A 61,913-nucleotide genomic window follows, 5' to 3' on the forward strand; every position below is an offset into this window, starting at 1 on the left:
CGCAGACAACTGTAGGAACTGCTTATGCATCAGAAGAGGGTAGTCCATTGGAAAGTTTCCGGAATCTCACTTGGCAGAAGTCCTCACCTTCTGAAGGCTATACAGTGCCTCATTCAGGTAACTGTAATTTAGTTAACAATAAATACGATGGATTTAGACTGTTGAAATTAGGGGTGTTGATGGGTCGGGTTAAATAGGTTTCAGGTTATTTGGTTCGGGTTATTCGGGTTTCGAAGAATTATAAATTAACCCGTAACCCAAACCGAATAAGGTTCGGGTTATTCGGGTTTTGAAATTGAAATTATATTCGGGTTGACCCAAGTTATAAAATTTTCACCTACAACCCAAACCAATTAAGCTTTGGGTTATTTGGGTTGACCCAGATGACGACCCACAAACCAAATAACCTAACCCGTTTCATCCAAACCCATTCGGGTTGGGTTTGGTTATTTTCAACACCCCTAGTTGAAATGATGCTTGGAATCTTAATCTCGTTTTTCATTACTCAGTTTCCAGGTGTAGATTTAATAAACCACCAATAGATTTTGTATCAGCTTTGAGAAAATTTACAAGTTGCCTAATTTAATTTGATTCCTTTTCCTTGCACAGTTGCACGAGAAACCATTGATCATTATAGTGTCGGGACTATTGTATTTTTTTATTCAAGATAGTGATAGACTCTAGCTTGTTAAACCTAGAATTTGCTTCACTTCTCTTAGTGGGGTATAGTATCTTGGATTATTATTCACATAATCCAGTTGCTCCATATGAGGTGAAATGGCTTAAGGTTATCCTCCTTATTTATTCTGCATTTTTTGCTGGAAGGTTATAAGCAGTGAAATGGTTTTGTAAGTAGTAGGTACTAGGTCTGTCTGCTAGAGTATTTGGGAAGTAATATGTAGATCCCATCAAGGTAGAAGTAGTAGTAAGGGTGTTGAATATAACACTTATTTTGGTTAACACACGTACTATGTATGGTGGAATTATTTATCGATACTTAAAAAAAGGAAAGTGATATCCTTTTACATTTACCATGTACAAGATGTACTACTTGAGATGTTCAGAATTTGTATAAATATGTAACCAGTCTTTGGTGTGTGTGTGTGTGAGAGAGAGAGAGAGAACAATGCTGCTTGTGTGTTGTATCATATCAGTTGGATGACATGGTTCAACCGTCGAGTCGTCGACTGCCGTAATCAATGTTTCGAGTAGTATCGTTAAAATGTATAAAGTCCTATTATTAAAATCATTAGGACTTCAACAATTTAAAAAATGAAAAGAAGAAAAGAAACCTAACATCAAGCACATGGAAGATGATACTATAAGTCATTCTATTGCTATAAACTTTGCTTTATTACAATTACTATTTATTTATGTCGTTATCAAACATAACAATAACAAACGCTAGAGATATGTTTTGTGACATATTCTGCAAAGACATTTTGATCTTCCACACCAGGCATGTTCACTTGCTCTGATGGTATGCAATCAATGTCAACTATTTATGTTTTCAATTTCTGATATATCATGAATCTGTACAGTGTTTTATTCCTTGTATAAAAGACATCATGTGGCTTTGATGCTTAGTGATTACCTGACTGTATTATGCCCTATCTTATGTTCTTCTATTTGTCCTTGCAGACCAATCCACCTCCCAAGTTACTACCGAGGTCAGTTACTGATCAGGTTAAGTGTTGTCTGAAAATCATAAATTGTTTATCTGTCATTCTGTTAAAATCTTACCTTCTTTATGCACCAAGTAGATAAAGGAATCGAAGGAAACTCAGCTTACTTCAGAACCGTCTCCAAGCATGATGTCATCATCAACACACTCGGTTTCTTCTTTTTCTGCATCCCCTTTAACTTGTTCCCAAGGTCAACTCTTGCCCCCATCAAGATGGCCTGGCTGCTCCCCTGGGATGAAGTCTCCAAACTTCTCGATATCTGAAGAGGGTTCCCCTTTTATGCTCCCTGGGTGGAGTTACGAATCAAACCGTGGGTCTCATGGTGGATCATCAGATGGTTGGTCTGTACCCGCTTTTAATGAGCTCGTAGCAACCTCTCACAGAGAACGATGGTCTTTCAATAGCGAGTCTCTTAACTGCAATCATGATAAACTTAGCAGATGTAGTGGCAGAATTTCTTCTTCACCCTCCATTGATATGCGAACATGTGGCGTTTGCTCCAAGTTATTAACTAAAAAATCATCATGTGGAACCCAAAAAATTATAGCCACTAATGAGCTTGCTGTTGTTGCCATTTTGATGTGTGGGCATGTTTATCATGCCGAATGTTTAGAAAATATGACATCTGAAATTAACAAGTATGACCCAGCATGCCCTGTTTGTACTATTGGGGAGAAGAAGCTTATCAAGTTGTCAGAAAAAGCTCTGAAAGCAGATTTTGAGTTGAAGGCCAAGATGCACAAGAAATCAAGAAGTCGGGTGGTGGATGGTGATATGAATGGTGATGATAGTATGTTTGATCATTATAGGAGTAGCGGGTATGAGGGCAGAAGCCCAAAAATGAGCTCAAGTTCCAGCATGAAGATTTCTTCAGGAAAACCTTTCTTAAAGAGACATTTTTCTTTTGGTTCCAGAGGAAGTCGATCACTGACAGAAAATAATTATTGTCGGAAGAAGGGATTTTTCTGGACGAAGTCAAGGAGGGAGTGACCTTATTCGCTCTAATAAGGTACCATACTACCTTGATATGACATAGACTTTGTACTTATGCAATTAACTATTCTTTAGATGCTTGCTTGTTTACCTTATGCTACTTTGTAGAGGCTTGTGGTGCTAGTTAGCCAAATGGACACTTCCAGATAGAGGTGGCTATTTCACCCATGTATTCATGAATAGGTTGGTTAGGGTATGTCTTATCGCTAACGGACAAATGGGTAAAATTAGCATTCAGATATTTAAGAAGGAAACTCGTCAAAACCTAAACTGTATATTAAATGGATAAAAGTATTAAACCTCCCAAATCATTTTATAGAATAACTCAGATTCATCTTGAGATTATATAATTGTTGTAATTTTTGACACTAATTTTGGACAAGTTTCCATGTCCAATCCACCCTACACATATGTTGTCACTTGCACATTTTAGCAAAGGATATCTTACCAACCCAGAACATGAACCCACAGGCAGAGTGCTAATTGCTATCTTATAACTGTTTAACATGCTATCTTAACACGCCTAAGATTGCTGACATGTTCCAAAAACTTAGGATCTACGTCAGCATGTTATATAATGACAATGTTCCTAACTAATATCCTGTCTTCATATACTATTTGTTTTCCATATCGTTAGCATCAGGTTCTTGTATAATACTCGTAATGACATTGTTTCTTTGCATAGGTGGATTAAATGATTGGTATCTCTGGAATTCTAGTCTTAGTAGATGAAGACAAGATGTCAGTTAGGTGGGGGTGATGTCATCGTCATCAATATGGTAGGGTTAGTTCCTCAAGGCACTGTAAAGCAGGTTTTGAACAAACACATAATCATCATTATCTTGATCAATTTGGTATATATAATTAAAGCAATTTAAGGGCCTGGTAGAAATTCCTTTTAAGTGTGTGTTTTGTAAATTTTATAAACGTATTTGTGCTTGCTTTCTTTCATTAAAAGGGAAGATAATTGAATGGTGGTGGTAACAGAATTTGTGCGGTTACTGACTTGTGTTTGATTTTGTTTTATGCGTCGACCTTAAACAAATATAAGAGCTATTCTTTGTGGAATATATATGGATCTTAAACAAAATGAAATGATATATATAATTGATCACCCCTTGTTATTAGGAGGATTGGTAGGTACTTCTAATAAGTCTAAATTTTTTCATGTAGTTAAAGTTGTTAACCCAACTTAATGCACCGCTCACTACGTTTTCAGATGGTCGGCATTTAGTGGTTAATAACCAAGTTATCACGTTAGACTGCGTGGGATACTAGTTAACAGGAGTGAGCTTTTGGCCCGAAAACCCAACTAAGACCAGTGTAGCGGGTGGACTTTCCACTCCTGTCACCAATAATTCCTTTCATCCAGTCCAAATCAGATGAGACTTGTCAGGCGGTCATATCCAAGGAAACTAAGAATGTGAACTTACGGAAGAGGTTTCCATAAGTATGGTGTATTCCTTTGCTAATATCCCATACACCGTTAAGACATGCCATACAAAATTAATAAAAGCTCACCTTTGTAACGTCTTAGATGCTCACCATTTTTTCCTTGATTTTAATTTTTTGGCCTTTTAGACATCTAAATAGGAGCTATTGCCTATTAGGCTATTAGTATGTTAAGACGTCATCACGTCAATATTGTGGCATCCTCCTTGTGTCCCAAGGTGCTCCTTGCGTTCCAGAATGCCAAACTCCAAAAGCTCAACAGCCAACATGAAGTCCACAAGGACAGAGTGCACCACACACGCAAGTAGATCGGTTTGGGCCCTATACCAATCGGTTCAGTTATAATTTGTCTGCTGTTTCATGTTTGGCTGTATCGGATTTCAGGTATGGTTGGGTCGATTTTGTCAAGTCCAGGTTATGGCCCTTTCTCATCTTATTCTAAAGTTCTAAGTTTTAATAAAAGATAAAAGCGCGAACAAGTTATAAATGTTACGCCTTCTTACCTTTGGATACAATAGTAAAGTAGAGCTCCTTGAAAAAACAAAGCTTGAAGGAACTATAATGAATCATTTTTCCTTTTGTATAATAACGAGAGTAAGTACCCGCGTGTTGCGGCGGTGAGATGATGGGGGTGATAGGTCATAGAGTGTGATAGCCAAATGTCTTAGCCGTACGGGCTTCGCTCCCGAATTTAAAAATTTGTCGAAAGTATATCGAATAACATCTCTTTGCATGAAATTTTAAAAACACCCATATAATTTTTATAATTTATCGATGTACGGTTTGTGAGATAAAAGATATTGAACGAATTGGGGGAATAAATGATTTATAGATGAGAGAGAAAAAAGATGATTGGTTGAGATTTGATGAGAGAGAAATGATGTTTGGTAATATATAATTGATAGAAGGGGCATTTTAGGAAAATAAATGTTGAATTGAAAGTTTAAATTCTGTTTAATTTATAATATAGTATAGATATAGATATTACAAAGAAATTGAGCAAACTAATATGAATCTCTAGATTTAAATTGATTTTAAACAAACTTAGAATTAGAAACTCACAAAAGAAAAAGAAAATTGAAGGAAAGGTTCACAACGTACATAATTATTCTATACAAAATCAATACTTATCCATGTTAGCATTCTACTCGACAAATTTAGTTACTTGAATTAATATATTTTTTTACACCAAACCTTATGTTGGACTTTGACTTCATACTGTAACGTAGGGATGGACATGGGACTAGTACCGTCCCGTATCGGTCCCGGTACCGATGTTACCGATCTCAAAAATGGCCAAATCATAGTACCGATCCCGGTCTCATTTAAATTGGTACCGGTACCGGTACCGTACCGAGATGAGACCGGAATATTGGTACCAAATCCCGACTGATCCCAATTAAAAGTATTGTTTATTTTTTTTTATAAATATTAACTATTGGTGATATAGAGCAACTTTCATAAATTCTTCTAAAAGATTGATAACTTTAAAAATAAAGTACTGAAGTGCAGATACCATATGATTCACATTGCAGCAAATTGATATGTATCCGTACTCATATGAATCAAGTACTCATACATACAAATCCATGTATTAATATATTTTACACAAATGCATCATATAACGTGTTTCCTGTTCTAACTTATATACATGTATCACTTGATATATGTATCTGCATCTATACTCATATTAATGTACTTCTATTGTGTCTCTGTATTCTATATCTATATTGAAACATCCTGGGCAAATCGTAGACAACATATATAAAACACCCTGTGCAAATCATATATACATGTAGGTACTGATATACATATATACAACATCATGTTCAAATCGTATACATATGTAGGTACTGATATACATATAGATATGCATATAACATAAATATAGAATACATATAGATTCAGATATAGAGATAAACGTATATAGTATTCCTTAAAAACATATATAAAATATACTTTTTTTGCATGTCGGGACTAAATGGGACCATCGGGATTTGCTCAGGATTTCCCGGTCCCGGTATCGATTGGTACCGGTCCCGCTAACTATCAAAACTTGGTACCGGTACCGGTCCCACTCGGTATTCGGAACCATTTTTCAGTATCAGGATCAAGACAGGATTGATACGGGATCAAGATTGGGGACTTTTTGCTCATCCCTACTGTAACGATATCTTATCATGTCAATCGATATCAATATGGTGCACCAATCAAAGCAAAACTCAGTAAAATATACAGAGTATATCGACTTTCGATCTATACGGCGTTTGTAGCTCTAATCTTCTTAAAGTGACTCATGCAATGAAATACATACGTGGCGTGTGGTCTATCATACCATTACCATACGTGTCATCCCATAGTTTACATGCAAAACTAGACCGACCTCTACATACATGTGACGACAAACACCGGCAACATAAAAACCCACACTAATTACTCTATTTCGATCAACAGATCTTGCAACATATCTTTAAAGTCAAAATAAACATAAAAATATGGCAGATATACGTGACGAACAAGGCCGTCCGATCCAACTCACCGATGAATACGGCCGCCCGATCCAACTCACCGACGAACATGGAGTTCCAATGCACCTCACCGGGGTTGCGACCACCGTTAAGCCGACGGCCTCTCATGAGGCGGCGGGTCACACAACCATTGGTTCGGAGCTTCATGATCAAACGACGACCCATGATGAGGCAACTATGGGTTCCGAAATGCATGGCGGAACCCATTTTGCACCGACACCAGTGGACTACGTCAAGCACGGGGCTAGTGCAGTCGCTGGTGCCGGTGCAGCAACTGTGGGTGTAGTAGCTGGAGATCATGAAAAAACTACTACTGGTGCTGTTACCGGCAGTGGAGCACCGGTGAGCCATACCCAAGCTCATGGCGATACAAAAGAGCTGGGACGATCAACTAGTTCCAGCTCTAGTTCGGTAAGACCTAAAAATTTTAGCCCACATATCTATTGTAGTTTTGGATTGAAAAGCTAATCTGCCTACAAATATTCTTTAAAAAGCTATCTATTTTTTTCCACTTAATTTGAAAAATGTTTTTGCTCAAACGGTTGAAAATATTCGACCTAGCTATCTATCAAATGAACTATTTCAACTTAATGGTATCAAGAAATTTTCTTTTAAAAAGTTTTCAAGCTGTTTATTACGAGTACTAGCCAAAGGTTCAACTGACCTTTATTTATATATATATAAAAAAAAAATGTATTTGGGTACAACGTATAATGTGATTTTAACAGTTTAAATAAGCAAAACCAAATCACATATATAAATGGTTATTAGTGTGCATATATTGAGTTTTTAAACTTTCTTGATTAAAATTATAAAAATGAACTAACTAATGATCGATATACTGTTGTAGTCGGAAGACGACGGACAAGGAGGGAGAAGGAAGAAAAAAGGTATAATGCAAAAAATTAAAGAAAAGCTTCCGGGACACAACAACAAAGAGAAGGCATCTGCAGCCGCACACAGCGCCAGCACCGACAAAGACAGCACCACCGGTGGAGCACCAGTGGCCGGTATAAGGGTTGAACAAGAACACGAGAAGAAAGGTTTTATGGATAAGATTAAAGACAAGCTTCCCGGCCATCATTAATGATTTTATTTCTTAATTAATTAGTCGTCGTATTGTCTTCTTAGAATATGGTTTTTGTTTAATATCATCTTTTTCTAATATGGATCTCTATGTTTTGTATGGATTTATATAGTACGTACTGTGTTTGTAGGTGGATTTCGGGTTCACAATATTATTTGGAACTTAATTTATTTGTTGTTTTATGTGCAAGCTACTACATATAGACATAGTGCATATATTTTTGATAACACAAACTTTCGGGTCCAGCTAGTTTTCTAATATAAAAGGCTAAATTTATGATGTAACTAAAAAAGGTGCCAACGGCAGTGGGACTCAGTTTGGTACAAAATATCAAGACCAACAACTAATTAGCTTGTTCGTGAACATTAGATTTAGAATAATGACTTAAAAAAGTGACCATTCTTGTTTAACGTGATGTTCGGAATTTGGAGGCGCACAAAAACTATTGAGTTCATTATACGAATGGTTCTACACAATTTGAATGGATTCCAATAATCGTAAGTAACTCGTTGGTCTTATACTTGTTTTGTTTCGTCTATTGATGGTGTAATTTTTAACTGCGGTCTGATTGGGTCATTACTCATTTGTTTTGAAGAACAATGAAGATTTATGTTATTTCATTTCAGCGAAGGTGGCGTGACACTTCACCACGGAATAAGTTGCACTTGTTTAAGGAACTGTTAATCCGTCCTTCACAAAATGCCTCTTTAAAAAAAATATTGTGACAAATGAAACAGCTTGTGATGTGACGTACAGCGAGTTGTGATCTCAACCAGTTAAGCCCAACCCTTCTTCTCTGAATGTGTGAAATAGGAATGGCAATAGGGCGGGCAGTGTCATACCCGAATCTCATAAGATGATATGCGAATCCGACCTGATACCCATTGGGATCTTATCGGGGCACCCTATTTGGCAAAAAAGTTACCCAAAACTGACCCGATACCTGATATTAACCCGAAACCCGACACGAATTATGTGTGGGTAAAGCTCTGTGTAGATAGACATATCGTATGAGTATGTAACTATGTAAGTATATAAAACACAACTAGTTACTAGTGTTCATTAAGGTTGACAAATTTATTGGGTGTGAGTTTATGACACTACCAAAGTTACTTTCATGTAGAATTGTAGAAATATCCCTGTGAGTTTGATACATGTTTGACGATGAGAACAGAAAATGTCAATCAAAACCTAACAACTCTATATTGCTCATATATATAGATAGAGTAACAGTATATTTTAACAGAAACTATAATATAGATATACTCGTATATATATATATATATATATATATATATATTGGATAGATATGGAAGTATATGTTAATACAACGTTTATAATTTATATATATCGGGTCGGGGTAAACATGCCCCAGTTCCTGCCCCGAACAAGTTCGGGTATCGGGCTTCCCCATTGGATCGGCTTTTTTTCCAGGGTATCGGGCTTTCCCATTGGATCGGCTTTTTTTCCATCTCTAGTGCGAAATGAACCAGAAAACGACTTGTAAGCGGGCATAATAAGGTAAACGCATGACTAAACTGAAAAATAAATGAAAGAGAACAATTATATCTTTTACAGAACAAGCAAAAAATAATCTTTTTATAGTGTACATTACAACTGCCCATTTGATAAGCTAACTAAACCCAACCCCTTGTTTACTCTTTACCAAAATCGGCACTGTAATGAGCACTGGATTCAAGCTTCTTGGCCTCATTCAGTTTACGGACAGCCTGAAACATTTTCCAAACACAACAATATCAGAAATATTGACTTGGCATGCTCCAACTAATGTTACAAATGAAACTAAAATGTGAGAAAAAAAAGGGGGTTTTCGGTTTAACATTCAAGTCCATATGTTGTAATGACCAAAGTAAAAAGTGCACGGTCACAATTACCTTCATAAAATCTTCATGGATAACATAATCACGTTCTGCACGGATTGCAGACATACCAGCTTCAGTGCACACATTCCGAAGATCGGCTCCATTAAACCCCTGAAGAGAATGTCATTGGTCAGAAGTTCTGAACAAACACAATCAGATGTAACTACATATATTAGCTTAATGACATATCATACCTCGGCAAGTTTGACAACAGCCTCGTAATCAATTTCACCATGTTTAGCAATCCCAGCAGCATGAATTTTAAGAATTTCCATTCTTGATTGCTCATTTGGAAGTGGGATCTCTATTTTCCTGTCTAAACGACCAGGACGAAGAAGAGCAGGATCCAGAACATCAGGTCTGTTTGTTGCCATAATCATTTTTACCTAAAGAAAACCAAATTAAATCCTCTCCAAGTAAAGCAAGTCTAGTTAATTTCTCATCAGGATCTAGATGGTCCAAGATACACATAATTCCATCAATTGGGATGACAAAATATGAGCATGAATATGGTTTTCTTCACAAACCTTGCCAAGCTGATCAAACCCATCTAGCTGATTAAGCAACTCCATGAGTGTTCTTTGAATTTCACGGTCAGCACTAGTTCCCTCACTAAAACGACGTCCTCCAATGGCATCAATTTCATCCATAAATATGATGCAGGGCTGGATAAAGAAATGTTATAAATCTAGCTAAACTTTGACTTGAAGAAAGTAAAGCTTCAATCATTACTACATTGTTTAACAAAAACCACTAACCACCAAATACAACAGAGTCAGAAAACATGGATCGTTGGGTGATGGGTCAAAACAAGTCCAGATAAATTCTTGTAAGAGTCAAATCAGGCGGTGCAGGTTCCAGATAATTGTCCAAAAACTTGTAGTGTTGATAAACAACTAGTGAAGTATCAAGTCAATACTAACTAGTGTTATATTATCATTTCAAAAACAAAAGCTAAAAAAACTACTTACATTATCTCAATAGCAAAAAGTTAAGATTGAATTAATTTAGGAAATTAATGTATTAAGCATGCACCATGGGTGACTTTCAACGCCTTTGACCCAATCTGTTACTCTTAAAGCATTTTTTTTTTTAATTGGTATTGATGGACATAACACGAATTAACTAATTCATAAATAAATGGGTTGAAATTCATGCTCCACAGCAAGGGAGCTAAAAATAGTTGCAATGCTGAATATGTCATATGTCAACTGTCAAGTAATAGAGAGACTGAAGGGTGGAAGCAGTACTTGGTGCTCACGTGCATAATTAAACATTTCCCTGATCAATCTTGCACTCTCCCCTATGTACTTATCAATAATGGCACTTGATACGACCTATAAACAATTTCCAAAATGGAAACATAAAACATAGGTCAGCAGTCTTATCTTGTGAAAATACGAATGCATTATAGAGAACAAAGAAGTACCTTCAAGAAATTAGCATCAATGTTGCTAGCAATTGCTCTAGCTAGTAACGTCTTCCCAGTACCAGGAGGTCCATAGAGAAGAACCCCCTAACAAAAAAAAGAACATCTCTGTAGTCATCCTAAGAAGAAGCAGTATACTTCAATAATCTTTTAAATATTGGGGAAGGTGTCAATAGGTACCTTGGGGGGTTTGATGCCAACCCTTAGGAAAAGCTCAGGATTCATCAGAGGCAATTCTATAGATTCCCTTAGTTCCCGAATCTGATCTGATAGCCCTCCAACTGCAGAATAGCTAACATTTCCAGGATCTTCGTGAAGCATGTTATAAACAACTGGATCAACCTGTAAAATTTTGTGAGCATGTAAGTAAAAAAACAATTATTAACCAAAAGAACAGTTTGAAGTTATTTTTAGCACATATACTAACTTCACGGGGGAGTGCACGCATAATGGTTAGAGTTGTCATATCAAGAACCACTCTAGTCCCAGCTGTTAGTTTTTCCTTGTCAACTTTACTGCGACATCCAACTACATACCTTGGACCGCTACTGGCTTTGACTATCACTGTAATATCAGAAGCAGATTTTATTAGTTAGAAGAAACCTCCATGTCCCTCAAAAAGAAAGTGTGATATACTTGTTGATGGGCACATTACAAAGTAATGCAGTCTAATAGTTTATAGGGTTGCTAAGCTGAGCATGAGAAAGTCAGAAAGCTAGAAAGTTCGGATGAAAATAAAGAGAATAATGGAAGTATTAGATACATCGTTCACTATCCAGAGGCCTCAGAACTTCGCCTATGATCTGTCCAACACTTTGAAGAGACTTCAAATCTTCTTCTGTTTTGGCATACTCTTTCTTTGTACTTCTCAAAGCCTCTCGCACTGCAAACATCAAGTTCTGTTGTTAATCTAGCATAGAACACTCATATTAAACAAAACAAAATTTCTATTGCAAAATAGATCATCGTGCAAATGATCATGAAACAGATACCAATACAATTCCAGTAAAAGTTACGCATAAAACTAATTAAGCATAAATTACCAATGAACTATCATAAGACCCTGTACATTTGCCAAAACTACAACAACATAACATGATAAAAAGTTATACCTAAGAAAGTAAGACAACGTTTGAAATACTAATCCATGATTCCATGTACAAATATATATGATACACTGATTTGTTAATTGAATCCAAGCACCTTGGAAGAAGATTAAGCACCGATGACAACCATACATATCTAAATCTTTAGAGTGACAGGAACTAATACTAGCAACAGGTACAAATCTAAGTATTGTGAACATAAGCATAATTCAAAGACGAGTAGTATCTCCAATTTTGCAAAATGAAACCCTTCATTTCAACATTAGTTAGCCTGGGTGACTAAAAACATTATAAGTATTTGAAAAAGCTATCGATAAATGACTGGTAATGGTGAAAACCACTAAAGAAGTATATAAACCACAAAACAACAAAATACTATATCAGATCCTTAGAAAGTTAGCAATAAGTTCATCAATGAATGTCGAAGATATACATGTAAGCACCACAATTCACTAACACGACTAGTGATCCTTAACAACCCCATTAAAAGTTTGGACCTTGTTCAAAATAATACCGCAGTTTTATTCAGCTAAAAGAAATCAACAAGTCCCATGAATAGTTAAAGAACCTACTATAACACAGATGCGACTACACGATACAATTAAGCTGAATACACTCAATGATGTCACATAAATTTTTACAATAAATAATATAATATAATATCCTATTAAAATCATGAGCATAGCAAACCCTAAAATTTTACAGATTAACTATACCAACAACAAACACTTAGATACTTAAAAAATATGTAACACCTAAAGCCTAAAACTTACTGAGCTGAATATACAAATATATAAATACATTATCTGTATATAAGATTAGGTTTTTAGATAGGTAAACTAGAGAAAAAAAATGACCTGCGCGAACACGTGATTCGAGTTCTTTATGTTGAAGCATCTTTTTCCGATACTCAGTGGCGGCGGTACGGCGGCGTACCGCATCTTCGCCTTCATTACTCGCCATCGGAACGTTAATTGATTGACTGATCAATTGATATATATATATAAAGAGAGAATAAGGATTGTTGTTCAAGAAAAGAACTGATTTTTATGTTAAAATTGGGAATCCTGTATCTATATTTACTCCAGGCTTCTGTATTTTTTTAATTGGGCTTGTATTTATGTGGGCTTATATCTGATCTAATAAAATTCCTTATGTTAGTATAACTGGGCTTCTTCTCATGACACGCCACTTCACTTCAGCTCGAATTCGAGTATCATAGTTTTTGATTTGCTCAAACACAAACTTAAACGATCCGAGGTTTTTTCTATAAAAAAAAAAAACAAAAACAAATTGATTTGGCTCACCAAGTGAATCTCATTTACAACTTCTCCTTACAAGATACTTTCACGAGCTTTTATACTCTAAATGATAATTTTATACTGTCAATAAAATTATTCAACTTCAGAAAGTCAAGATGTTAAAAGTTAGGATATTAAATGAGTCTATTGGATTCGAGCTCGTAAACAAGTAATTAAATCTTGAAATAAATTATTGGAGCAATTGATAAATTTAAATGAGTTGACGATTATCGAAAAACATAAAGGGATGGTTTCACAACCTATCACATCAATATCGCTAGATTTTTACCAACCCACATTGTACTTCCAATGAAAAATTAGAAAACGGGTTCATAACTATAAAATATTATTTTTATTTTACATATTAAAAAACATGTTATATTTGTTTGTTGGAATGGGATAAGAGGTTATGTTTTATTGAAAGTTTTTCTTTTAAATAACTATGATTTGATGACGTCTTTTATTTGATTTTTTTTAATAATAAAAATAAAAAACAACGTATGTTACCCAACACTCTTAAAGATTTTGTTTTCTTAAAGGATTTTTTAAAGGCCGTAAAATTTTCATCCCCGAAAAATAAATTAACATTGATAACATATATGTCTGACAATCTAAACCCGCTGAACTTAGTCTGGGTTCATTTGGGTAAAACTTTATCTTTACGGGTTTCATTAGGTACTATGTAAATATGAGAAAACAGGTCATGATGGGTAATGTTAACAAATTTAGAAGTATGGCAGCGGATCGAGCGAGTATGATAAGCAGAGCGTGATGGGTACCAACAGATTTTGGAATATATGCCAAGTAAGAAAAACATATAGCTGAGAAGTTATTTTTCTTTTTCAACAAAAGTTACATTGTTGAAGGGAAGATAGTTATGGAGGCGATGCAGATGCTTTTTTCTATTTTCAGATAATTGTTTTTAGTTTTTACCTTGAAATACGTTTCTAATGCATTTCATCAAGTCTATAAATTATAGAGAAAATGTCACAAATGGTCCCTATGGTTTGTTACATTCGCATTTTGCCCCTTGTGTTTTTTTTTCGTTGCAAGTGGTCCATGTCTTTTTCGTTTTCGTTGCTAGAAGCCCATGACACTAACTTCTGTTAAATTTCGCCGTTAAAACCCTTCACATGCGAACCACGGGAGGGTATAATCGTCCATTTAGTAACTACAGGGACTATATGTGATAAAAAAAAATTAATTAACAATACATTTATTTATACATGTATCTCTTTATCTGTATATTACTTACCTTAGTATCTATATCTATTACATATCAAAAATCTATATCATCATAAGAATGAAATCATTTCTTTTATATTCTCCACTTCAATCCACACATGTCACACAGAAAAAAGAAAGAAAAAAAAACATATTTCAATTCCAAAACTCCATATCAAAGCTTAATTCTTTTGGAATGAAGTAATCCTTAGTTCCTACCAAGTTAAAATATGTTTCTCATCAATCTAAGCAAACAAACACACTGGATAATCTACGATCTTAAACTCATCCCAATGACCCTGTTGATGATTTTCCTCCATTGTTATCGATTTTAGATGTGCAACCCAGATATGGGCTTGTTATCGATCATGAGGGGTTGGGATTAAGTGCGTCTAGGGTGGATGGAGGCAGTCTTAGATCCATGGGATATAGAAAAGACGATATTGAGGTTGTGGAGCTCGAAAAGCCAACTGAAAACCCTAGAAAAAGCATATCACCGAGCAGCCACATCTGACTACCACTGCAACAGCGGCAATGGATGTATGAGTTTTCAATCTAACTCCATTTACGTAATCGTTTTTCCATGAGTGACTTAAAAGAATTATGACTTTGAATATCCTCATCCAAATTGAGAGATATCTAAAAAGGATTGGTTTAAAAATGATTTTTTTTTTCCCAAGCAGTAATGCTATTTTGAGCAGCAAATGCTCTTTTCAAATGTAAGTTTCTAATAAATCATAAATCTCATAAATGCCAGATGATAAGTTTTACCTTGTACACCATGAAAATTATATTGGCAAGTTTAAATTTGTAAGTCAGTGGACTATTGATTTGGTAGCTGACTTGACAACTAGATGGATATTAATTTTGGAGAATCTTTAAGTTTAAGATTTGTGGAAGTAGAAATAAATAAAATATAGAGATCAAAAGATTTGGAAAACTAATGTTTGGCCGGATTTTGGTGGTGGTGGTGGTGCTTAGAACAAGGAAGAAGAAGAAGAAGGAAGAAGAAGGGTATATTTTATATAAACTGACGATTATACCTCACTAACAGCCTTCATTTAACAGAAGTTAGTGCCAGGGACTTTTGGCAACGAAAACGAAAAAGACAGGGACCAATTACAACGAAAAAAAAACACAGAGAGCAAAATGCGAATGTGACAAACCACAGGGACCAGTTGTGACAGTTTCTCTAAATTATATTATTTAAATATATAATGAGTTAAATTATAATAAATAAAAAAATTGAATTACTGTATGTTTTACAAATACAAGCATGACGGTTTACTGTTAGCAATTCTATTATATTTTAAATTAAATATATATTTATTCATAGGTTAAAAAATCAACATTTCTTATATTTTTTTTTATAAAGCTATATTTATTGTTTTTCTTTTAAAGTTTGTATTGTTATTTATTTTCTTGTTTAGATTTAATAAAAGTGAAAAAATAAATATATTAACAAAACTGTTCGTTATATTCTTACTTTTAGATTTAAATTTCTTTATTTTAACTTTAGAATATGAATCTAGTTATATATAATTTGATACGGTATACAAATCAATTCAAAATTATTTGGCTTTTAGTAGATTGATTAATATATTTGAAACGATAATGTAATTATAAAAAAGTTTGAACGATATTTACTAATTTTATAGCTAGACCAAAAAGTGATAGAAAATGCGGGTTCGCACCCGACCAGCACTTAACCCGCTTTGACCGGCAACCGTTGGACCTGCTTTTTAAGAATGACTCATATTTACCCGCACCAGTTTTGTGATCCGTCCATTTTGCGGGTCTAGTAACATACAAGTCCACTATTCACAATTCAGGGCTCAAATGTGTTTACTCCAATCCAAACTTCTTAAATACGGATCCCAACGATATGATTACAGCTGCGCACGAAACTCACTTGACCCCACACCTCATCCACTCTCGTCTCGCCACGTGTACCACCTTCCTTTCCACATAAAGCCAAAAATAAGCTCACTACTCTGCATATAGCTATACATAGACCAACATCTCACCTAAATCAACACCACTCTGCATTCACAACGACGACGTCGTTTCGAGAATCAAAAAATGTAATGCTTTCTTTTGACGATCACTTCTTTTTTTAATTTCTTTGTATTTTTGCTTAAAGTTGATGAATAAATAGTTGAGTACATTTTATTTCATGAGTTTTTAAAAATTTTGTGCTTTTTTTTTAAATATATTTTTATATATGCAGATTAAAAGATTGGCGATGAAGGTGGGCCGTACGACGGAAATGCATTCCGGTAAAGTTTCTAGATGTTCCGGTACGCGCAATCATCGTATCTTATGTTGCGGGTGGGTGTGTGTGTGTGTGTGTCTATATAATATTATATAATAATATAATGTTTGTATGTTCATGTTTGTAAAGAAATCATAGGAGATTGTTTTTTGTATATAAGTATATAACCATTAATAATAGTAAGTAACACCCACCAACGTTTTCCAAGGTTTATGGGTCTCAATACTGTTTAGGACGGTGTATTGGGAAGACTGAAATGTTGACAGTTTTACCCCTACCTACCGTAAAGAGATTGTTTCCATGTTCCACTTAGGATAGAAAAGACCTTTGTCATTGCAAGGCGCAAGGATCAAACCCTTGACCGCTGTTTCGAGAGGCAAAGGTGACCTAAGCGGGCAAGCCTTGCTTTGTATATAACCATTAGTCACTATAAATATTATTTATAGAGTCGTGCTTACAATGTCATGCTTCAAAGTTGACTCGATTATAAAGTTACAGCTTGAAGCACAATTGAAACTTCATTTTAAAGCTCAATATGGCTTGAAAGTCTATTCGAGTGTCTTGAATCAACGTAGATTGAAGTTTTTTCTCAGAGTAGTTCATGAGTTAGATTAACTTGATTACTCATAAATCACAGTATTTGTAACTACATGAACAAAGAAATCACAAATGATGTGACACCGCTAAAATGAAGAGAGCAAAAGGAAGGGTAAGAAGAAAAATAAAGTAACCGATACATCTCATCTGCAAAGGAACCCGTCACAACTTTTGATTCATAGACCACACATATATATGCATCAATAACTTCTACAACAAAGTGTAGAAATTGTGCATTTCGGTGAGTGAAGCAAAGTATATGACTATACACTGAATTAATCACCTCCTTGTAAGTGTAACATTTGCCATGTTAGTTTAAGATAGTAACTAGTGAGCTTCTTTTATGAACTCTAAATCAAAGTTATTGGCAAAGAAGCTTCTTTCGGCTAGTTGGTTCAGATGGTCTATAGTTATTACTCACAAAACATTACTGATTTGGTTGGTGTAGCTTATTTTTTGTTCTTATACTTACTGAGTTACATTTATGGATACTATGAATGACGACAATTTTTTATACATTTTTATGTGAGTTGGATTCATTTACATTCATCTTCTTGACCATACCCATACATGTTTTGGTAACTTTTAATGAGTATTTTGTGGAAACATGGAATAATTGGTTTATGTTAATGCTGTAATTGGAAGTTTTTTTTAAAGTTTTTACTGTGGTAAACGGTCTCATTTGTAAACTTGGAGGCTCTTGTCTAAACTTTATAGTTAGACACTGTATATGCTTTAGCATAATTTGGCTATGACATAGATCTGCAACACCATTTCTGCTTGTATTTTAGCTCATTAAAAATTACTCTGTGGTTTAACACATCCAATTTTAGTGGTTTAACTTTTTGCATTATTCTTAGGTCTTTGTTGTAAACTTTGTATATTACATAGGGGATTTCTTCCTAAAGTTTATTGAGATACAGGATTTCTACTATCTTTTGTTAACTTGGATATGCATGTTTGTTAATGAAGCAGTTAAACGTAAACTGATTCTTGAAAGTAGTGAAGAAAGTGCAACCCGGAGCCCTAAATATACTGCATACTCATCCGATAAAAACAACCGCAAGAAATTTGATTATACAGATCCAGTTGCTCTTAGAAACATGGTAATTGATCTTGATTATCCCAAGTATGGCTCTGTCACAAAAGACATAGAAGATCTTTTTGCAAGAAGGAAGATTCCGATTTTAAATAAATTGTCTTCACCTAGCGTTAATTCAGCAGAGCTTAAATCTGGGAAGGACTCTTCCAACGTGATTGACGATACAAAGCATGAAAACGTTATGTCACACCTGATAATTAACATTGACTCGGATGATGATGATGATGTTAAACCAGCAGTTCAGACTCCTTCCCCACCATTCCAGGATGTAGTATTGAATCAACCTAGCAAGAACCTTTCAATGGTGCAGTATTTGGTTGGTTCACCTGTCTTAAAGATTTGGTCTAATTCATCATATCATTCGATGTACACATCTCTATATACTTTTCAATGCCAAATGTTATAAGCTAAAAGACTATGTTGTAGTATAGTTATATTACTATATGTTGAACATCTTGAGATACTGTATACTATCCATTGATGATAGTAACTTGACCAATTTCTTTATGCTTCTAATAAATATAGATTTTTGCATGAAATGTTCCCTTTAATATTTACATTCCAGCTTTCCATTAGTATATTAATGGTCCTGTGCATTTCTCAAGTGTCTTTTTGGGATATACCCTTTATAATGCTTGTTTTCTGTGGTTTGTAAATCTGTCTAATGTATGTCAGATGCAGATAACCGAGGACGCAAGGAAGAATATATTTGACCTGAAATCAATTTCCCCGGCAGAAGTTACTGGGGCCCAGAACAGAGCTGAGATTGATGGTCAAGTTTCCTTGCAAAAGCTTCAGGTATGTATTCATCTTTTGTCACTAATTATGAATTATGATATACTTGAAATATCATGTTAGTTGTCTTCTTTTTTGGCTTTATAATTCGATGTAATTATCATGTCTCTTGTTGGCCACTGAATAGTACTGCTAAAATGTACATGACTGGTGTCATGGCTTATACAATAAGATAGATGCATTATAACTGTTTCCAGCATTCTCTGGCTATAATACTTTCTCATAATGTCCTCATGACTATAATTCCCTAGCAAGACACTCACATGTAGAATCAATTGTCAAATATGTTGCCATTTGCCGTTCAAAAAAAAATAAAATATGTTGCCATTTGTGTACTGCATACAATCGATTTCTTAGTATGATTTTGTCATGAAGGACACATAATTTCTCTATAGTTTGATTCCAGTTGTTGGCACAGTGATATTTTGCAGCAGAACTTCTATGTTGTATGTGATGTTCCAATACTCCGATATTGAGATCAGGAGTTGTACTTCCTTTAAAGAGAATTAAATTGCTGCTAATTATATTGAACATCCAAGCAAAAGAATTAAAAAAGTAATCATTTTCTGCAAAGATGCACAACTCTACTCCAAGTATATTAATTTACTTATATGTATGCATGTGCTCCAACACTGCAACTAAGTCAGTTGATGCAGAGTAACTGGCAACATTAATATTAGTGATATCTTTCCTGCTTGTGATTATAAATGTCTGATGTGCAATATCTCCTTCTAGTCATAATGGAAAGAAAATACACACCCTATAGATATTATTTACAACATGTTCCTTTATTGAGAGGAGATGTAGGATGGAAGCAAGCAGTTCATCTGGTAATATTGACTTCGATTTGGTGTATATGGAAGAACAGGAATAATCTCGGTTTTAATTCAACAGGACGTTCTATGAGTATAATTATTCAGGAAATTCGGGCTTTATCTTACATATGGATTAAAAGCCGACCAAGATATAAAACTTTGACATGGGAAGCTTGGAGTAATTTTAATGTTTTCGAGTTTGGTTAGATAATATTTTGGTTGGCTTTGTTAATGGTGTATTAATTTACTCTTGGTGTATGCACCTGGTGTATGTATTGTAAACTTGTTTGTGGCTTAACGTTTTGTTGGGTCACCTAATAATAGTAATTGATTTTGTTGGTCGTTCAAAAAAAAAACCTGTTCCTTTATTCTACATTATTTTGATTTCATTAACATGCAGAAGGGAGTTTCTGCTCCAGGCCAAATTTCAATGGAAGGGGAAGATGTAACTGCTGTAGAGCACAATGTTGAGAAAGACAATGATGAGAAGAATGAAAATGACAAGAGGGTAAAAGATGATGACGTGGAAGTTAAAAGTGACAAAGAAGATGGTGTTGTGGATAGTCGAAATGACAAAATCATAGTAGATGACAAGGAGAGTAAAAACAATCATAATAAGGGCATGTATGTCGGTGTTGAGGATGATGATACTGACATGCAAGAAAATGATCCAAGATCCGATTTCAACTTTGATGGCCTGGCTGATATATGGAAAGAAATGGCTATTGGATTAGAATCTTCAAGGGTAAGTAATTATAAGTTAATTATTTCTTATCATCATGCTCATAAATCAAAGGAGTTGCTAATATACAGTCATGATATTGGATAGGTTTTTCATGAGTAAATAGAAAGCTACATTTTTTTGTGTGAAAAGAAATAATCAATTAAAATCTAATCTTTTAACATTGCCTGTTATAGCAATTATCTTAATTAAGTGGTAATCTAGGTAACTGAAGCACCCACTTAGGTCTTTCATTCTAAGTTTGTATTCTATTCTGTACATTGTGCATTGTTTTGGGTCGAAGTATTTTCCAAAAAAACTTATTAATGGATTGTCAGTGGTTAAGCTTTTGTTGTGAGCTGATCAGTCTCATCTTTCAAATGAACTTTTGAAGTAATTTAGGTTGTCAATAACACCTTTATTTCATCATTGATCATTAGTTTGGAATTGAACTTAATGTTATCTAAGCTGATGAATTATATATTCTGTTTATTTCCATCAGGATATAGACCCTTTATCTACGGAACATGCAAGTGAAGATGAAAAAGATTGTGATCATTCTTTTATTTTGAAAGAAGATATTGGTTCCGTTTGCCGTGTTTGTGGAATAATTCAAAGGAGTATAGAATCCATAATTGAATACCAGCGTCCCAAGGTTTATTTTCTCAGTACTACCTTTTATTTTCTGTTATATTAACCAAAAAATGTTACAATTTGTATGCTTTGAGTTGACTATCTTGGTTAAGAACCTAAGATACCTATATCCTAGTATCCTACTTCCTTCTTAATGACAACATATAGTATAGCTATCATGCAGCTGCTACTTATAATAGTTGATGTGATAATTATTGTTTTTCATTGTGTAAATGAAGACCTCAAAGAAATTAATGATACGCTTACATATTATGTGATTATCTCTTCTTTTATATCACTAACATCAGACATTACTTTATTTTCAGGGCTCAAATAGTATAAGAACTCGTTATTATGAAGTTGGCCAAAAGAAATCAGGAGCTTCTGTGGCTCCTATTGCTGATGTGGTGAAGTTACCTGGAACTGATTTCGCTGTTTGTGGCCTATCTGCTCATCCGAGGCACATAAGTCAAATGAAACCACATCAAGTTGAGGGCTTTAATTTTCTTCTTAGAAACTTGGTGTCCGAAAACCCTGGTGGTTGCATCCTTGCGCATGCTCCTGGATCTGGAAAGACATTTATGCTCATTAGTTTCATTCAAAGTTTCATGGCCAAGTATCCAGATGCTAAACCAATGGTGATTCTCCCTAGGGGTATTTTAGGAACATGGAAAAAAGAGTTTGAGAGGTGGAAAGTTGAGGAACTTCGGTTGTTTGATTTGTATTCGGTGAAAGCTGATGGTAGCAGAGGTCAACAGCTTGAAGTGCTAAAACGATGGACTAATCAGAGAAGCATACTATTTCTTGGGTACCAGCAGTTTGCCTCTATTGTGTGTGACATAGACACAAGAGCTGAAACAGTCAGTTGCCAGAATATACTATTGACATACCCTTCAATTCTCATATTAGATGAAGGTCATACTCCGAGAAATGAAGACACTAATATTCTAACTGCTCTTGAGAAAGTCCAGACCCCTAGAAAGGTGGTTCTTTCCGGAACCCTTTATCAAAATCATGTTAGAGAAGTTTTCAATATTCTGAACCTCGTCCGCCCAAAGTTCCTGAAGATGGAGACTCCCAAGTTGATTAAAAGGCGTATTTTGAGCAGAGTACCATATGAAAGCAAGAAAAACCTCATCAAGAATAGCACAAACAATGAGTTTTATGAGGTGGTGGAGCATGCCTTGTTCAAAGATGATAACTTTAAGAGAAAAGTGACTGTCATCAAAGATCTTCGTGAGATGACTAGTAAAGTTCTTCACTATTACAAAGGAGATTTCTTGGATGAACTACCTGGACTTATGGACTTCTCGATCTTTCTCAACCTCACCTCGAAACAAAAACGTGAGATTCCAGGATTGAAAAAGCTACCAATTTTCAAAAGGAATTCCAATGGGAGTGCTATTTATGTTCATCCGGGTCTTAAGTCACTTTTGAAGACTACGGATACAAAAAAAGACACAAGCGGTGACATTGATAGCAAGATTGATCACCTGCTAGAGAAAGTGGATGAGATGGAAGGAGTGAAAGCCAAGTTTTTCCTCAACATGCTCCGCCTTTGTGTATCTGGAGGGGAGAAGCTCTTAGTGTTCAGTCAATATCGATTGCCCCTAAAGTTTTTGGTTCGGCTGACCATGAAGACTAGAAAGTGGAGTCTAGGGAAAGAAATCTTTATGATAACGGGAGATGATAACAATGATGATCGCGAGGCATCAATGGACAAATTCAACAACTCACCTGACTCTCGAGTCTTTTTTGGATCAATTAAAGCATGCGGGGAAGGAATCTCTCTTGTTGGGGCCTCACGAGTCATCATTTTAGATGTTCATTTGAACCCCTCTATTACTCGCCAAGCACTAGGACGTGCCTTTAGACCAGGACAAGTCAGGAAGGTATACACCTACCGGTTAGTTGCTGCAACTTCACCTGAAGAGGAAGACCACGCCACCTGCTTCAGAAAAGAGTCTGTTGCCAAAATGTGGTTCGAATGGAACGAGTATTGTGGTCATCACGACTTTGAGATGGAGACAGTCAGTGTCAAAGATTGTGGTGATGAGTTTCTGGAAACGCCATGTTTGAATGAAGACATTGCCGTCATCTATAAAAGGTTAGTAATTTCTAGCCGCATTACCATCTATACATATATAGTTTCTAATATTGTATTCTGTTTTTCTGTTGTGTTCAACCTTGTAGATGATCACAAATGAGGAAGGCGATTGGTGGTGTTGTTGGTAGCTATATACTTCTTCACGGTTACATGTTGATTATGGTGATCATGATAACCATAGCAAACATAGATCTAATGCTTAGTAATATGAACCACAGTTGATGCTTTTTTTGTTAAGTTATCTTGGTATAAAGGTGCAACTTTTTTTTAGCCTGTTGTATGCTTTACTCTGAATCAGCTGGTTTAAGAAGTGTTTGTTACTTTCATGAATGCATACCTCCTATTGGTTTCCATGAGTAATGTGTATGCCCATTTTGGGATAGGAATGTAGGTTCCAATTTAATTTAAGCAGCTCTAGAAAGACTTATGTATGGTAAAACATTCTTAGTTGTTATTTTATGATCTCTATGACTCTATCAACAAATTTCAAATACTGGTACTTGCTTTCTATAACGATACGATATAGATGTACATGTTTTCGTTAGTGACATGTTTTTCACTAGAGTATCTTCACAATATCTGAACCACATCTCATTTTTGCCATTTTTTTAAAACTTGTTTTTAAAGTATTAAGCTATGGCCTTATAGGACCTAATAATCCACCAAAACAGCTTTGTTTGGACATTTTTTACCCATCCGAAGTAAAGAATTGACAAATTCAACTTCTGCGTGCTTGTTATGTGCTTCGCCTTCACTCAGGTTTATAAAGATATATGTTGCTTTCATGGCTTCCACCTGTAGTCCGGTATCATGATACATTGACACATGCCAAAAATCAAAATTCTTGATCAATTAGGAACAATAACACCATTTTTTGTTAGAATTTCCAAGCATTGGCGATACATCTCAACGATATCTTATTAAAACTAATCATTTAACATATGTAGATCATCTTATTGCTTGTATGCAATACTTTGTCCTTCCATAAAATAACAAAGTGCAGTTAGGACCAAGTTGAACTCATCCCACCCAAAACCAGGAACAATCCAGGTTTTGGGACACTACAGGCTAAGACTATTACCGGGGTCAAAGTTACAATCTGAGTCCATCTAGATTAGTTACAACATATATCAATGATATTACTAAGACATAATTTTTGAAGTAACTTCTGAAGAGCCTAAAAGTTCTACAAGCCTTCTCTGATTGATTTCTAATATTGAAGGAAATTCCCATGACTATCAACACTCACTTGGAAGAGCATTGTAGAAATGGTAGACCTCGTCTTCATCAATAACCCCAACCTCGGTCTCACAAACCATACAACAAACGGGACTAGACAACTCATTATCGACTGAACCACCTTTTTTAACTCGTTTCCTTTTCAAGCTTCCTTCTTCTGATACTTGCTCTTTCTTGATCTTGCAATTAACTACAAAAATTGCTCGGTATTGGGTCACATATTTCTCATGCCTGACAACAAGAGCCAACATTACATGATTAGATATAAAGAAAGAGCAAGAGCAATTTAAACAAGCAACATACTTGTAAACATACGGAAGTATCAGACAATAAGGGGGGTCTATTTTTGCAGTGATAGTAACTAGAACACAATATAACTCCCATGGACAAGGCTTAAAATACCTCAAATACCTAAAGAACCACATTTTCCTGACAATGATCATGCAAAATATTCATGAATTTAGTTGATCCAAATACCTTTGACACTCTAGGCACAGAGTTGTAAAGCAGGCAGGACAGCTAAGCACTGCATCCGAATATTGACCTTTTCTTTTCTTTTGAATCCACAATTGATCTTTATCATCAAGATTTGGATCATAGAACTCGGGTTTGACTGAGTAGTCTATAACATCATCATCTGAAACTGATTGTACATACAATGTCAGCAAAATAAGTCTGAACTATATGATATCTTCATCACAATACAACATAGATAAGATGTACCTCCAATCAACGATAATGCATATAAAAGTTCAATTCATCAAGCAAATTACCTTCAACATTCAAAATAAAAACATTATATAATATAGGCACGGTCATGGAAACTTTCAAAAGACCAAACATAGATCTAGAAAACTAGAACTATGAGTTCCAGAAATAAAAGCTTGACGGAGTAGTTAATACATCTTTGTAAATCTAGACCTAGCAATGCCATATACAATCATCGATGTTTTTACCATCGATAATTAATAATGACACATTTCCCAATAAATGATACACTTATTTACATGTATAACATATTCCAATTAAGTTGCTGCAGAAATTCTATATATACAAGTATAACACTCTCAATTTTACCAGTTCAATAAAGAGGCCAATAACTGTCACCCTTCCACATATGTCCATTATTTTCATACTGCACATATCATTACCAAATCCATATAGATAATTGTAAAATTGCCAATATCAATTTAATGGGGGGCCGTCAGATATAAGCTGCCCCTTCAAAGGTAGCAGAATTTACACAATAGATCAAGTTGGCAAATGTATGCTTTTATCGTCAAATATATAGAATAAATAATTGTCTAAATCAGAACATATGACCTCCTTTATAGGTAAAAGATTAGTTTTCAGCCGTATTTCCGAGATAAATATTTTGGAGCAGTTTGCATTCGAAGTATATAAACGATACTCATACTTTTTTCTCATGAAGCAGACACACTCTTTCTTCAAATTCGCTATGTTGGCTAGTTTCTGGTGACTATAGTTGCATATCATTGGTGAAAATTTGCCAAATACAGGAGATAATGCATTTAAGTTTGGAGCAACTTAAAAGGAAAATATTAGTGTATTAAGGATAGGCGCATTAATTTCATAATCCGTAAAAAACTTATAGCATTATAAAAGGAGTGAAACATGAAAAGCTATCGTATCAAGTTGGGAGTACTTCTAGCAAGTCAAAATAGCTAAATAATTATGTGACCCAATGACATTACCCACGGGTTTTGGGTCCGAATACCACGATGGTGTAGACAGTCTTACCTACTCTCAGGCTCTATCTATAAACTATCAATCTAAATTGTTAATTTGTTTTGTAGTAACTATTATCATAATAATTAAAAAGTAAATAGTACCTTCACATATATCAAAGAAAAAAAAAACCTAAAAACGGAATTCAAGTCTTAAATTATTATATCCTAACAAGTATAGGTAATAATAAGTTATCAAATATATGTGTACAAAAGAAAATTACCTACTGTGTCCTGAACATCTTGATGTTGATTATCGTTTATTATATCCTTGGCGTCAACAGGCATATCCTCCTTCTGTTGCGACATCTGCAAAAAGATACGAATTAGGCCCAGCTCCAAAATTACGATTACGGGTTAGTAACACAGAGTAAGAACAAAAAAGGGTAAAATAACATTACAGAAAGTCAAAAAGAAAATAAAATCAAACCTGAGATACAGGGGAAGGAAGATATAAAAGGAGGTCTTGAATGGGAATCGAATAGGTTAGAGATGATTAAGATAAATTGAATTTTGTGGGCGTTGGGTTTTTTTTTTTTTTTGTCACAGGTGAGGGTTTTGACTTTTTAGGTTCAAAAAATGAACTGCGTTTAGAATGTGCGTGGGGTATTGACTATTGACATCGAACATCCGCAAATGTTAAAACCTATAACCGGGCTTTCTTAAAGTAGCTTTATTTTGAGGACTCATTGAAAAATACATGATCATCTTCAACTGCATAAATCTAATGTGGAGAACTAATAAGAATTAAGTCTGCCACCCAATTTAGATAATCCACCGAATCCATTGCCACCACGATCGATTAGGTGAAACTGTTGTGCAAAGTTTCTTTGTTCACCCTATGCTCGGGCACCATTCAATAATATATTTTTTTCGAAAATGCAAAATGAGGTTGCACTTATTTAACATAATGCACTTAACTTACATAAAAGAAATTTGTAGCCCCAAATTTTATAATAAGTATATAACTATTTAATTAACCTTAAATGCAGTCCTAAGTGTTAGCGTTTAACAAAACTCAATTCTAAAATGAAGACAAATTTCATATGGTAAGAATTAACATATCTGAAATTACAACATTTTATTGATGTTTTCGTTACAACTTTAACCCTCTTAGTGTTAGCATAATAGCATTGGATGGAAGGTAAAAAATAAAATTACTTATGATGAAAAGTATAAAAGATAATTGTCTTTAAAATGCTTTTTAACTCATTATAGTTGATCACTTGATCATATAAGATATTTTGACCGATTTACAATTTGAAGTTCAACAATTTTAGTTGAATAATCATCAAAGATAAAACAGGGCCGGATTTGAGCATGTGCAATCTGCGCAAACGAACATGGCTTAATGTTTTATAGGGGCCCAAAATTTTGTTTGTTCAACCATATATATGAATAAACAGAAAAGGATATTACAAAATGTTATATTTACTCTATTGTTAATGTTTTTTTCTTCCAACTTTTAAGCATATATATTTGAAACCTAGCATAAATAGTGTGATTTTTTAGTTACATAGTCCTTTTTTTTTATAATAATCTGTCAAGAGTATTTATTATTATTATTATTATTATTATTATTATTATTATTATTATCCTTACTTTTAATTTTCACTTTAAATAAACACAAAGGGTATGGACAATCACGATTTACGTTTTAGAGATTGTTAAAATATGGGGTCTATTTTAGTATAGAACAGGACCTTTAAAAACCATGAGACGACCCTGAAGATAAATGGAGTTGATGAGTTTATCATTTGAGATCGAGTTATTAACAAACAATTTTTCACGCATTCATTTAAGAAGATGGATTGATTATACCAAATAGTTTTTGATAAAAAGAGGTGAATTGATCGAAGTGACCCCGTTCTATATCTCGCTTTTTAGTCCCCCAAACGGGACAACGACCAATTCACGTGAACACAATTTACTTTTATTTAATTTTAGATAAGAACAAACCCGAAAAACAAAATTGAGTTTACTTTTTAATTATTATATACTTTTGTAGAAATCAAGTCACGGGGGAAACCGATTGAGTCTACTACACGCCACCCTGGCCATCGATATCTCCACCGTACGTAAAAACTCAAGAAGAATAACCTACACGCGTTTTTCTTTCATTTTCTTACCGTACGGAATTAATCGATCGCCGACTCCAAGCTAATTCAGGTAACACCATCTCCATCCTCAGTTTATATAAGTTTTATTTTTGTGCTATTTTTTTTTAGTGTAGGTAGACAATCATATATTTCTGTTACAGTCACCCCTAAAATAAGATTACACTTTACTTTCACTTAATTAACATGAGTTTATACATTTATACCCCCCAGGGACAGGTTGTTAAGTTTATATGGAAATTTGCAAAAGAAAAACTAATTTAGAAATAATGAAATACCAACTTTGACAACATGGTATCGCTCAAAAGAAGGATTTTTAAAATTTTGACAATGTCGGGTCGCGATTAAATGCTTACATGGACTGTCATATATATGGACTGACGTACGTAGACGCTTGTGGACTGCCATGTAGGTGGTCAATGCAACAAGACACACATTTAAAACATCATGTTTTGTTTCAAACTAGACTTTTATAAAAAAAAAAAAAATGCGACCTAAAATTTGTCACGTTTTTACTTTTATTCATAGAATGCCATTGTTATACATGTTCGGGTCGTTTTGTAGCCAGTTAATTTTACATTGTAAATCCAATTTCTTTTTATATAAAAATTATATTGCTTTTATTACCGTTTAATCCGGTTACAAAATGACTGAACACAGAACAATCTTTCAGCCAAGAGTGGCACAACCCAAATAGTATTGCTTTGGTGTTTAATGCAAGCAGCCCTTCCAAAAACCACACACGTACACGTCCCCGATTTAGTAATCTTTTAATGTTGTTTGACTAGTTTTCTGCATATGCATTAGTTAGTTTTGATCATGAAATCGAACACGACATTAAGTAATGCCATCAGTATATATTAGTTCAGGAAGTAATTAACTTACTTTAATAATCTTCTAAATTTGGTTAAAAGAACTACTACATAGACAGTTACCAGTTTTATTAATTATTTTTGCACTCCTTGATTGTTTGACCCCTATGATCATTTAGAATTATCTTATTATGATAACATAAGGAATATTATATATTATCGCGTTTTGCAAATGCATATATATATATAGAGTTAGTTTGTATTATGAAATCAAAAGGAATATATCGGGTTTTTTTTACAACTTTCTTTTGTGTTTTTCTTGCTGTTAGGACTATATATATATAGATGGATGCTGGTGGCGGGATGGAAGCTCATCAGGTTGAGGGCATCACTTTTCTTCTCAGCAATTTATGCATTACATACTTATCGGTTTACCAAAGTGTTGCGAATTTTTGCGTTACAGACTACTGTATTAGTTAGTCATTATGAACACCACCTTTTTTTCCCACTTATATCTAAATACCACCTATTGGCCCTAGATTATAGGTGATGGTAACGTGGAAGGTGAAAACGACAATATAGAAGTTTATAACATGGAGGGTGAAAATAATTATGATATGGGTGCTGAAGGCGACAATGATGTCGGTATGCAGGAAAGCGATGCAGAATCTAATGTCACGGAGGAAAGTAATCCACCAGCTGATGTCGACTTTCATGGTCTAGCTGACTTATGGAATGAAATGACCGCTGGATTAGAGGCGTCAATGGTATAGATAATGTCTTACTTATATCTTATCGGCATGCTCATCACCAAAGAAAAGTAGTTACAATTGTTTGTGGAACGGGTTATCAATCTTATATGGGAAATAGGTCATTAACGTGATAATAAGTAAACTGATGAAATGCATGTTCTGTTTCTTTGTCAGGATATGGGTCAACCATCATCTAATGAACATGTGATCAAAGACGTAGAAGAATGTGATCATACTTTTATCTTTAAAGACGATATTGGCTATTTCTGTCGTGTTTGTGGAATAATTAAAAGGAGTATCGAATCTATAATCGAGTTCAAGATTCCCAAGGTCTGCTTTCCTCATGCATCCTTCTCTTTCTGGGCCTTTTTCTGTATGATTAAAATATTTTTTTTTCTTTCTTATAAGCTTTAGTTAGGGGTTGATGAGTTTGTCAATGAAAATATTTCACGTGGACAAACGAAATGTAACATAAAGTATAGTATTCTAACTGGAGTAGGTCAAAAGAAATGTTAAATAGAATGTATATATTCTATGATATTTTTGTTGCAGTTCTTGATTTTTTGACCCCTAAGATCATTAGTTGACTTAAAAGTTGAAAATGGACCGTTGCAGCTATATTATGTTCATTTTAAGCACCTTCACAGCAACTCGGTGACAGTTAGATGCTATATGATTAGGTTTCTTCAAATGCACGAGTTATTTAGTATGAAGTTGAAAAGAATCCCAAAGTGATTTTTTTCTTGTTTCTATAGTTACAAGGATCGCCGATTGATCTAAGTGGCCAACATCTATAAAAGGTTAGCACTTTACTTCTTTTCTAAAGCCACTACCATTGATTTTAGTAGTTGATATTTAATATTCGCGAGTTTCCTGCACAGATCATCACGATGAGGAAATGATGGGAGGAAATGATGGACGTGTGTAGTTTTCTCATTTTGCAGCTGAATGTCGTTAATGATCAGTATAACTTATTGAAGCATGTTACACATTGAATGAAACAAAGTATGCACTTACTTATCAATAGACTTTCTGATGCTGGTAGTTGAAAAATTGTTGACTGACATCATATCTTAATGGAATGAACCATTACTAGTTCTGATTGTTTTGTTCCGTTTTCTTGATTTTACAACTTTTTATGCTTCTAATATGCAGCTATAACTTTATTTCAGTTGCATTTAAATACGTTATTATGATTGATGTTTTTTTTTTCTTGGGATGGATTTCTTACAATATTGATGAGTGGTGACTTTAGATTTGGGAGGTACAGTTAACATTTCTTTCATTAACTAAACTATGATGATGGTTCCTGAGAAATGGTATGTGTGGAAAGCTTCTATTCTCGTAGTGTTGTAACCTTAACGTTAGTGACACCCCTTCGCTTATAATTGGGTTTCTGAGAAGATGGTTCTCATTGACATCTGGATCAGCCATTTTTGTGTCCTGTGCTTGATAGGATTATGCTGCACTCTGGTTCATATCTTGTGCTTGATCAAGCAAACTCTCTTTCGGTGCGATTTCTGATGAAGAATTGGAGTCCATTGCAGCCTCTGCAGATTCTTCTTGGTATATTCCTTCCACCATTGGCTTCCATAAACGAACTCTTGCATTTATAAACCAATTTGAAACCTGTACCATATGATAATGTTTGATGCCAAACCAACCCCAGATCATAATATCATATAAGAATGTATTACAAGGCTCCAGAATGTAATTGGATCTGAAGTAGTTCAACTTGGTGCAGTTCGTTCTGGTTCAAGTTCTAAAGATATGCCGTACGTGTATGGAAATTTGAATCAGAATGGAACTCGAAAACATTCTTATTGAAATTTTCCAAACTAACGTCATTATTTTGACTGCAGTGCTGAGCGATGCAGGAAGCTTACCTGACTTTTGGTCAAGCCTGTTTGTCTGGCTAGCGTTGTCTTTTCTGAATCTTTTGGATATCTGGTAAAAACATAAATAAGAAACTCAGAGTTTGGAATCAAGTCTTTTGATAAAACAAATTGCTCTAAATGGTGTTAAAAAAAAATTACGGATGAAGAAAATGCTCAAACAGCCATGCACGTAGAATTGACACACAGCTTTCAGGAAGTCCTCTTTGAGGCCTCCAAACTTGTTCTTGCATCGTGCCAAATTGGTGAACACGGTTCTGTTTTCTAAGCTGCTGATCCACAAATCTCAGTCTGGATATCACAATTTCGTTTTCATTTGAATCTGTGTCACCAAGGCTTCTTGATATGACTTTTATTTGGTTGTTAATTGCATCTCTCAAGCACCGAAAATGGCTTGAAATGGTTTGGAGAGCACGTGATGTGTAGGGCTTTGCAGCTCCACACCCGGCCAATACATCAAATGATGATACAATAACCTGCATTTGATGGGAATATTGTTTGTATCTTCTATCGACCTGTGCACAGTCTTTGTTTTAAGTTCATAGTTGTACTTTCTTGAAATTGTATTGGTTCATACCAAGAAATAAAGATAGAATTTGAAAACCTGGAATCAAATCGGCATATTATAGAAAGAAACTTACTTCGTTCAACATAGACGACAGCTTGGTTATCTTGTTCTTCAAATTTTGTTTCTCTGCAGATGAGAGTGATCTGGTACCTTGTTGATTCTTTGATTCCCCAAAGACTTCTTGGGAATCACTCATGGACTCGTGTTTAAAATGCAATTTTACTTTGTTGACATTAACAAGTTCATCAAGCAGTTGTTGAACTGGAATTCGATACTTTGAATCAGAAATCACATTCCCGGTTGCATATGGATAGCTCTCAGAATTCTGGGTACTTTTCTCCACGAAAACAGGAAAATCAACATTCAGATTCTCATACTGATGCAAATGGAACTGGATCCCCGTGGGTGGATAATGTGAATCCATTTGATGCCTCAGCAACATTTCATGACTCCAACAATCTTTTATGAAACCAAACTCATTTCCTTTAATCTGCATTTCACCAAGTTCATGTTGTGGAACGACACAAGAATTGTGGATATTAACCTTTGGGAAGTCGATGGAGATTTTAGTCTGCTCGGACGTGTACATTGTGCAATCCTGCATAGGTTCTTTTAATCTTCCATTTTCGGAACTTGGTATTTCACTTGACATTTGTCTTGCAATCCTTGTGTTGAATTCTCTGTAAAAGAATGAAATTTATGAAGCATGGTTCAATTGAACAGACATTTAGAATGGAATCAGATAAAGAGTTGACAATATGAAACATTAATTGGTGAGCTAAAAAAGGACATGAACATAATAGCAACCAGTACTTGGATCTTCTGTAAAAAATATTGTCCTTCTATCTTTACAACTGTTTTCAATCAGGGTAAAAAATGGAGAAAAAAATATTTATTTATCTATAACTTTTCCACAAAGAGTAATCACTTTCAAGACAAACCCATATAGTTTAACCACAAATCCTCATAAGATGATAGCCTGCAGATGATGATATGAAATTAAGCATAATTGTAGTAATATCATTTTACTGAATTATAGGGGATATTGCAAGAAACTTACGTAGATTTGGGACACCGGATGCTTATATGATTCTACATTTTACCAAACATACCGATATTAAGAGGTTACAGGTTCGAGTCTTGTTAGACAAATGTGTGATCAATACCGATGTGTGGTGTGGATATTTCTTATTTAGAAAAAAGCTTGACCTTTTCCGGTTTGATCAAGAAATAGTTTTTTTTAGCTTTGTTACCTTTACTTTTCTTGCTATAAATGCATAAGTTTTTCTGTAGCTGAAAAAGAGTAGAGAAGAGCTAGTTGGTGATGAAGGTGGTGGTGGTATTTGGTTAGGGAGAGCAATCTCTAACAGCTAGTTGGTAGACATAAATAAAATCATCCATTAAAACTCAAACCTCTCTAGAATTCTAAAACTCTTCTTAAGCAAGGATGACTTTATGCTATATCTACCAGATTATCCTTTTTTTTTTTTGTGACAAATGGAAAAATTAGTCGACATATATACATTAATTTCAAGTTATTTTTTCTCTTAAACTTGACAATTACATGAGGAAAACGACTCAAAAATATGTCTATAGAAATTAGCTTACACTTACATCTCAACAATATTTCGAAATCGAGCTTTGGGATCACAATTGTGGGATTAATATTTGGTACAAGAGAAATGTACACTTCTAAACGAGTTTACATAACTTGTTTTACAATACGAAGTGACACTGTTAGAACTAAGAAAAAAAAGACAGAAAGAAATAGATTATTTTTACTATATAATTGGTCCATTTCATATGAAACCTTGTTTTATAAAGTTGAACATGTCTTGATACAATATAGTAATCCAGTTGTTACCGACAGAACTTTGTACAACTTTTATAGAATAAATTTTCAAGTACTATCACTGTATACAATCATCGTATTTACAACATATATAAATTCATTCCACTAAAAATTATAAAATTTCTATAGAGAAAAAAAGTTGTGGATTTATGTTGATACTTGGGCAACATATGTTTAGTTCTGGAAAAAGTAAGCTCATTATTGGTACTACAAGAAGAAAATAATACAGAAACTGAATACATTAAATTACCCAAATATATAACTTTTCTTTCATTAAAAATTTGTGAAAAATCAACACATATCCTGCTAAAATAATCACGGTTTAATTTCGTTTCCATTTCACAGGACAATGTCCAAAGCCAGAACATTGTTTGAGACTAGTTTTTGGAAATCAGTAAACCAAGCCCAAAATACCTAGGAGTCGATGTTTCTCGACGGTTATATACCTTTCCTAATAGAGTAGCAAAGGTTTTGTTTTCGATAATTTACTGAATAAACTAACTTAAGCGTAATAGACCTTGTTTCTCGACGGTTATTATACACCTTTGCTAATAGAGTAATAAAGGTTTTGTTTTCAATAATTTACTGAATAAACTAACTTAAAAGGTCTTGTTTCTCGACGGTTATTATATACCTTTGCTATTAGAAAGTGTATGTAGCATGATGATCAATTCATCACAATTTTTTGACCATTATATCACTAAATAAGTAAACATGCTTCATATTATTATATCATATAACATCTTAAAACATATTTAATAATATATAATTAAAAACTGATGATGCATCGATCATCATTTATACAACTTTTAACTTTAACTAATCAGAACAATACTTAATCATTCTATAAAATTGTAAAATGAATCATTCTACAGTATTATATCGATCATTTTTTGTTAAAAAAAAAAAATCAAAACAATACTATTCTACATTTTTTTCAACTCTCCACCACACTTAGTTGTCATGTGTCCACGTTTATTTTCATTTAATCCTATATTTACATTTTGACATGTGTCAATTATATGTAGGCAACGGAAAACAAAAATTATTTGTGAATTTACATTCCATTAAATTTCTTAGAAAAAAAAAAGAAAAAGGAAGAAAAGAGAAAAATACATAGAAGTTCCTTTTTTAACTTTCCTTTTTTTTTATATTTTTTTTATGTCTTCCTGTCTGAAAAACATTAACAACAACAACACCACCTGATCATCAAAAATCATGGCTAAAACCAGAGCCACAAGAAAAACCCAAACCCTAATTGATTCATATACCATCAAATCAATCCATAAATCCATCAAACGTATAATTCACTTTCATATATATATATATATATATATATATATACATATATATATCTTTCTATATATCTATATCTATCTATCTAATTATATACAGTATCTAACTACTTAGTAACTAAATTTTTTGTGTTATTTATGATTTTCAGCTGGAGACTGCGTGTTGATGCGGCCATCAGATTCTTCAAAACCATCGTACGTCGCAAAAATTGAAAAAATCGAATCCGACAGTAGTAGTAAAAAACGATCATCAAAGAACAACAACGTTAAAGTTCATGTCCAGTGGTATTACAGGCCGGAAGAATCGATAGGCGGCCGGAGACCGTTTCACGGAACCAAGGAGTTGTTTCTTTCCGATCATCATGATGTTCAGAGCGCCGATACAATTGAAGGAAAGTGTGTTGTTCATACTTTTAAAAGCTATACTAAACTTGATGCTGTTGGAAACGACGATTTCTTTTGTCGGTTCGATTATAATTGCTCTACTGGTACCTTTGTTCCTGATCGAGTTGCAGTGTATGTATTAGATATTTCTTATATATTGTATTTTTTTTGTTTTATTTTTGTTTGTGGACTAATTGTGATGTTAATGTGACAGATATTGTAAGTGTGAGATGCCTTATAATCCCGACGATTTAATGGTTCAATGCGATGGCTGCAGCGATTGGTATGTAATTTGTTTGTATTTCAAGTTTAATTATTGGATAATGTAACAACCTGTCCCAAGTAGTTAGATAGAGATAGAAGCTTAAACACTTTATAAGTTGAAAATTATGAGTTGTTGATAGTTTTAAACGGGTCATTTTAGCAAACCCAAACCCGACTCATCATTTAGTAAAGCATGTTTATTGTGATGATCCATTTATATTTAGTCGTCATAAACCAAGCCCGTGGTCATGATGGAAATTGACACCCCTATAGCTCGTAGAACGTTTTATCATGGTTGTATGCTGATATATCAAGTTATCGGCTAGACAACTTTTTAGGGGTTGATACAAGTATGTAATGTCCTGATGGTTTGTATCTAGCTAGTAAATGTTAGCATTTTTGTATATGGTTTTTGTTTAATAAGGATCTAACTTGAACCATGATATATTTGGATGTTTGAGATCTTGGATTCTAGGTTGTTAGTTAATGATAGAAGTTTGGTTGTATTTGGTTTAGGTTTCATCCTGCTTGTATAGATATGGAGCCAGAGGAGGCTAAAAAAATTGAGCATTTCTTCTGTGAGAGCTGTTCAGCTGAAGAACAAAAGCTGCTCCAGAATTCTAACGCTGCTTCCATACATACGAATATGAAGGTAATTTCCATGTCTAACGACATGAAATGCTTGCATAAGATTGTGATGCATAAATTATGTCAAATTTTACCTTTCTTTAAAATCATATATCCGGAGAACATGATGACTGAAGTCACTGATGAACTTTCAGGTGGGAACAAAGCGTCGTCGGCGGTAATGCATGTACGGGTTTAAGTATCAAATTTAAACTCGATGTTTAATATATAGTGTGGACCTGTATAATGGCAGCGATAGTAGCAACGAAACAAACTTAATGTATACGGTTCCTTAAAAAGTGTTTCGTAGTCAAATTTATGTATATTAGGGGTTTCCGACTCTTTTGTGGTTTTTGTATCCGTATGTATATTAGAGGTCATCTTGTATGTACTTAATTACCTTATTATATATGTATGTTTTAAATATTCACATGGGAATGATATTGTTTCCTTGTAGGATGCGTAGAGGTTTACTGGTGACTGTTATGTGCAGAGTAGCATAATTCACATAACAATCTCACCCTCTAGCATTCCTTGTATTTTCTTATGTAGTTTTATTTTCGTTAAGTTTTTTTTTTCTTTGTAACTGGTAGAACAATCACTGCCAGATTAATTAATCAGTTCAATTTGCCCATATAGTCACTAGTAACCTAGTAGTAGGGGTGCAAAAATAACCCAACCATGCTCCAATGGGTATGGGACTGTGGGTTACTTGGATCACTTTATACATGCTTTGGACAAGTCATTTTTATTCAGTGGACCCAAACTCAAGTTAGTTCTATATACTTATATATAGCTTATGTAAAGACAATAATAGCAAATGAAACATCAACGAGTTATGCACTTATACTTTCTTGTTTGAAACATGATATAATTGGTGCCCCCTCTCAGTCTCAGAAGTCTTGATTATATTGGAGCTTTAGGACCTCACAAACATGGTTCTGTACCCCTTTATAATTTCAGAAGTGGTTTTCCTACATTTCTTAAATTCTTATCTAGTTCTAGTGCTTGAACCGTATATGTTGTGCTAATGAAGATGTTTATATTCGAAAAAAATACAACAAAGCAAAGCACTGTTACATAATCCATTGCTGTTAAGTTGTAAAATGTTTTGATTTGGGCTATGATATGGCTCTGTTTTATGTTCTGCTCTCAATTTAAACTTCTATTTAGAACAGGTGATTACAACATTTCGGTCAAGTGACTAATTAAAAACATCATGTTGTTTATGTTGTGCTGTTTCTCATGTGTCTTACTTGTTTGTTGACTTCATGCACAAATGTATTATTTGAATCATCTAATGTTTGAGCATTAATTTGATGTTTGTGCATGAACAATATGAACATACATTGTACTAATTGTAAATAAAGATGCCGCCGTTGATTAAGTGTGACACCAATATCGATGATTGTGACGCTAGAAAGGGAGGAATCTTTCAAGGTAGATTTAGGTAATGGCTTATGGTTCTAGTGGGGAGATAGCTTCAACCTTGATCGTGCCATTTACGCTTCTGACCTTCCATCAATTAATACATCATTCTTTAGAGTTCCATTCATATTCTATCTTATCATATTGATATAGAATAAATCCACGAAGAAGTATTGGACTCTTTACCCGTTATTGTACAAATAAAGAAAATGACATAGATAATAAAATATTATCTTAAATATATCAAAAGATCCAAATTTTTAAAATTTTCAAAAAATACCTATAAAATATCGCAACCACGCAAGGTGTTGCGTTTCTGGGTAAAATCTCAAAACCCCAAATAAGTCTTGAATTTCTAGGCAAAATCGCAAGTACTCATTCAGCATTAAGCATAATAAAATCTCGAAACATATTATTTCTTCAGAAGTCAAAGAAGCTAGGTTGGTACATCGTACATGTCAAATACATATCCATAGGGGTGGATTATTTTAGGACCACCACTTATTTTTGGACCAATTAGGTACACATCATAATCATCATCATCACCGACCACCACCACCATCACCATGATCATCTCTGACCAAAAACATGGTCCTCCGGCTCCGGCGACCACCGTTGTCGCCGGAAAACCATGATGGTGGTCGGAGATAATCATGGTGATGTGTAAGTTACAAAAAACACATGTCCTAATTGGTCCTAAAATAATGAGCGGTGCTAAAATAACTTTCACCCTATCCATATATGCATTTAGCATTACAAGACATAACTAGCATTACATGAGTATTTCTCGTATCGCTAGATTACATTTTCATAAACAGAATGGTCAACATTTCTTATCCTACAAATGAAGTCTCGGATTCGATTGTCTCTTCAACTTCTAAATGGTCTTTGTCTTCCCAATAAAAGAAGAAAAGATTTATACATTTCTCAGACTTGTCAACTCTATATTCTATAAGTCTAATTTCATGGAGCTTGATATAAATAGTACACAACAATCAAAATTTTGCTTACTTTTTAGCATAATAAAGTTATTGACTTGTAGGTTTTGGTTCCTTTATCGGGAAAGAAGTGAAAAGGATCCACCCATTGTGGACGAGAATCGTGTGCCGTATGGGCCACAAAAATGACCCTATCACGGCCACAAGTGGTGTGCCTTTTTGTCAACTTTGAACTCTTTGCCAATATTCACATCTTTGGGCCCTTTCACCATCCATTATGCACTTTTTCTTTTTTCAAAATCCTTTTAGTCAAACTTATTAAAATAATAATCAGAGCCTTTTCATTTTAAACAATGATCAATTTCCAAAAGTGAGCTTAAATTAACTAGGCAATTTAAATCGACTATAGGTAAAAGTACATAAAAAATCACTCATAATCTATCCTTCGTAGATTCTCGCTCAATTTGTTTATTTTCCTACCATCATAGTCGTTGAAAATGGTCTAAGTTTGACATGAAGGTAGTTATATCACGTTATTTGGTCAAGTCTTGGTTGTTGAATCGTCCATAGGATGCCAATATCGATTGTAGAACATCACAGAGTCACCTCGAACAGCATATCCATCTGCATTGCGGTGCCAACTATAATAAGCATGTGTCCGGTTCTTGATCTCCAAAGTTGCATGACCAAAGCTCGCTTCTCTGTAGGCTGAGTACTTTGGTTGTGGTTCCGTCATACTGCATAATATTAATAAGATTTATTCTCAATTAAATATGCACTTTAATATCAAAAACTATTTTAGTCAAATTTATTTCTCACTTGTTAGCTAAGCCTTCAATATTTCCCCCGTCGCCTATAGTTATATACACAGGGGCAGATTGATCGATCACAGGAGAGCATTCCCCGTTCACAATGTTGTAAGCAATATTTGATATACGTTCCTGTATAATAGTTTAAGATACATTCAAACCAAATATACTTGTATCTACATAAAACCTCCTTTTTTTGGGTAATTTATAGCACTTACCGAGCGTTCATAAGCATGAACATGACCAGCAAACACAAGATCAACTTTGTATTGCACGAACCATGGCTCAAACATGACTCTCATGGTCTCCCCTTCCATATAATGGTAACTATTGCTATTGTACCATGGTGAATGCATTAGAACAATCAACCACGGGGTCTCCTTTCTGTTAACCTTTGGTAGTTCCTCTAGAAGCCATTGATATTGCGGCGTATACATCCCTAAACAAACCACATGCATGCATCATACATATAACGATAGATTAGCTTTAATTAATGGACCTCTAAAGATGCCTAATCCGTTAATTGACACATTAATTATGACTCTTTTTCACTAGTCCTGTTTTTCACTATACCCATTTTAAGACAACGCCATTCAGGTCTATCAATCATTCTATACTATATCTCAAGTCTTAACTATAGAGTTTTGTATTAGTAGTAACTTTAGAATTTTCAAAAAGCCCAGAGACTACCATAGGCCGAGTAAGAAGAGAGTACTATAACATAGGCTGATGCTCTTTTGATCGAATACCATAGTGGCTCTGTGCTGCCAGATGCTCTAAAGGGGACTCGGTAACGATGAAGAAAAGGCTTAAATGGTTTGGTTTCACCCTGAAAGGAATCGAGATTTTATTAGTCACTGCAAAGTCTACGATCAACTAAAATGAATATTTTAACAAATCGAGATATAATTTATGATATCCCATATTTTAGTGTGTCTTACACAAGGTAAGGTTCACATTGGGTGATTTTGCATACTAAAAAACTTTTTTATTGACACTTTCACCTTTTACTTTTTGTCCCAAAAGTGTCAATTTTAGCCTTATACACATATCATGTGTCACACAACACATTGTATATCGGTATAGTACTTACTATACTCGGCTCGTAATCCAGCTCGTGATTTCCAGCAGTCCAGATCCATGGCTGAAATGCAGTAATGCGTTCAGCAAACCTCCCCCAACTATCCCATCTCGAATTGTCATGGAACTTATAGTAATCAGCATATGATATATCGCCAACAAACAACACAGCTTGCCCTTTCACTGGATTCTTTTCATAATGTGTGAGTGTAAGATTCGAATCATATGTTTGACCAAGATCCCCTGCACAACAATATAGTTAAGTCAAACCAAACCACTTTATATATATAATGTTAACTCAAATAGTAGTTAATGTAGCTAAATTACCCATGATCCCAAAAGTGTATGGGACGTCTGGTCCGACCGGTGGTGGAGTCATGAACCAAAACCGCCTTGTGGTGTGACCAGTCCCAAGCTCATAATGGTACTTTGTGTTAAACTGCAATATCAATATTACGTGTTAGGGGTAAATAAGGTATTTTAAGTTACAGATATACAAACTTCTAAACTATGAAATGCTATTAGGCTATCTTCAAAGATAACTTTAACTGCAATATCATATCCGTCCCAATCCTAAAAATCCTTTAATTTTACCTTCAACCTAACAAACATCTTTACATATCCTTATTATATATACAAACAAATAAATAAATAATAAAAGCATGGACAAACACCCTATCGACAAGACAAACACACTTTAATGTTATGGACAAACCACACATTTTATGACTTAAACCTTAGAAAACAGAACAAGAAAAAAAAAATCAGTTAGAATTGAATTTGAAACCCAATAACGAACCTCCAAATTCTTGAGATTGCAATGATGAATGAATCCAGAAGTGTAATTGTAGTATTTGTAAGTAGTGATAGAACCAGTGGCTTTGTATCTTTGGCTGTTTTTATCGGCCCAATACACCACCATGCTTGACCCGGGTTCATCTTGAGTCACCCAAGACACAATTACTCCTCTCCCCACATGGTCTCCTTGCGTTATATGCACCTGCCACAAAACCCAACCCAAATCAATCCAGCGTACAAATCTTAATGCAAGAAATACAAGTAAAACAAAACAAATTTATTTGTTGTTATCCGAAGTATCAAACAGACTACGATAACTTTTTGCATGTAGATCTACCCATGACTTAAGCCCCGTGAACCCATTCGGGTCACATGGTTCAACTACAAATATATATATATATATATATATAGATACATAAAATATATGTATATGTACCTGTTGAGGAGCATTGTAGCCAGGGGGATGAGAGAAGACATCACTATCGAAAGGCATATCGATGGATTTAACTTCTTTTCTAACAAAAGAGCTTGTAACTCCACCATTAATGAATGTTACTTGGTGTAACAAAATTACCAACACAACACAGAAGCATACGTACAACCCCATTTGTAGTGTGAAACACACACACAGTGGAAGGCGTTAGTTACAGTGTTGGTTTTGAGACAAAGGATATAAGGAAGCAAGAAATGGCATTTTATATATATAGGCGATATAAGAGTGAGGGTCAACACTCTTGGTATTTTATTTAAGAGGTTCATATTTTATGGAATATAAAATTAATAATATTTTGGAATATATGTTTGGTTTGATAAAAGAGTTTTGTCTTTTGCTTGGCATTTATCAATTTGATTTTGCAATTTTTCCATTAGAAAAATATAGACAATTGAAACAAAATGTTGAACGAATTTAACAGACAATAAAAACAAAATGTTGAACGAATTTAATATTTTTCTAATACGATAAATGATGATCTTTGACTTCCTAGCATCATTGATAACTAAAAGGGAAGGAGCCGGAGCGAGTTGGAGGGGAGAGATGGCGGCGAGCTCGAGAGATGGAGCGAGTTTTGTATGCCGGTGAGGGGAGATGGGCGCGAGAAGGGACCGGCAGGTAAGTAGCTCGCGGGGAGTTGGAGAAGACAGGGACCAAAGATGAAACATTTCAAACGGTCATATGACCGTTAAAAGGACTGTCGGTGCAACTTTAGACGATCCAGGGACCATTTGTGACAAGTCTGAGAAACTTTTTTTTTTATAAATTTCTATATAAATGGCCGAATGTATACTATCAAAAAACACAACCAAACACCATTTTTACTTTATATTTCTCATTTCAAACACAAATATTAACATATTTTCATCATATGGATCCATTATCCTCATCATCGTCGTCCGAAGCAATTTCTTCGGTTTCGGAATTTTCAATTCCTTTGCCGTTTCCAAATTTATCCACGGGTAGTAGCCTACCTTTTTTGCAAAGTGTTCTTGATGCGGTTGAAGATGACACGACAAGCTCAACCGAAACCCGCGCCTACATCGAGCGGTTTCGGGAACGAGCTTACGAAACGCTTATGCGTGACTACTTTGTTGAAAACCCAAAGTTTGGCCCGGTTTGGTTTCGTGAAAGATTTCGAATGAGTCAAAGGTTGTTTTTGAATATTGTTATTGACATTAAGCAACGGTTCGTTTACTTTCAACAGCGTATAGATCGGTCGGGAGAAAGAGTTCAAGTGGTTTATAACCACGATGCAGTGGATGAGATAGAAGATGAAGAAGTTCATCATCGTCTTCGATATGATCTTATAGAGCACGTTGGGAGACAAAATTTATCCCACCTCGAAGACCCGGCGGCTCAACCAACATCGATTGTCGATTTATTTATTTAGTTTTTTATATTTCATAATAAAATGTATGTGTTTTTATTTTATTTTATGTTTTGTATCTTTAAATTTTTAATATCTAAATGAAATGTATGTGTTTTCTTTATATATTTGGTTAGTTTATATTTAAAAAGGTTAGTTACATAAAGTTTATAAAGTTAAGGATAAATTATTAAAATATGAAGAAAAGGTTGGGAGTTTCGGATGTCACTAAAAAAAGGTTGAAAAAAGGTTAGAGGGTTGAAATTATGTGGAGTAATTTGATTGGATGGTTGAAGGGAGATGAGAGAGTTGAACTTTCGGCTCCCCCCTGGTGAGGTATTGATACTTTTTACCTTCAGTAAATCATTTAGATTAGAGTCTTTTTTTCACACTAGAGTGCTGCCCGCGCGTTGCAGCGGCGACGGTCTATAATGCTTTAGCCACTGTAACGGTTTATTGCGTTCAGTTTACTTTCATGAGATGCGTCAATGCAGGATCTAACCGTATATATCATTCTAAAAATAAGTCGCGGATTAGGTGCAAAAAATAATGAAGTGCAAACACTAACCATGAAAAATAACTATTTACAATTGTAGGAGAAGAGACCAAGGCAATTAAAAAAATAAATAGTCAAAGATTAAAATTTAATACAAATATATAAAGGACATAATTGGTTCGTAATTTCGTGAGTTATAAATTTTTTCTTATTCGTAGCAATACCTTCAACAATAATTTTAGAGTTAATGGTGAATTTATAAGAATAGGGGTTTTAGGTAATTGTAGGGTTTTTTTTATTAAGGGTAATCTCGGAATTTCATGGATAAGGTGTGTTAAAGTAGTTTAAATGTAGAGGGTATATTAGGTAATTCAAAGGTAGAGAGTTGAATAGGGAATGAGATAACTTGTTTATATAGGTAGTATAGATTTGTATGAGTTAATTGTTGAGTAGTTTTGAAAAATCTGAGATTGCAATTTAGGTATTGACATAATTTAAAATAAGATAAATGATCAGATTTTTCCTAAGCTATCTATGGTAAATTTTATGTTGTCATATTTAAGTCGTAATATTTGTCAAAGGGGCAAATTATTTCCTTTTAATGACTATATATCTAATCTAGGTTAATGAACTATTGTAGAGTAATATTTTATATATTGAGTTGTTTATGTTTATAGAAACGAGATGGGTATCCGTGTAATGCGGTGGCAGTGCCGGTAATGGGTGGTGCTGGTGAGGGTGATGGTAACGATGTAGTTATTAATCTAAAAGTGGTTGATGTATATGGTAGTGTAGTTATTTTATGGTTAGGGGATGTATCTTTTGTAAATAACTTTATTAAAAGTATTATAAAAATATTAGGTGGAAATATTTAAATTAATAAATAAAGAAAATAGATAGTTTGGATAAATATGGATGGAATATATTTTAGCGACATATTAGGTAGATTTAGTGTGTGAATTATGAATGTGTTGAAAATTAAAGTATTTTGGGTATTTTAAAGGTAGATAGTTAAGAAAAGAGAATAGTAGTTTGTTTATTATATAGCATAGATTGTTTCATTATATAGTAAAAAAGAAAGCTAATGAATTATGTGGATTTCTATATAATATTGAACGAGAATCATGTGGAACTTTATCAAAATCTTTTTGGAAAAAAGCAACATTTTAACATTGAAGTCTGAAAAAATGAAGTATGTGGTTGTTATATACTCATGCTTGGGTGTAGAACTCCGTACATATTAATTTTTTAATATATATGTAAATGTTTGGCCCCATGAATTTTATGGATTAAAAAAATAAGATGAGAGGGGTTCTTGGGTATATAATAGCCACATAAACTTTACCCTCTTGAAGTATTAGTCATACATCAATAACGGGCGCTTTATAATGTTTATGTTTTATATCATCACAACTGTATATTTCTAACTTCGATGGTGTATATATCATTTCATATTATCTTATGTGTTTCTCTAACTTCGGAGATATATATATAATGTTATACTATTCTTTTTATATTTTACTTTGGATGTAAAAATGCCATGAAAGATATGTATTTATTCATTTTAAGAAGATGTTAGAATACAATTTTTGTCCTATATTTCACTTTGTTGCTAATTACAGAGCATAATGTATTTAATATAATTTTATAAATCGGAAGTATCATATTTTTTTTAAGGTGTATTTCGACTCAGACGTGGTTGGAAGCAACCAACAACCATTAGACCTCACGAGATGCTGAGCATACACTGCAGTCTCTCAACCCCCTCCTTGTGGAAAATGTCTAGATGGGAAACCCAAGGATTGTGTCAGCCGAAGCTCGAACTCACAACCTTGGGAGAAAACCCACAGAGGCCCCATATAGGGATTTAAGCCAGTGGTTGGAAGTACCATAATTAAGTTCACTATCTTATCTTAGTCCTAAACATATCATTATTTCTATTATATCCGACAAAACACTTAAATATCTAACTAGAATTCTACGAACTGTGATGTATGGCAATCAACAAGGATAAAGATCAAACGTGGGCCAATGCTTCATTGGTCCACACTCCTTTTTGAAGATTCTTCTCACACCTATTTTGAGATTTGCGTTGCCCGTTTAATCGGCCATTCATTATTTTTCATTTCTGTTTCTTTTTGTAATTAATTATCGATGATGAGTTGGTGCAATAATTTAAGTTTTCTCCTTATAACTTATAGGCTTCATATTCGAATTTTTATTCAGCCAACTTTAAAATATACGTAGTTCTTTTAAGTAAGTTTGGTTGAGTATACCCAGGTTCAAGGTCTGGGCGACAAAATTTACCTTATTAATCGTCATACTTTTAGACGAATTAGTAGGGGGTTTCCCCTATTGGATATTTAGAATAGACATTTCTACTTCGAGAGAGCTCTCAAGCACAGGCTTAGTTAAGACAACGTATGATACGGCACAAAGTTTTAATCTAAATTCACCTATTAAAAAAATTGTACAAAATTTAATTAAAACAATTACTTGTGTTTTTCTAAGTTTTAACAAGGAATTCCTCATAAGCTTAGATCAAACCTTAAACTTCACATTAATACACTATTATCATGAACACATTACACCCATTCGCCCAACCGATACCAATTGCCTTAATCTTGTCAAGGCCCAAAATGACTCGTGCTACTATAGTAAGTATTACTATCAAGTTATTATGTATTTACTGTTTAATCTTTTGCACAAAATATATAGCTTATAGAATAGACTATAGAATGTGAAGATAGCTTTCATTCATACTAATAAAAGAGATGATATTAACTAATCTATCATATTTACGCATTATTTTATTTGTACAATGTGTTATGATATTTTTTCGCCTCAATCTAATAGCCTACCTATCGGGCGCCAATACAATAAAAGAGAAAGTTTGCGATAATTTATACAGTGTGATAAATTATCAAAATACATGATACATTTATCATCTCCCTACTAATAAAGAGAGCTAAAATAAAAAATATCCCGTACGTAAAATTTGTGTCTAATTTGGTAACAGCAATGTATACAATTTCATATTGGTATATACATATATATCCATGATATAGATGTGTTTATTCTAGATATTGTTTAAGTCATTCAAACAATTTATATTCCATTTGTAGTGTGGTTTTGGCATGAGAGTGAAGTGCAAAGAATATATCTACTAATGTTTCCCTAAAGCAACATCTAATAAGACTTAAAAGCTTCACCAACGCATTAAATTACACCCACAAGTTATCCTTCAATCAATATGAATCCTCAATCATGTCTTAATCATCTAGCTATTTGATTTTAATCGATCCATAAAATATCTAATATATAAATAATCCACGATAACAATGATTATTACAAAAATCTTCTCATATCATCGATTCAATTATATATATATACTAAAAATTAAAGTTGGAATGTGAGGGGAGTTACTGTAGCTAAAAGTACTCCCCTTTAGCATAAGGTACAAGCCTTTAAAGCATCCAACATAATTAACGGACTTAACGATGGTTAGGTAACAGACTTAACGACTGTTAGTGACGGACTTAACGACCCTTAGGGCGTGTTTGGTTCACAGAATGTTTTGGGAAGAAATAGAATCTTTCAAAGGAATTGGAATTTGAAGGAATGAAATTTGACAGAATATTTTTGATCTTTTGAAAATTCAAGTGATGGAAGGAATGAAATTCCTTCCTCCATCCCCAAAGAATGGAGATTCCATCAAATGATGGAATGTTTACATTCCTATGGAATGAGATTCCCTCTTCTTTGTGCAACCAAACGCACTAAGGAATGGAATTCAATTCCAATTCCATCAAATTCCATCAGATTCTGTGAACCAAACGCGACCTTATTTTCTTTTTTTTTACTACATAACTTTTACTTTTTAAACTTTCCACCAAATTTTATTTTTTTTTTACATTTCCCTTTTACCTTTCGTCACATAGCTCTTGCTTTTTAAACTTTCAACATACAAACTTTGTTTTTAGGTATAAAGTTTATTAACTTTTGTACTTTTTTTCATATAACTTTGTTTTTAAACTCTGCTCTGAAAGTTTTCTTTTATTTTCTTTTACGATATAACTTTTGATTTTCTAAATTTTATTACCAAAGTTTCATTTTCTTTATTTTGAACCACAACTTTTATTTTCTTAACTTTTGTCACGCAAATTTTGTTTTTCGGCTTAATGTTTTTGTAACTTTTATCATCAGAGTTATGTTTTTCTCTCGGGGCTACGCCCGGGTAGAAATACTAGTTAAAGACCATATACCAACAGATGCTGAAGAATTAAGATCAGAAGAACTTACCGAATCAGAATCAGAAGAAGAAAATCCAAAAGTAGTGTTTATCTAGAATTTTTTATTTTCTATATATAATACATGTTATATCTTCCGCAATTGAGGTTTAATTAATTCATTTATTTATATTAACGAGTTGATTGATTGATTTATATTGTAGAAGAATGATGGAGACGCTGGACTAAGGGGACTCTCTTTGGGGAGTCGGACAACAGCAGTTTGATGCCCGAGATTTTGCCAGATATATCTAACAATCTTTTGTAGTATTTTGTCATACATATGCCCCTGAGTATATCATCAGTGGCATGGTTTTTTTTTATGGACTGTTACTTACGACGGTCTTGATTGATATGATACAACAAATCAAACATGCATGGCATATGTGAAAGATTTGGCATTCCTTGTTACAGCTTAAATATAATCAACTTATCACAATTAAAACCATGTTAAGATCTGTCCCCATCAGTGCTGGCTGTTGCCTTTTCTTAGCTGCTTGTCCGATGAGTTTTCTCCATAATGGTAATGTGTAATTGTCAGTAATATTAATTTTTTTAACTGATTAAATTTATATGTATGGAAGAATGTAGCCAGCGTTATCGATAGGATATGTAGGTCAATTAGCAAGCTGATCTTATAATTGCTTCAACTAAAGCGGAGCGATTCGGGGTATTTCGATGACCCGAATGTTGTTCCTTGTTTTGGAAATGACTCTTACACCGCTGCTCCCCAGGGCGATCTTGCTCTTCTTCTAGAAGGTTGTTTTTTCAACTTTTGTTACATTATGCTGCCTCAGAATTAGTGTTTGCTGACTGCAAAGTAGTTGAGCTCAATCTTTGCGTCAAGCTTGAGCTCTGTAGAGCTCGGGTGCTGCTCTATTTGTTTGTACCCCTGAATTCTTATTCATCATATTTACATGTTTGCTAACTCTATAACAGAAATATGCTAATAAATACAAATTTATACCTTGAGCGCCTTAAGTTCTTTTAGCTTTATACATTTGTATAGCTGAAAGTTGATTACAATTTTGAAATTGGAGATTCTATTACATAGGAAGCTCTATATATATATATACACATAGCTGTGACATTTCGTCAGTGCGGTTGTCATTGATGTCAATTGTATGCATGTTATAAGTTTTATCTTTGCAATGCAGCTTCTGAGTCACCTTCGAGTGCATTGACCCTTATCCAACAAAGATCACCATTTGTTAAGGTATGCCTAGCATCTTTATGCCTTTGAATTGTTTTCATATAAACTGCATCACTTGGCGGTTTCCACTTGTTGCCAAAGTTACTTATCGAAGTCCTGCTATATATGCTGTGTGTTGTTTTTCAATATAGTTGCTTTTGGAATATTGACATTTAGAGCTCATCACTTATTCTTCATAAGTTCATATATGCTCATCTATTATTTTGAGTAGATCACGGATATCTTGCCAGTGGTTAGTGCCTTAGTGGTAACCGTTGCTCATTAGAGGTTGATTGATGTCAACATCATAGCTCAGTTGACAAGTACTAGAGACTCTTAAGGAGCACGGTTCATATGGAGCTATGCCCCATAAGAATTCAAACCTGTTTTAGTAGTGAATTAATCCAACACCACATTTAATAAAGTCCATGATATGCCTTCCACACAAGCTTAGCATAACAATTATGTGGTGTTTGATAAATGAATAATTTAAAACTGTCCTGTGTTCAAATTCCTAGCCCTGACCATTTAACCCATTTATTAGATACACAGCTAAGTGTGGGTGTATCTCAAAAGAAGTTATTATCACAATTAAGAGTTATCTCAAAAGGGTGATTATCCCTTTTCATTGGAATTGTTGCTATGATTACTACAGGTCATGTTATGGTTACTTGGAATTGATTGTGATGATATTCGGTATAATAAACACATCTACATAACAGAAAGTCAGTATTGATTATATTCACTTTGGACTATATGAAAGGTTCACGTTGGTAAGTTGGTTGAAACAACATATTGTGTATTTAGCATTTGTGTCATTAATTTAACATCAAGGTATCTTGTCGTTCCATTGTCAGTCTTGTGAATATGCTTTGTTGATGGCTTGCATCTTTAATGTAACGTCTTTTTTAGGTGACCGCAATGTTTCATTTGAATCGACCCATGAATCTTTTAGGATATCTAGCTAATCAGAGCAGATGTTATTTCATTGATAAAGAATTCAAGTGAGTGGTTCCTAGGATGTTGAATGTGAATAAAAAGGTGCTGTAAATTTGGATCTTTTCATTTCAGTGTTATTGGATACCCTTTACTTCTCACCTTAATCGATTATAATCCACCTGTGATGCGTGGAGACGTAGAACGATTTAGAGGAACATCATAGTAGGTAGATTTTAAATATCTTCATCTGTGTAATCCAAATATTCCATGTTTAGATGTATTAGTTTGTCTATACGTTGGCCCTGAACTCATGTATACTTTTGGGATTGTCATTGTTTTCGTTCATATTCATTAATTATCTCGTCTTCATTTATGTTTTGATAGAGTTGACAAAGTGTTTGGGTGGACTGATGGGTCAAATCAGTTTGGCTCTAATGGCCAGGTTTTCTATTCCAAAAACGACTCATCTTGCAACTATGCATCCTCCCACACAAATCAACTTACATTATACAATTGAGATCACTAAAAAAATTTAACCTGTGATCACCGGTCACCATCAAGCATATATTATAAAATTATACATATATAATTATACATAATATCTTAAGTCTCAAGTCTCCCTCTATACAAAATCAATATATTTTTATTTTTTTAATTTTTTATTATTGCCGTATCTTTACAATACCCGTAACTTAGATTTTTTAGTTTTACGTTTCCCGTTCTCGTATCGTTTCCGTGCCCCTTTGGCGTATCCGTTGCGGTGCTACATAGGATTATATTTTCAAACCTACTTCAGATAACAAATCTCAGTTTAACTACAAATCACTACTGTTTATTCATTGAACCCATGACTTAAGGAAAAATTTGAAGTGCATTTACCTGCCATGATGACTTCGTTGGTTTATCGATGTTAGTTAGCAAAGTATGTAAGAACCAACATTTGTCAAAGTTAAAAATTCTTTTATGGCTCCTACCATGTCAAAGTCACAAGATTAATTTTTTAACTTATTCTTCGGACAAAATAGTTTTACCAACACTATCTTGATTACAAAGTATCACTGAGTACTATTGCAATGGTCTATACAGACTCGCAAAAATCACGCATCATAAATAGAACCAACATTATACCTAAACCCAGGAATACAACTGAAAATACACAAATCAGCAAGATCCGTGTCTTGGGATTTTAATATGCATACAATCACTTGAACTTTTGCCCTTGTTAAGCGCCTTTGTTTACTAGAAAGCATAGGCTTTAGCCCTCGTTGTACCAACTTCATTTGTTCATACTCTTTTTACACTGTCACCATGGACGACCACAAATCCTTCACTTGCAAGAGTACCAAGTGCATTCCGTAGCTGGCAATCAAAAACAATTTAATAATAACACTACAAGCACCATCATTTTTTTTAATATCCATTGCAATGTTAATTCTAACATACATATAAACCACCTTTATATAAGATGGCTAAAAAGCTTGTTATTTGTTGCAGAAAAGGATAAAAAACTTAGCAACTCACATCATTAAGGAGTAGTTCAGCATTATTGCTTCGCTGCTTCAACTCTTCCAGCAACTGCAAAATAATTGAAGTTTTCATAAGTCTCGATGTAGCAGTTATAGCTATGAATGCGATAAGTTAAACAGATGAGATAAACCGCACCTCTAGCAACCGAGTAGATGGACCTCCTAATTGCATCTTTTCCATAATAACATTCCTAGTCAAAGCAACCAAATTGTCTCTTCTCATTCTTTCACTAGCAGAGACACCAGTTGTTATGAGGTCCATGTCAATGGTTCCTGTTCAGATAACACTTCTATCAGAAGAGGTATATATATATACAAACTAGTTCTTTTTTCTGAACAAAATAAAGCACATGAAAACTAATGGTGGTATCTATCTTATTTTATTAACACAATGTTTACCGGTGGCGTGATCTGTTGCAGACTGCTGTAGTGCAACCTCAAGAAGCCGGAAAGCCTCTACAACATCTTTTTTCTCAACCCATTCTGAGAATCGAATCCGAGCATGAGCCTCACTGAGCCGTATCAGACTTTCAATTTGTCTTGGGGTAGCAGTGATCACCTATTAATTGGATGAAAATAAATTACAACCTGTACACCTGAAAATAATAATAGTTCTTCAAAGAATGTCTAAATAAATTATAGAAAATGCTAACCTTTTTACTACTTCCTGGAAAATTTCCTCTTCTTCTCATTTCAACATACCCACGTGTCAACTCTTCTGCAGCTTCATCAGATAACTTTGGGTGTATGTTTTTTCTAGCATAGCTCAAATAAGCAGTCAAAGTTGGAAGGTCAATGACATTCTGCTCTGAATTCTGCAAGCAGAAGCCAATATTAGCACTTATTAACAAATCAGCTACAGACAATTAAAAGTAACCTGATATGTGTTCAAAAGCATAACAACATGAATTAATTTATCACAAATGTTCATATTATCTTTGTCATGACATAGTATATAAAATCATACTTAGCACATCACTTAATTGTAAAAAACAAAAAAAAAAAAATCATTAAAGTCCAGTCAACCCATTTCGATCAGCACTTCAAAAACTATTCGTTATGAGTAAAACATGTTTAACCCACCCAGTTTGCCACCTTTTACTAAACCACTGATAGATATTTCACCATAAAAGCAAATAATTAGCAAACCTCAGGATTCTCAAAATGTAATGCAACAATATGCTTGGCAAGGCGCCTATCAGTCTGCTCATCAGCTTTGTCAAGAATTAAATAGATCAAATCAAACCTGAAGAGCATCAGATCGACCAGACATCAGTGCTGAAGAATTTGTAAACTTACTGCAGGATTATCTGTAGCAAGAGATGTCTTTATGTGAAATAAAAGTAGAAGTGAAACTTTGTTCTAACCTGGAGAGCAACGTAGGAGGGAGATGTATATTGTCAATGACTGACAAGCGAGGATTATAACGAGAACCACTTGGATTTGCACAGGCCAAAACTGAAGTCCTTGCATTGAGAGATGCAATAATCCCTGCTTTTGCAATTGACACAGTTTGTTGTTCCATCACCTAAGATAAACAGGTGCCAATATACACAAACATTACAATTACCCGGATTGAAAAGAAATAAACTTATTAATAATATCAAAATATGTATTGCACCTCATGTAACATGCTCCTTGCATTCTCAGACATTTTATCAAATTCATCAATACAGCATATGCCTCTGTCACTAAGAACCAAGGCCCCACTCTCCAAAACCTGATAATCAGTAGTATGGAGTAAGTCACAAACCATCACACAACTGTCACATAACCCATGCATCTTGGGATCTCTAAACATACCGTTTCACCAGTTTCAGGATCTTTGGCCACATAAGCGGTCAATCCAACAGCTGAGCTTCCTCTTCCACTCGTATAGATACCACGAGGTGCTAGTTTGTGTATATACTGGAGAAGCTGGGATTTACTGGTACCGGGATCACCAACTAGAAGAATGTTAATGTCTCCCCTGAAGCTAGCCCCAGATTCCAGAGTCAAAGCACTCCCACCAAACAACTACATTAAGACACAAAATTTAAGTTTATAATGTCAATGTTCAGAACTCAAAAAAGATATATTTAATGTACATTGATAGAATAGATGACTGAATATACCTGGCAAAGAAGTCCTTTCTTAACATCATCCAATTCCCATATGTTTGGAGCTAGGGACCTAGTAAGCATGTCATAAATATCAGGCTTTTTAGATAGCTCTTTCAGTTTCTCCACCTGTAATCAAACATAAATATAGATACATGAGTAATATGAAAATAATAATTCAACGAGTAGCAACAATTTGAAATCATTGCCTGCTCTTCGTAGTCCACTGGAGTTCCTTGATCATCTTGAGTAGAGGCCTGTTCAGTTTCCATCGGATCTTCTGTATTCATTCTTGACTTGTCTGTCTTCTTTATATGAAGACAATCGATGTAAGTCTGAAAACAAAAATGAGTTGCTAAATTGTATTGTCCATATTATGTTCAAGTGGAAAATTGGAACATGGCAGAACATCTACCTTGAATAAAGATTTCACAGTCCTTTGAGTTTGACCAATCCTCACACTCATAGCCCTATATATCCCAGTGATCTTTTCAACAACAAGAAACACACATTTAGAAAAATCAAGCACACATTAAAAAAGTCCAGCAATTTTATTTAAATAAAGTCAAGTACACATGTTAAAGTTTACCTCAACTCTATCTCCGGGCTTTCCAGCATCGACCAACTTGTCATGCATCAGCAAGCTAACTGTATGAGGTGTACCTCCTTCAGGTATCTCATCGGGTGTCTCCTGTACTCTCACAACTTGCTTATCAGCAAATCTGTAGTAAAATTAATGCATTAAATAAATGAGTCATTAGAAAAAAAAAAGAGAGAAAAAAAAAGCTGTTTACGACATAAATCAGAAACACAATGGTATATGTACATTGTAGCAAAAAAACTAAAACTCTAACAAAGACCTTAAAGAAGTTGACATTATTAAGTTCAATAGATATACCTGCATCTATTGTGAACTAATGTCATTGAGTTCTTGGTTTTACACTCTTCCTTCATGCACATAGTTGGCTCATTGATTCGTCCTGATAACACCAGATCATGCATTCATAACAAATCAGTGACAAAAAATAAAATAAACAAGATACCATCTCCATACAATCAAATAAGCTGGCTCATTTATCAAAAAAAAAACATCCACATTATCAAATATATGATGTAAAACCAGAAAGTTACCTCGGTCTACAACAATAAGATCAGAGTAATGCCCACACACTAAACATCGAAACACTGCTTCCCTAATTTCCGGTATAATCGAACTGCATCTAATAATCATCCCTTTCAATGACACCATCTTCTCAATATCTGATAATGCACAACATTTTACATTCATAAACTATATAAGCACCTTCACATTAAAAAAAAACACATCTATATATGTATATGTATATATAATAATTGATTTGACGAGAGAAAACTAACCGGATGGGTTCAAATTTCTCATGGAAGTCGAGGTTTTGAGATTAAAGATCCTTGCTTGAATATGCTTCTCAAACAACGGATTGATTCGACTAACCATATCCATCAACACGATATCGAATATTGCAAGGACTTCTAAAGGGTACCTCACCATCTTGGTATACAAATCGTTATCGTACTCAAAAATATCGTTAGCGTCCACTTCCAACGACTCGCCTTCCATTTCAATCACATGGTTAATCGTTCTCATATATTTCCCTTCATCGTGCGAAGGATGTTCTCGGAAATTCCTCAAAAACCTCAAAATCGCCGCGTTCACATCTTGCACGCTTATACTCGTCCCCCAAACATACATTGGGGGTGCATCGGGTTCATCATTTCCCCCACCATCGGATGACGGTACAGGTGGCGAAGACGGGTTGTTGGGTGTGTCAGGAGTGTCCGGTGGACCGCCGCCGCCACGGCGAGGAAGTCCTCCAGGTGGAGGGCGAGCGGTGGAAGGACGAGAGTTATCGTCAGGGGTGGCGAATCGGGAACGGGGAGTAGACGACGGTGGGGGGGTTTCGGACGGGCCTCGACCGCGCTTACTGCGGCGGGTGTTTGGGGATGAAAATGTGTTATCAATTGGGCTTGAAATCATTGTATCATTAGGGGATGAAGGTACTGTGTAAATCAGTACAGTACAATTAATTTACATCTAAAATTTAATTAATACATACATACATATTATACCTAAGAAAATGAAAGCTAAAAATAAACAGAAAATGTAAGTAAAATGAACAGATCGGAGAAGAAGATTACCGTCGCCCGGAGTGTTGGGATTGCGGCGCGTGCTGCGACGGCTGGGAGTCAAATTATCGGGGCTGCGAGGAGTATTTGGACCGCTGCCAGCCATTGATTGGTGTTTGGATTGAGAAGAAAGAAATGGGGGTTAGGGTTATGCAATTTGGAAAAAAATTTGGGGGAATTAGCTTTTGTTTAGAAGATTTGGCGGGAACCAAGTCAGGTTTTTTGGCGCCAGCTACAGGGAGGGAGTGTGGGCTTATTATTGTAGACGGGCCTGTTGATGTGTTTATTATAGGGCCTAAATTATCAGTAGCGAAAAATTTAGATGTGAAACTGAAAAAAAAAATTAGAAAAATTAAATGTGATTAATTTGTGAGTTTTACAAGTAAAAAGATGATGAGAATTTGTGAAAATCATGTGTAAGTAGTGTATAGATTATGTATTTATGCTTATGGGTTAGGCATATGGATCATTTCTCAAACCACAAAAATATTAAATTTCATGTAGAGTTTTTAACACACCCCCCATAGGTTTTATTGGATGATTGCACTTTGATGTTTGAGTTATCACTTTAGTCAGATGGATTCATATTCAATTCTCCGGTGTGTGTTTCTACTACAGTAATTGTAAGTGTAGAATTAAATGATATGTTAGGATGTTTGTATGGTTGAAGATAAAATTATAAGATTTGAAGGATTGGTAAAGATGGAGAAGGATTTGTAACGATATGATGTGACACCTAAGGACGTCCTTAGCATTGGAGATAGTCTTACTAATTTACCGGCCATTACTATTACAAAACATCGTATAAGTTTATAATTCCATACATTATATGAATCTACTTAATTTAATTTTCACTTTCAGTTAGGTTTTATTTTACTACTTAAGATATCAAAAGCAATTTGGTTGATGCTTCCACCTGGCTCATAACCTAACTCAAAGTAGGTTAAGTAAGAATATTCTCCATGAAACATGCAACGCAATAAAAATAGGAATGAAAATTATTCATCTGTTTAGTGTTATTATATTGTATTGTATTTGTCCAGTCACTAGCATAGTGTGCATATATACATATATATCCATTCGACCATTCAGAATTTGCCAAACTAGCTAGGTTCGATCCATGCTTTTCCCAGAGTTCCAATCTATATGTTACGCCTAATCTAGGAATTGGAAAAGAAAAATAATACGGACCGGATCGATGAAAATACTCCATACTCGAAATTTTGGGATGGGGTGGGAGCGAATTTAATGGGGAACAATACGAGTTAATTTCAGGGTAATTAACTGATTTTATTTGGGTTCGATCGAGCTGGTGTCTTTTCATCCCAACTCGAAATCTACATATTAGTTATTTTTTATAGATTTTTAACACAAAAAATTATGTGGGTTGGATTTCGGGTATATATAGTAACGAGCATCGGGTCGTTTTGGGTGAACTGTCGTTTTAGAATCCATAATATGCTAGTTGTGCACACGAGAGTATTCGGGAAGGATAGAAGACGTTGAATACTTCACTATAAAAGCAAAAAAATTGTGTTCATTTATAAAGTTGGCTTATTCATTGTCGTTTGTTTGTGTTCATACATCGACAAACATATGCATGCGGAAATACAAGTGAACAATCATATAACTAAAAGCATTATTATCATATAACTAAAACTTATTCAAAACTAATTTTGGACTTTACCTTATAAAACATCCTCCATCTGCTAAAATAGTTATCCTCGGGACATTTATAATTTTTATTTTGATATTAAATATTTAAATATTTCAAAAATGGACATTTTGATAGGTCATTATCATCTCTTATAAATTTTTTAGAAAATACATGCTTAACAAATTATATGCAAGAAAAAAAACGTTTAACAATATCAATAGATAGAATTTGAGATTTTGAGGTATTGTATTCAATAGATAAGGTTTACCAAAATCAGTTTCTCTTATAATTGAAGTTAGATACATAAAAAGTCATTAAATTAACAAAATATAAATTAATCTATATTTACAATTTTCTTATTTCATTACATTATATTATTATAAATATTAACTACATATATGAACACACGTTCATGAATATAAGTTAAACGGATATAAATGACCGAATGTTCAACAACATATTACTGAACGCTTAAAAGTATAATGAATGAAAGAAAGATATGTTCATAGTCGTTCATTTAACTAAATGAACCAATTTTATTAACATTTGTTCATTCAACTAGCTAGCTACATAACGAACATAAACAAATCTTGTCGTTGAACTCTAATGAATGTCCGTGAAACGTTTAACTCGTTTACATCTAGGGATTATTAACCTGTTGAAAGTTAGAGTCAATGTTTGTGGAGGGATGTCGATCCCCATCATGTACAATCATCACACTAGAATTCACCATCGGTTGATTTGGTCCTTGATCGTATAGTATACCCTTAAACACATGCCCTCTTATATTTATCGAAGTCTCATATGCGTACTCTTCTACACTTGCATTTTCTTCTAAACTTGTTGTAACTCGTACACATGTAAATGTAGCTTCACTACTTACCTCGGTCGGAAACTGTCCTCCAAACCCTAAATAAAAAAAAATGCAATCATTAGCATTACTTCCTTCGTCCCATTTTGCTAGGAACCTAACTTTGAATTTTCAAAGTCTTCATTTTGCTACTTTTGACTGTAAATATTTTTAATCGTGTTATATAATATTCAATGAAAGTTATATCAATTGAAACACATCTAAAACTCAATCAATTTATATAACTTTCATCAAGTATAATATAATAAAAACAAATATATTTAAGGTGAAAGTTGCATAAAAAATACTTTTAAAATTTAAACCTTGACACTTCTAATGAGACGGAGGGTATTTAATTATCAATGACATAAACAACAACCGTTGTGGACTTATAAAACTATATACAAGTAAAGTACATTATACCAAACGATGATTGAGGATCCAATAGTTGTTGTTCTTCTTGTTGATGACGATCATGATGAGATGGACCAGCTGCCGCGGAAGAGGCAGCCGCCATGGCTGCCACCGAGTTCCTCACAACTTGACGGGTAGAAATGGGAACCCAAGTGCTCTTCACATGAGTTTGACATTCAAATTCACGTCCTCTACAACAACTTCTACACCTATAATACAAACAATCCTTCTTTGCTTTGTTCCCACACTCTAGACACCTCATCAATATATTATATATATATCACCACAACTAAACAATATCTATATCCTTTTTAAGGTTTTGATGTATACATATGCATATATGTGTATGCATGCATATGCTTATATATGTGAATTTAGATTGGTTGGATTGATCTACTTATAGATATTATGTAAAGAAACTTCTAGTGATTCATGTATCATCTTTTTCCAAAAATCTTTATTCCCCAATCTAATTAATATAAAAAGTGTCTATTAAGTTTTCAATTTGAATATGATGACACATGCACCCAATGTCCATACAACTATACAAGAAAGTCATTTAATCTAATAAACTATGACTGTATAATGATTACATTGATTCGATTCACATACTTTTTGTTAATATCATTTGCAAATTTTCTTATAAAGCGAGGAGTATCAACTTTTCCGCCGCTCGCTTTCTCTTCATTATTGCAAATTCTCTTTCTACTTTTTAAAATGTTAATCCTAAAGAGGCGAATAGAAGAGCTACTAATTTCATAGTACGGAAGTTCGAATAACAAAAAACTTTTTCTTTATAAGTATATCAAAGTTTAATTAAGAACTAGCTAGGGTTGGATATTAATTATAATTAATTACTCGTACTGCATGTACTAAAATAAATGGATGCGCGCTTTGGTGCGTAAAAAAAACGTACGTACGTAGTACAAGAGATCGATGATAGTATGTATTTTTCATCCCTTAACATGAATGTCATCGATCAAAACCATAACATATAAAATTTGACTATTTGACTATTATTAAAGTTTTAATTAATAAACTCTTCTTTCTCTGTTATATGTTACTGTCCGTATAAATTAATTGCAACAGTAAATGCATATGTTATAAATGGCGCACGAACTTAATTTGATCGATCTCTTCTCCCAAATAAGTAAGTATGCCAATTACATTACATAGTCTATGAAATTAATTATATGCAAAACAACTATACATGATCATGAAAAAGTCATTGATTTTCGTCGCATTTTTCCTTTCTCTCATGACCATAGGTAAAAATTTGATTCCTTTAATTATTCTTTTCCTTTGTTTGCGGTAACTTAAATATATATAATCTGCTAGAAATAACTTACGATTCTAAGATATGTGTCATATCCAAGTAATTATAATATTAGTACATCAAATATATAATCGATGTTTTTGTTACCCCAATTAATTGTTCCCAATGATATGAAAATATATGTTAGTACTTCCAATTAACTAGCCAACTATACTCACCATACACAAAATTAATTATCTGCAGTTGTGGAGTTTCATATGGCCCAAGAAGAAGAACATTGTTATGACACCAACATTATGTTTAAATGTCATAAGAACAAATGTGAAGATGCATGTCATTCGGAACATGGATCTGATTCAAAAGGAGAATGTTTCCCATTTCTTTGTAAATGTGTTTTTCGATGTCCTCCACCGATGGATGCGAAGAATGAAATTCATGAAGTCACTCCCATTCCGTCCCACCCTATATAATCACACGTTGTAATTAAAGTTTAATCCCTACGTACAAGTGGTATTAATTAAGATCCTCATAAAGCACTCTAGTTTTTTTTTTCTTTATTATTTTGGTGATATTGTCGTTGATTGTTATGTCCTTAATATGATAATAACTATATGTTAAAAGGTACGAGATGTTATGCCCTTAATATGATAATAATTATATGGTACCAGTGTTAAGGTTTACTCCATTACTTTTTTCTTACAATTCTTTTTGCTACGATGTTACCTTTGATTGGAACTAATGAGTAATGCATTTCATTCACCTTTTAAGAATGCATTTCATTCACCTTTTAAGAGTTAAGAAGGCTAGTGAT

General features: G+C 34.2%; 11 protein-coding genes across 13 annotated transcripts in view; 5 read left to right on the plus strand and 6 right to left on the minus strand.

Moving 5' to 3' along the window:
- Positions 1-3,679, plus strand: part of LOC122598169 — a 5,454-nt gene extending 1,775 nt beyond the window's left edge. Inside the window, exons 2-5 of the mRNA XM_043770769.1 lie at positions 1-117; positions 1,642-1,670; positions 1,764-2,694; positions 3,364-3,679. The exon at positions 1-117 is cut by the window's left edge and continues 291 nt beyond it. Of these exons, the coding sequence (XP_043626704.1) occupies positions 1-117; positions 1,642-1,670; positions 1,764-2,675 (1,058 nt within the window). The 3' untranslated portion in view covers positions 2,676-2,694; positions 3,364-3,679. The remainder of the gene's footprint in view (positions 118-1,641; positions 1,671-1,763; positions 2,695-3,363) is intronic.
- Positions 3,680-6,625: 2,946 nt separating this feature from the next.
- LOC122598520 (probable dehydrin LEA) lies at positions 6,626-7,745 on the plus strand. The gene is made up of 2 exons (XM_043771114.1): positions 6,626-7,069; positions 7,509-7,745. The coding sequence occupies exons 1-2, from the start codon at positions 6,626-6,628 to the stop codon at positions 7,743-7,745; spliced, it is 681 nt and encodes a 226-aa protein (XP_043627049.1).
- A 1,517-nt stretch (positions 7,746-9,262) lies between these two features.
- Positions 9,263-13,195, minus strand: LOC122595285 (26S proteasome regulatory subunit S10B homolog B). The gene is made up of 10 exons (XM_043767624.1): positions 13,021-13,195; positions 11,821-11,940; positions 11,485-11,621; positions 11,238-11,399; positions 11,058-11,144; positions 10,879-10,965; positions 10,156-10,293; positions 9,823-10,014; positions 9,641-9,739; positions 9,263-9,475 (listed from the first exon to the last, which is right to left on the minus strand). Exons 1-10 carry the CDS (start codon positions 13,124-13,126, stop codon positions 9,401-9,403), a joined length of 1,203 nt encoding a protein of 400 aa, XP_043623559.1. The 5' UTR covers positions 13,127-13,195; the 3' UTR covers positions 9,263-9,400.
- Positions 13,196-16,714: 3,519 nt separating this feature from the next.
- LOC122597491 (protein CHROMATIN REMODELING 35-like) lies at positions 16,715-24,038 on the plus strand. Its single transcript, XM_043770080.1, has 8 exons — positions 16,715-16,772; positions 16,919-16,988; positions 18,533-19,065; positions 19,338-19,460; positions 20,673-21,017; positions 21,496-21,648; positions 21,953-23,733; positions 23,820-24,038. Exons 2-8 carry the CDS (start codon positions 16,934-16,936, stop codon positions 23,821-23,823), a joined length of 2,994 nt encoding a protein of 997 aa, XP_043626015.1. The 5' UTR covers positions 16,715-16,772; positions 16,919-16,933; the 3' UTR covers positions 23,824-24,038.
- A 628-nt stretch (positions 24,039-24,666) lies between these two features.
- Positions 24,667-27,328, minus strand: LOC122597880 (E2F-associated phosphoprotein). Its single transcript, XM_043770458.1, has 4 exons — positions 27,151-27,328; positions 26,945-27,029; positions 25,450-25,615; positions 24,667-25,203 (listed from the first exon to the last, which is right to left on the minus strand). The coding sequence occupies exons 2-4, from the start codon at positions 27,027-27,029 to the stop codon at positions 24,972-24,974; spliced, it is 483 nt and encodes a 160-aa protein (XP_043626393.1). The 5' UTR covers positions 27,151-27,328; the 3' UTR covers positions 24,667-24,971.
- A 1,394-nt stretch (positions 27,329-28,722) lies between these two features.
- On the plus strand, positions 28,723-31,500 carry LOC122597812 (protein CHROMATIN REMODELING 35-like). Of its 3 annotated transcripts, none has more exons than XR_006323463.1 (6): positions 28,723-28,889; positions 29,979-30,027; positions 30,189-30,416; positions 30,576-30,731; positions 31,082-31,201; positions 31,283-31,500. XR_006323463.1 is itself a non-coding variant. In XM_043770389.1 (6 exons), the coding sequence occupies exons 2-5, from the start codon at positions 29,995-29,997 to the stop codon at positions 31,196-31,198; spliced, it is 459 nt and encodes a 152-aa protein (XP_043626324.1). In that variant the 5' UTR covers positions 28,723-28,889; positions 29,979-29,994; the 3' UTR covers positions 31,199-31,201; positions 31,283-31,500. The 3 variants fall into 3 exon arrangements, 2 of the variants coding, with proteins under 2 accessions (XP_043626324.1, XP_043626325.1); XM_043770389.1 differs by having other exon boundaries at positions 31,157-31,201; XM_043770390.1 differs by having other exon boundaries at positions 30,303-30,416; positions 31,157-31,201.
- Positions 31,501-31,547: 47 nt separating this feature from the next.
- On the minus strand, positions 31,548-33,953 carry LOC122597811 (BEL1-like homeodomain protein 7). Its single transcript, XM_043770388.1, has 6 exons — positions 33,925-33,953; positions 33,806-33,843; positions 32,938-33,544; positions 32,438-32,811; positions 32,288-32,348; positions 31,548-32,030 (listed from the first exon to the last, which is right to left on the minus strand). The coding sequence occupies exons 3-6, from the start codon at positions 33,514-33,516 to the stop codon at positions 31,860-31,862; spliced, it is 1,185 nt and encodes a 394-aa protein (XP_043626323.1). The 5' UTR covers positions 33,517-33,544; positions 33,806-33,843; positions 33,925-33,953; the 3' UTR covers positions 31,548-31,859.
- Positions 33,954-35,852: 1,899 nt separating this feature from the next.
- LOC122596245 (chromatin remodeling protein EBS-like) lies at positions 35,853-37,724 on the plus strand. The gene is made up of 5 exons (XM_043768794.1): positions 35,853-36,016; positions 36,161-36,527; positions 36,610-36,678; positions 37,176-37,311; positions 37,442-37,724. Exons 1-5 carry the CDS (start codon positions 35,935-35,937, stop codon positions 37,466-37,468), a joined length of 681 nt encoding a protein of 226 aa, XP_043624729.1. The 5' UTR covers positions 35,853-35,934; the 3' UTR covers positions 37,469-37,724.
- A 2,289-nt stretch (positions 37,725-40,013) lies between these two features.
- LOC122595231 (purple acid phosphatase 2-like) lies at positions 40,014-43,025 on the minus strand. The gene is made up of 8 exons (XM_043767568.1): positions 42,776-43,025; positions 42,341-42,541; positions 41,869-41,980; positions 41,555-41,784; positions 41,152-41,290; positions 40,680-40,900; positions 40,472-40,593; positions 40,014-40,389 (listed from the first exon to the last, which is right to left on the minus strand). The coding sequence occupies exons 1-8, from the start codon at positions 42,944-42,946 to the stop codon at positions 40,194-40,196; spliced, it is 1,392 nt and encodes a 463-aa protein (XP_043623503.1). The 5' UTR covers positions 42,947-43,025; the 3' UTR covers positions 40,014-40,193.
- Positions 43,026-52,133: 9,108 nt separating this feature from the next.
- On the minus strand, positions 52,134-57,040 carry LOC122597802 (DNA replication licensing factor MCM4). Its single transcript, XM_043770377.1, has 17 exons — positions 56,918-57,040; positions 56,120-56,779; positions 55,874-56,002; positions 55,641-55,722; positions 55,332-55,464; positions 55,158-55,229; positions 54,952-55,077; positions 54,758-54,871; positions 54,447-54,659; positions 54,265-54,363; positions 54,011-54,171; positions 53,793-53,889; positions 53,297-53,458; positions 53,043-53,202; positions 52,780-52,916; positions 52,639-52,692; positions 52,134-52,476 (listed from the first exon to the last, which is right to left on the minus strand). Exons 1-17 carry the CDS (start codon positions 57,009-57,011, stop codon positions 52,402-52,404), a joined length of 2,568 nt encoding a protein of 855 aa, XP_043626312.1. The 5' UTR covers positions 57,012-57,040; the 3' UTR covers positions 52,134-52,401.
- A 2,162-nt stretch (positions 57,041-59,202) lies between these two features.
- On the minus strand, positions 59,203-60,088 carry LOC122597492 (protein SHI RELATED SEQUENCE 1-like). Its single transcript, XM_043770081.1, has 2 exons — positions 59,836-60,088; positions 59,203-59,471 (listed from the first exon to the last, which is right to left on the minus strand). The coding sequence occupies exons 1-2, from the start codon at positions 60,086-60,088 to the stop codon at positions 59,203-59,205; spliced, it is 522 nt and encodes a 173-aa protein (XP_043626016.1).
- Between the last annotated feature and the right edge of the window lie 1,825 nt (positions 60,089-61,913).

This window comes from Erigeron canadensis, chromosome 4 (genome assembly GCF_010389155.1).
Source record: "Erigeron canadensis isolate Cc75 chromosome 4, C_canadensis_v1, whole genome shotgun sequence".
Taxonomy (NCBI): domain Eukaryota; kingdom Viridiplantae; phylum Streptophyta; class Magnoliopsida; order Asterales; family Asteraceae; genus Erigeron; species Erigeron canadensis.

Bases quoted from the DNA above. Each gene is read 5' to 3' on its own strand.
- LOC122598520 (XM_043771114.1), top strand. From the start codon at position 6,626: ATGGCAGATATACGTGACGAACAAGGCCGTCCGATCCAACTCACCGAT. The intron at 7,070-7,508 runs GTAAGACCTAAA...ATACTGTTGTAG, and splicing joins CTAGTTCCAGCTCTAGTTCG to TCGGAAGACGACGGACAAGG.
- LOC122595285 (XM_043767624.1), bottom strand. From the start codon at position 13,126: ATGGCGAGTAATGAAGGCGAAGATGCGGTACGCCGCCGTACCGCCGCC. The intron at 11,941-13,020 runs GTCATTTTTTTT...TGATGTTTGCAG, and splicing joins CGAATCACGTGTTCGCGCAG to TGCGAGAGGCTTTGAGAAGT. The intron at 10,294-10,878 runs GTACTGCTTCCA...TTCTTTATCCAG, and splicing joins ATTATGCACGTGAGCACCAA to CCCTGCATCATATTTATGGA.
- LOC122597491 (XM_043770080.1), top strand. From the start codon at position 16,934: ATGAAGGTGGGCCGTACGACGGAAATGCATTCCGGTAAAGTTTCTAGA. The intron at 19,066-19,337 runs TAAGCTAAAAGA...AATGTATGTCAG, and splicing joins CTTTTCAATGCCAAATGTTA to ATGCAGATAACCGAGGACGC. The intron at 19,461-20,672 runs GTATGTATTCAT...ATTAACATGCAG, and splicing joins TTTCCTTGCAAAAGCTTCAG to AAGGGAGTTTCTGCTCCAGG.
- LOC122597880 (XM_043770458.1), bottom strand. From the start codon at position 27,029: ATGTCGCAACAGAAGGAGGATATGCCTGTTGACGCCAAGGATATAATA. The intron at 25,616-26,944 runs GTAATTTTCTTT...ATGTACAATCAG, and splicing joins AGATGTTCAGGACACAGTAG to TTTCAGATGATGATGTTATA. The intron at 25,204-25,449 runs GTATTTGGATCA...TCTTGTTGTCAG, and splicing joins CTGTGCCTAGAGTGTCAAAG to GCATGAGAAATATGTGACCC.
- LOC122597812 (XM_043770389.1), top strand. From the start codon at position 29,995: ATGGATGCTGGTGGCGGGATGGAAGCTCATCAG. The intron at 30,417-30,575 runs GTATAGATAATG...TTTCTTTGTCAG, and splicing joins CTGGATTAGAGGCGTCAATG to GATATGGGTCAACCATCATC. The intron at 30,732-31,156 runs GTCTGCTTTCCT...TTGTTTCTATAG, and splicing joins TCGAGTTCAAGATTCCCAAG to TTACAAGGATCGCCGATTGA.
- LOC122597811 (XM_043770388.1), bottom strand. From the start codon at position 33,516: ATGTCAAGTGAAATACCAAGTTCCGAAAATGGAAGATTAAAAGAACCT. The intron at 32,349-32,437 runs GTAATTTTTTTT...TGTTTTTACCAG, and splicing joins TTTGAGCATTTTCTTCATCC to ATATCCAAAAGATTCAGAAA. The intron at 32,031-32,287 runs GTAAGCTTCCTG...CATATGGTACAG, and splicing joins CAGGCTTGACCAAAAGTCAG to GTTTCAAATTGGTTTATAAA.
- LOC122596245 (XM_043768794.1), top strand. From the start codon at position 35,935: ATGGCTAAAACCAGAGCCACAAGAAAAACCCAAACCCTAATTGATTCA. The intron at 36,017-36,160 runs GTATAATTCACT...TATGATTTTCAG, and splicing joins AATCCATAAATCCATCAAAC to CTGGAGACTGCGTGTTGATG. The intron at 36,528-36,609 runs GTATGTATTAGA...TTAATGTGACAG, and splicing joins GTTCCTGATCGAGTTGCAGT to ATATTGTAAGTGTGAGATGC.
- LOC122595231 (XM_043767568.1), bottom strand. From the start codon at position 42,946: ATGGGGTTGTACGTATGCTTCTGTGTTGTGTTGGTAATTTTGTTACAC. The intron at 41,291-41,554 runs GTAAGTACTATA...GATTCCTTTCAG, and splicing joins TGGATTACGAGCCGAGTATA to GGTGAAACCAAACCATTTAA. The intron at 40,594-40,679 runs GTAAGTGCTATA...ACTATTATACAG, and splicing joins TTCATGCTTATGAACGCTCG to GAACGTATATCAAATATTGC.
- LOC122597802 (XM_043770377.1), bottom strand. From the start codon at position 57,011: ATGGCTGGCAGCGGTCCAAATACTCCTCGCAGCCCCGATAATTTGACT. The intron at 54,872-54,951 runs GCAATGATTTCA...GTTTGATTACAG, and splicing joins CAGTGGACTACGAAGAGCAG to GTGGAGAAACTGAAAGAGCT. The intron at 52,693-52,779 runs GTGCGGTTTATC...ATTATTTTGCAG, and splicing joins CATCTACTCGGTTGCTAGAG to TTGCTGGAAGAGTTGAAGCA.
- LOC122597492 (XM_043770081.1), bottom strand. From the start codon at position 60,088: ATGAGGTGTCTAGAGTGTGGGAACAAAGCAAAGAAGGATTGTTTGTAT. The intron at 59,472-59,835 runs GTATAATGTACT...TTTTTTATTTAG, and splicing joins GGATCCTCAATCATCGTTTG to GGTTTGGAGGACAGTTTCCG.